This window comes from Zalophus californianus, chromosome 2 (genome assembly GCF_009762305.2).
Source record: "Zalophus californianus isolate mZalCal1 chromosome 2, mZalCal1.pri.v2, whole genome shotgun sequence".
Taxonomy (NCBI): Eukaryota; Metazoa; Chordata; class Mammalia; order Carnivora; family Otariidae; genus Zalophus; species Zalophus californianus.
Genome location: NC_045596.1, coordinates 188,465,917 through 188,537,761, shown reverse-complemented (window position 1 = coordinate 188,537,761; position 71,845 = coordinate 188,465,917). Strand labels below are relative to the sequence as shown.

At 40.6% G+C, this 71,845-nt stretch overlaps 2 protein-coding genes, 1 long non-coding RNA gene and 1 pseudogene across 8 annotated transcripts; 3 read left to right on the top strand and 1 right to left on the bottom strand.

Moving 5' to 3' along the window:
- The first annotated feature begins 207 nt into the window (after positions 1–207).
- On the top strand, positions 208–3,987 carry LOC113925722 (CDKN2A interacting protein). 2 transcript variants are annotated; one of them, XM_027600315.2, is made up of 3 exons: positions 208–851; positions 1,303–1,402; positions 1,863–1,999. In XM_027600315.2, exons 1-3 carry the CDS (start codon positions 580–582, stop codon positions 1,869–1,871), a joined length of 381 nt encoding a protein of 126 aa, XP_027456116.1. In that variant the 5' UTR covers positions 208–579; the 3' UTR covers positions 1,872–1,999. The 2 variants fall into 2 exon arrangements, with proteins under 2 accessions (XP_027456116.1, XP_027456115.2); XM_027600314.2 differs by having other exon boundaries at positions 223–851; positions 1,303–1,433; positions 1,863–3,987.
- A 10,274-nt stretch (positions 3,988–14,261) lies between these two features.
- On the top strand, positions 14,262–15,508 carry LOC113925371 (annotated as a pseudogene).
- Positions 15,509–32,294: 16,786 nt separating this feature from the next.
- On the bottom strand, positions 32,295–49,687 carry LOC113925942. 5 transcript variants are annotated; one of them, XR_003521093.2, is made up of 6 exons: positions 49,330–49,687; positions 48,690–48,886; positions 48,010–48,173; positions 42,612–42,686; positions 37,924–41,284; positions 32,295–33,099 (listed from the first exon to the last, which is right to left on the bottom strand). It is a non-coding gene; the product is annotated as an uncharacterized LOC113925942 (long non-coding RNA). The 5 variants fall into 5 exon arrangements; XR_003521092.2 differs by lacking the exon at positions 49,330–49,687 and having other exon boundaries at positions 48,690–49,321; XR_003521094.2 differs by lacking the exon at positions 49,330–49,687 and having other exon boundaries at positions 42,612–42,671; positions 48,690–49,321.
- A 253-nt stretch (positions 49,688–49,940) lies between these two features.
- Positions 49,941–56,287, top strand: ING2 (inhibitor of growth family member 2). The gene is made up of 2 exons (XM_027600323.2): positions 49,941–50,584; positions 55,466–56,287. Exons 1-2 carry the CDS (start codon positions 50,413–50,415, stop codon positions 56,134–56,136), a joined length of 843 nt encoding a protein of 280 aa, XP_027456124.1. The 5' UTR covers positions 49,941–50,412; the 3' UTR covers positions 56,137–56,287.
- Positions 56,288–71,845: the final 15,558 nt, after the last annotated feature.

The window sequence follows — 71,845 nt, the reverse complement described above, 5'->3', positions numbered from 1 at the left end:
CGCGGGCACTTGGCCCGCCCCGGCCCGGCTGCCCTCCGCCGGCCCGGCCTTCCGGGCCTCCACGCCCCGCGCCGCGGCGGGCCCGCGGAGGGAGGGAGGGAGGCGGCGGGAGCGCGCGCGGCGTCACAAAGCCGAGCCGGAACGTCGAGGTGGGCGCCGGAGACCGGGGCGCCCCGGGCGAACCCACTTGCAGCCCGCCCTCGCGGGCGGGGAGGCGCGAGCGCTCGCCGCCCCCCCCCCCCCGCTCCGCCCCCGCGGGCGCCCCCCCCGTCGCCGGGCCCGGCCGCGGCGTCGCGGCCGCCCGGGCGCCGCAAAGCGTCTTGGGAGAGCCGGCTCGCGCCGGAAGGACGCGCGGGCGCTCGGCGGCGGCGAGGTTATAAAAGGGAAGGAGCCGGCGGCGGGCGGAAGTGGGCGGTTCAGCTGCTCCGGGCGCTGTTGTTTGGCGTTTGGGCCTCCCGAGGGGCGTTCTGTGGAGGGCCGCCGGTGCAGGCCGCAGTGACAGGGCCGCTCGCACCCGCGCACCCCGCCTCTTTCCCGGTGCAGCGTCTGCTCGCGGCCTCCGCGACCTGCAGGCCCAACATGGCGCAGGAGGTGTCGGAGTACCTGAGCCAGAACCCGCGGGTGGCCGCCTGGGTGGAGGCGCTGCGCTGCGACGGCGAGACTGACAAACACTGGCGCCACCGCCGAGAGTTTCTGCTCCGCAACGCCGGGGACCTGGCCCCGGCTGGCGGCGATGCCGCCGCTAACGCGGAGGACGCTGCCGACGCCGAGAGCGGGACCCGCAGTCGGCAGCTGCAGCAGCTCGTCTCCTTCTCCATGGCTTGGGCGAACCACGTCTTCCTCGGGTGCCGGTGAGTGAGGAAGCGTCCCTGACCAGCTCTCCGCGTTTTGTCTTCCGCCCCCGGACTGGGGCCCGGAGCCTCCGCGGGGAGGGGGAAGTTGTGAAGCGCGGGAATCTGCGGGACTGGCTGCCCTCTAAGGGTGAGAAGGGCGTCTCTGCCAAAAGCCGACATGATTAACAGCCTACTCCGGTTGGGCGGGGGGGAGGGGGGGGCGGCTGGTGGGGTTGTTGGTTGACAACGCGCTCGTGGTGGACGCCGAATCTAAGGATTGGTGAGGAAGGACCCCGCCTCCCAGGCCCTGGAGCATTTGTTTCTGGGGTTCCAGGAAACAGAAAGTTCCTGGCGGTTGGTAGACTTTCTTGATTACAACCAGGAAATGCAGTTCCTGTGGCCTGTTTTTGCACACCCGAAATAGGAGCTTAGAAAAAACACTTTTTAAAAGTGTCTTTTTCTTTTTCAGGTACCCACAAAAAGTTATGGATAAAATACTTAGTATGGCTGAAGGCATCAAAGTGACAGATGCTCCAATCCATACAACAAGAGACGAACTGGTTGCCAAGGTGAAGAAAAGAGGGATATCGAGTAGCAATGGTTAGCAGATCATAGATGTGAACATACATAGGAGTTTAGAACATAAGTTTGATATCATTAGGAATTGCTGTTACTAATTTTTTAACAAGCCAGAATTTTTACAATGTTATTAATCAAGTTGGAATGTTAAATCTAAATTATGTGTCTGTGTGTTTTAGGCCCTGATTTTGATAGTTTCCTTTGACTGCTTTAGATTTTCAAGTGTCAAATGTTGTCTATGCTGTTGATCTTTTTAATATTAGAAATTAAATGATGTCATTCAACACTGTTTTAAGAAATTAATGAAGTTATTCCACACTTTTTAAAGAAATTACTAGCCCTGAAATATTTTTGCCTTGTGTCTTTATTTTAACAAGTATCTGTCTTGTAAATTTTCAGCTGATATGTATGAGCTAGACTTAGTCACATGTCTGTTTTCCTTCTTTTTAGAAGGGGTAGAAGAGCCAGCGAAGAAACGAATCATCGAAGGAAAAAACAATTCTGCCATTGAGCAAGATCATGCAAAAATTTCTGCCAAAACAGAACGTGCGTCAGCTCAGCAGGAAAACAGCTCAGCATGTACAGGGCCAGCTACGAAATCAGAGAGTAGTGGGAACTCCACTCGAAGCTCTGGCACCTCAAGTCAGAATAGCTCTACAGGTGATGGAGATCGGTCTCTCTCCAGCCAAAGCAGCGGCATTTCCTCTCAGGTAACAGCGGCAGGGTCTGGAAAAGCTTCTGAATCAGAAGCTCCAGAGAAACATGGTTCAGCATCGATTGTTTCTTCGTTGTTGAAATCCAGTGTGAATAGTCATGTGACCCAATCTACTGATTCCAGACAGCAAAGTGGATCACCGAAAAAGAGTGCTTTGGAAGGCTCGTCAGTCTCAGCTTCTCAAAGCATCTCAGAGATTGAGGTGCCTTTGTTGGGCTCCTCCGGAAGCTCAGAAGGAGAGTTGCCACTGTTGTCTTCTAAACTTGGTTCAGAGACAGCGTCAGGTGGGTTAACTTCCAAAACTAGTTCAGAGGCAAGTGTTTCACCATCTCTTTCTAAAAATAGTTCCTCATCAGGCACATCCTTACTAACTCCCAAGAGCAGCACATCGACAGGTACATCGATGCTGACTTCCAAAAGCACTTCGCAGGTAGCTGCGTCACTGTTAGCGTCCAAGAGCAGCTCCCAAACCAGTGGATCTCTAGTTTCCAAAAGCACTTCCTTAGCCAGTGTGTCCCAGCTGGCTTCTAAGAGTAGTTCTCAGACTAGCACCTCACAGTTGCCTTCTAAAAGTACTTCACAGTCAAGTGAGAGTTCTGTCAGATTTTCTTGTTGCAAGTTAACCAATGAAGACGTGAAACAGAAACAACCTTTTTTCAACAGACTGTATAAGACGGTGGCATGGAAGTTGGTAGCTGTTGGTGGCTTTAGTCCCAGTGTGAATCATGGCGAGCTCCTAAATGCAGCTATTGAAGCTCTGAAGGCAACACTGGATGTGTTTTTTGTTCCGCTAAAAGAACTGGCAGATCTGCCTCAAAATAAAAGCTCTCAAGAAAGTATTGTTTGTGAATTGAGATGCAAGTCTGTGTATTTGGGCACTGGCTGTGGAAAAAGCAAAGAAAATGCAAAAGCTGTTGCATCAAGAGAAGCACTGAAGTTATTTCTCAAGAAGAAGGTAGTGGTAAAGATATGTAAAAGGAAATACAGAGGCAGTGAAATAGAAGATCTGGTACTCCTTGATGAAGAGTCAAGGCCTGTAAACTTACCGCCAGCATTAAAACATCCTCAAGAGTTACTATAATATGTCCAAAATACCACTGCATATCATGTCTGTATTTGAAGAGAAAAACTGGCATACTTTTGTATAATATAAAACACAGGCTTTCACAAATTTTGTATTGCTTTTTTCCAGTTTTGCAGAAAATTTACATTCTAGTTCTCTTCACACAGTAGAAGTTGTAAATAATTTATGAATGACAGTACATATTAAAAAGTATGCATTAACAGCATACCAGTATGCTGTTTTATTTGCTGAAGAAAATACTGTCTTCTATTTTTAATGATCCATTAGGTACGATGTGTAGTTCTGTAGAATCTTAAAACTTTTGTACTACTTTCAATTTGGTGAAAATGTATTAAATTGTCTACCATGCCTTTTTTTTTTTTTCCTAGCTGAATAAACCACATCAAAGAAAAGGGGACCATAGTATTTGAATGTCTGAAAGTCTGTGAAGCTTAAGGTTTTAAGAATGTTGCCCATAATGTTGAACATGTCTGTTAAGGAATAAAAGAAAAAATAGTTGCCTCAGACTATTTTTATGAGAAGTTGTAAGCATTTTTTAGATATAAAGCAGTATAAAGTACTTAAGGTTATTTTATTCTGAAGTTGTTTAAAATTCACCATGATTTTGACCGCTGCAGATTCTTTAAGTGGGTTAATTTATGTTTGAGGTAAAATAAAATTTACACTTTTTCTTAAAGACATAAATGTGGGTTTCTATATTAAGCATATTTTGTGACTACTATTAATAGATGGATTTGTTTAGATATTAAATGCTTTAAGCTATTTTACCTTTTCAAGAAGTCGTGTTTTTTTTCCCCCACCTCTAAGTCAGAACCAATTCCTGCAAATGGGCTTCCCACTACTGGTCATTATAAATTACAATCAGGTAATTTTTTCATAGCTGATAGACAACTTTTTATGGATAGAGAAGTTACAGTTTGCAAATCTAGAACTAGTTGAACTGGATGGTTTTTTAAATTTACAAATCTAGACGAATACTGGGAACAATGGAGAACCACGTGCAGCTCGAATGAGCTTGTTCAGTTGAATTACATTTGTTAGTAATGAAATGGAATCCTGTGTCTGTTAGGTGATTCCGACTATTACTCTTATTGTATGTTCTGTTTCGTTTTTCTCCAAACTCTGGCCCAAAATGTTATCTTGATGGCCTTTCTTCTGTCTAGCTGCTGCACATGGAGCAGTGGTGGCAATGATGTATAAAGAAAGAAGAAATGACCTTTTTATATGCTAGTTGTATTGGAATAGGAAAATTGAACATAAGTAGCACAATTTTAAGTATGCAGAGGATACTTCTATTTTACATTCTAGAACTAGACAAGGATACGTACTTGAAAGGGTCAGCTTTCGTTTTTACCAGATATTAATGATTCAGTTTTGAGGATGTTTCAGTTAGATACCAAAGTCCATATTTTCTAAATGGGTTGACTATATGTTGTGAGAAGCGATAACATGAATGTTATGAAAGCACTTCTGATTACTTTCCTAAGTCTTGGAATGTGTTATTTTGTGGGACAATGATTCCCAGGAAAGTGAGCCAAATACTACAAAGGATAAATTTCTGTAACGTTTCTAATTTAGGTGGTTTGCTAATTTCCTAAATTGGCTTGTTTCAAGTTAGTATAGTTTGAATTATAGTAACCTTTTGATATGGTAGAATTGGAAGTTGCTTAGTGTAAAAACACCGTTTAATTTATAAACATTTATTTGCTATGGCCTTATTAAAAGCTTATAAAATAATAAAAATGTAAAGAATCCCTGATATGAGAGAAATGCATATTTTACAATCGTTCAGGATAGTATAGTGCAGAAGAAAACAAGCTTTGGGTAGGAATCTGTTATTCTTGAGATAGAATCTTGGCTCCCTTTGGGAATTTAACCTTCATCTGTAATACAGAATATTGACTTCCACCTGTAATGTAGGACTAATGGCTGTCTCAAAGAGCAATGAGGATTAGAGGAGATAATACATTTAAACTGTCCAGTACAGTGCAATATACTGTAGTTCATTAATTGCCTATGTATGTATGCTCATTTCCTCACAACTTTGAGTAACTATTCTCATTTGGCCATTTCTTCAGTTGAAACAAAGTAATTTGGTCAAAGAATGCATTCCCACCCATAACTGATTGCACAGCACAAGCTCTTACTGTGTTACCTTTCTCATTTCTCTAAATGCTAACATTTCCAAAAGTCCCCGAGACTCTAGTTTTCTACCAGTTGTATCAAGTGACAGAACATCTTTCCAAAGCCTCATTTCCTTGGAATGAGTCACATCAGGAACTCTATGTTTCTTTTTTTTTTTAAAGATTTTATTTATTTGACAGACACGGCGAGAGAGGGAACACAAGCAGGGGGAGTGGGAGAGGGAGAAGCAGGCTTCCCCTCGGAGCAGGGAGCCCGATGCGGGGCTCGATCCCAGGACCCTGGGATCATGACCGGAGCCGAAGGCAGACGCTTAACAATTGAGCCACCCAGGTGCACCAGGAACTCTTCGGTTTCTTAAACCTTCTCCTTTTACTTGCATGTCTTGAATATCCTCAACTGGGGAATTAGCCCTTCTGGGTACAACTGAATTTTTTTTTTTATTATTTTTTAAGATTTTATTAGAGCGCAAGCAGGGGCAGAGGTGAGGGGAGTAGTAGGCTCTTGGAGGAGTAGGGAGCCCAATGTGGGGCTGGATCCCAGAACCCCAGGATCATGACCTGAGCTGAAGGCAGACGCTTAACCAACTGAGCCACCCAGGCGGCCCCTGCAATTTGTTTTTAAAGAAAGCCCTAAAGGGGTGCCTTGGATGGCTCGGTTGGTTAAGTGTCTGCATTTGGCTCAGGTCATAATCCCAAGGCCCTAGGATTGAGCCCTGCATTGGGCTTCCTGAGCAAGGAGCCTGCTTCTGGAGTCTGCTTCTACCTCTCCCTCTGACCCTACCCCCTGCTCATGCTCTTGCTCACTTGCACTGAGTGAATAAATTATCAAGATGGGAAATACTGAATTTCATCCTTAAATTGAGGTGAGATGATGTTCTAAAACTGATTTTTCTTGATGGTGCTAAAGTCAGGATTTTTTAATGGTAAAGTTAGTTGACTTTGAAGAATGGTGTCATGAATTTTTAACCCAAATTTTGGGGGCCTGCCACTGCTTCCATCGGCTAGGGTTATCGTCATAAGGATAAGTGTAATTTGCCACCCAGGCACCCCCCCAAGGCTTTTTATATGTACTATATACATATACACATGTATATACATGTCTATATATACATGTCTATATAAAATAAAATACATATAAAAAGCCTGCTCCAATTTATGTATGAAAGGACCATCGTTTTTCCTACCAAGTGCAGCTTTTTTTGGTACACATTTCTCCTTGCTGTTTAGATCCCCGAGTAATGGCAGTGAGAAGGTAACCAAAGCCAGCATCAACTGGGAACCAGGTCAGTCCTACAATTGTATTGTAGCTTAAGGGGAATTTGTAGACTTTTTCCTCAAAAATTGTGCTAAAGTCCTACGTTGACTCACTTCACCGGCACATCTCTGGGTATCCCATTTCAGCCATGACTTTAAAAAATATATATTTAATGTAGTTAGTGAATAGAAATGCTCTTTGTAGCTTTTTACCATTTAAACAAAAATAGAGAAGTGCAGGGGTTGTCAAGCCCATTAATTTCCCCCCTACTCCACAAGAAAGATATTGGTAGAAATTTCACATTTCCCTGGCTTTCTTGAATGCACCTTGGTTGTAATCCAGATAGAACCATTCATTTTTATTTTGCTTTCTGTATTCCCAGCTTTAACCTCTCTCTACTTTTCTGTTTCTCAAAAAAAAAAAAAAAAGACTGAAGGAGGATTATTACCTGCAAATGAACATTCATTTGTCGATTTCTTTATCTATTCCTTTGCTGTTTATAGAGCAAAAAAATGAGAAGTTGGTAGAAAAAGTCCCAAACTAAATGGATTAACTTGGAAAGGGGAAAAAATGTAATATCAAAGAGGAATGGGTACATACAGGACATTCATTTGAAAACTAGAGATTTCATATGCCTGTACTTTAACAGGAAGCAATCAAATACCTTTTGTGATTTTGGAATTTTCATGAGTAGAATCCGAATCCAGCTTCGCAGTCATTAGGAAGCAACCAAACTATCGCAACATAAACAGTAAATACACTGAACTATAAAACTATTCTATAGAAGCAGAATGTGTATCACTTGAAAAGGAATTTAAAGACATGCCAAAAGGATAAGAATTGCCTAGTGTTTCCCTTATGACAGTTGTCATGTAAATCAGTTTACCAGGGCTTGGGCACTGAAATGATAAAACCCTAGTTCTGAATATGTAATCTGTGGTTTTCAAACTTTCCTTTCACCATATATCCTCAGAAAAATGGGAGCCCTGTGTGTATAAAACAGATAGGAGAAGAACTACTTTAGTTCAAGGAGGGTGGCCACCAATGAATTTTTTCTACCTTCCTCAATTCTTGCAGCATCTCTACGGACCATGAGCAGAAGGGAGTTTAACCACCATGAGGCCCAGTGTAGTTCACTTCCTCCTGCAACAGGTATTGGAAAAGTCACCAGTTTACTACAAAATGGAACTACTCTGCTTTTACGCAATCTACCAAGTAGACTTTGTAATTAGGGACTCTGGTAAAGCGTAAGGGACCATCACATAAATTAACATTTAAATAACACTAAAATAGCTACCCTTTCTTTTTTATTGTGAAGTATAATTGTGGAGATCCATAAAGTCCAATAATGATTAATTGAATGTCCATATAACATTACCTAGTTCACAAAATAAAACTGTATCAGCACTGCAAGTGCTCTCATGTGAGTAGCTACCATTTATTTGGTGCCTACAATATGTTGTTGGTTAGCCAAGGTTTTTTGTTTGTTTGTTTGTTTGTTTTTAAAATAAGCTCTATGCCCAACGTGGGGCTTGAACTCACAACCCCAAGATCAAGAGTCACATGCTGTACTGACTAAGCCAGCCAGGTGCCCCTACCTTGGTCTTATTTAAGCCTCCCTGAACCCCATGAGGTGGGTTGGTATTGTTGATCCTGTGTTACAAACGACAACCTGATGATCATTTCGAATTATTTCCCTCAAATCACAGCACTAGTGTATGTTGAAGCAGGGACTCAAGCCAGTTTCTCACAGAAGACTAAGCAATGACTTGGTTCTAATTTGGGGCAGTGAATGTGAAAAACCAGTGAGACAAGCTGTCCCATGATCTTTGTTTCCTATGTTCCAGAAAATAAGTGTAATCAGACTTTGAGGAAAATTTGAGAAATTTTATTTGACTATTTAAATTAGGAAGCTTCTAAAGAAGTAAACTTTAAAGGAAACTGCTCACGTATGTATCTGAAATAGTCATTAGAAAATATTTTCTAGACATTCTATTCGTAGAACTCAAAGGGACAATTCCCAGAGGCGATGGTATAATCAATAATGCAATCAGTGGTTGAAACAAATAACCTTATGAATCCTGTCTCATTACTCTTCACCATTTGTATATAATTAAGGTTTTTTTTGTACACTAAAAAAAATGGTTCTCATGAAATAAAAATTGATAGATGTCCAGGGAAGCATTTCTAGGTGATCTTACCTGTGTGCACTGATAGTGGACCATACTTAATGAGGGAGTTCTCAGATACTCTCAGTAATCTGCAGTTGGGAAACCAATGGGGTAAAGTATGTGCACCTTCGGTCCTTGTTTTTCATTTCAAAATACTCAATGCAATCAAGATAACTAGGATATAGGCAAGATAAAGATCCTATTTTGAAAACATTTGTTCCTTTCCCGCCGTAATTCACATTCCCTAGCAGTCATTCTGGATAATATGACTTTAGGGCAGTCCATACCAGGGATAGCAAGGAAGTAAAAAGCCACTCATTCCAGCCTTGGTAGATTTTGAGGAGGAGAAGGGTAAAGAGGGGAAGCAGGCTTCTGAGACCTGTGGGTCCTGATCTCTAGCCTATAGCATGAACTTCGACTGGCAGTAATGTGGAGGTGGGAGTAAGAGTTTTCATTTAGTGAGCCTGCCTTGTTTATCCTGTCTGTAATCAAAGAATGCACCACTACTTGGAAGGGTCCAGGAGATCCGGAGAGGGCTTGATTAAGAAATACGGAAGGCATCAGGACCTTAAATCCAGAGCCACTTAGTTTTACCACACCAGGGGCATCATTCACATGGAATACAATGGGTGTCATTTGATACAGTGAATGATATCGCTTGGAGTTGTGGGACAAGGTGACCCTTTTTGGAATCCGTGAAATTGCTATATGAATAAACTTATTTTTAAAATCTTACTTTAAGGGGCGCTTGGGTGGCTCAGTTGGTTAAGTTTCTGCCTTTGGCTCACGTCATGATCTGGGGGTCCTGGGATGGAGCCCTGCCTCAGGAGTCCCTGCTCAGCGGGGAGTCTGCTTCTCCCTCTGCCTCTGCTCCCCCCACCTGCTCCTGCTCTCTTTCTCTTTCAAATAAAAAAAAAAAAAAATCTTTCATAAAAAAAATCTTACTTTAAAAAATAATTGGAAATGCTAGTGGTTCTATGAAGCATGGGTAACATATAAATTCTAACAAACTGTTCTTGGGAGTAGCATATGTTAAAAGTATTGACCACGCTGCGGGCACTATTTATACATACTTGGTCATGAGTTACTTTGCCCGACACATTCTTCTCTAGGAAGAATTATTTTAAGACAATAGCCTAAAATCAAATCGTATCAGGTGAAGCAAGGCTACTTGGGTTATGTTAAGGATTTTTTTCCCCCTCTATTCAAAAAGCTTGGGGGCAATTCAGGAATTAGGCAGATGAAGAATTATGTCAGCTCAGGTATGGAATAACACTGAGAGTCTGCTCTCTGTTCTCTCCTACAGACAGGTAATGTGCCTTAATTATCAGGTTTCCTTCTGCACGTTCGATGTAACCCCCCATCCCTCTCAGTTTTCCTTTGATCTGTTTCTTTGCTCCATTAATTCTCTCTTGGTCATTAGCTTTGCTGAGGTGAGCTAACATAAATGGAAGGTTTTAAGAATTTTACTTTCTAAAACCACGGAAGATAGTATGTACTTCAGAAGTTGGACATCCCATAAATTTCAGTGTGATGTTGGTTCTGGGAGAATAGTGAAAGAGAAAATTGCTGACCCCCCTTTTTTTTGAAGATTTTATTTATTTATTTGACAGAGAGAAACACAGCGAGAGAGGGAACACAAGCAAGGGGAGTGGGAGAGGGAGAAGCAGGCTTCCCGTGGAGCAGGGAGCCCGATGGGGGGCTCGATCCCAGGACCCTGGGATCATGACTTGAGCCGAAGGCAGACGCTTAACAACTGAGCCACCCAGGAACCCCGCTGACCCCTTTTGATCTCTGTCAGTTTAAAGCAGGAGGGGAAAGGCTGGTATATAGAAAATAATATAAGATCAGCTCAACCAACTCTGTTCCCATCCAATGGACCTATGAATTTTGTGTAAACTTCGGTGGCTTTTTAGAATTTAAAATTCTATCCCTTATTGTAAGGGAATCCATGCCATCATATATCAAAGCAAAGTTTCCCACTGAATCTTGACCTACCACTGACAAACCAAAATAACATAAACAACATATTGATTTTCTACTGCTGCTATAAAAAGTTACCACAATTATGATGGCTTAAACAATACAAATCTGTAGGTTAGAAGTCTAATGCAGTTCTCCAGGGGCTCAAATCAAGTTGTTGGCAGTTCTGTGTTCCCTTCTGGGGACTTTGAGGAAGAATCTGTTTGCTTGCTTTTTTTTTTTTTTTTTTAAAGATTTTATTTATTTATTTGAGAGAGAGAGAATGAGAGAGAGAGCATGAGAGGGGGGAGGGTCAGAGGGAGAAGCAGACTCCCTGCCGAGCAGGGAGCCCAATGCGGGACTCGATCCCGGGACTCCAGGATCATGACCTGAGCTGAAGGCAGTCGCTTAACCAACTGAGCCACCCAGGCGCCCCTGTTTGCTTGCTTTTTCCAGCTTCCATGGGCTGCTTATATTCCTTGCTCCTTACCCTCTTTCTCCATCTACAAAGCTAGAAATGATGGGTTGAGTCCTCAAATGGCATCACCTTGACCCTGCTTCTGCTGTCACATCTTTTTTGCTGCCCCTGACATCTCCACCTACTCTTCCACTCTTTCTGCCTCCCTTTCCCACTTAGAGGGACCCCTGTGATTACATTAGGTTCACATAGATAATCTCCCTATTTTAAGATCATCTGATGAGTTGATCATCTGTTCAACTTTATTAATTCCATTTGCAACCTTCATTCTCCTTGGCCATGTAATGTAACATATTCACAGGTTCCAAGGATTAGGACATGGTACCTGGGGGTCCATTATTCTGCCTACCTTATAGAGATTCGAATTCACCACCACCACCACTTATTTTAAGAATGTTGGCCTTCTAACTTCATAAATGACAAGTGTTGACGGCCTTTCTGCTGAGCAAGATGCAGAATGGAAAGTGGTATAGCTTAAAAATGAGCCCTGCAGTGCAGCTCAATAAATTGATGTAATTAAGATGGATATACCCATTTTAAATGATGTCTGATCACAAGTAGTTTCTCCGCCATTTAATCCTTACAGTCTGATAAGGGAGCCTCTCTCTCCTCCAAGTATCCTTAAATAAGAAGAACTTTCTCTTAAGGGTCAAATAACAGAAGTACAGTAATAGCTACAGTGGCAAACAAATTGTTGAGTTTTTCAAGACTTCTTTGGGGGCTAGTAGAATTGCATCTTTGTCATAATGAGGCTGGTGGGTGTGGTAAGAGCTACAAAATAAGTGCTCCGTGCCTTAACTTCCTTTACTTATTGCCTGACTGATCTCACTAATGTCAAATGTCAACTTCTCATTGTTGAGCAAGATACATCTTATTTTTTAAAAAGATTTACTTATTTATTTTAGAGAGAGAGGGAGTGAGAGAGAGAGAGAGAGAGCAGGGGGAGGGGCAGGGGGAGAAGGAGACAAGTGGATTCCCTGCTGAGTGGGGAGCCCAACGTGGAGCTCGATCCCAGGATCCTGGGATCATGAATCCTGGGATCATAACCTGAATGGAAATCAAAAGTCAGATGCTTAACCAACTGAGCTACCAGGTGCCCCCCATCTTAATTTTTTTTTAAAGATTTTATTTATTTATTTGAGAGAGAGAGAGAGTGAGAGAGAGAGAGCCCAAGAAGGGGTAGGGTCAGAGGGAGAAGCAGACTCCCTGCTAAGCAGGGAGCCCGATGCCGGACTCGATCCCGGGACTCGATTCCGGGACTCCGGGATCATGACCTGAGCCAAAGGCAGTCTCTTAACCAACTGAGCCACCCAGGTGCCCCCTTAATTTTTTTTTAATATTTTATTTTCAAGTAATCTCTACACCCAACGTGAGCCTCGAACTCACAACTCTGAGGTCAAGCGTCGCAAACTTCACTGATTCCAGCCAAATGCCCCAGATACATCGTAACATTTATATCTGAACAACTAGCCAAAGGGCATATATAATTATTAAAATACATGATTGGACATTCTTTATAGCCATAATGGTTAAATACATCCTAGGCATTTGAAAAATCACATTGGCTGACTTTAAATATCTAATAGTTCATTGCAAGTATCCTAAAGAGGTGAAAGGAAGTGTTCATGAGGAACATGGTAGCACAGGTTTTGCTCCAGATAATATGTATACTTCTAAAATCAGAGTTATGTTTTTTTTTTAACAGCAAATTTACAAAACACAAATTCTGTGTGCTTCAAAGAAAAAGTATCTTTATTTGGAAAGAATATCTGTATTTCATTAGTCTACCGCCTTCAAAGCATTTTTAGGCCGCCTCTTTTGGAATTGCCTTTTGTTCCAGAAGCATATTCTTTGGAATTGCCTCAGTGATTCAGTGGTAGAAAATATTTGTATTTTGTGGATTGATTTGATTTTTACTTTTCCTTGAGTTTAGGGTACAAAATGCACTTATCAGATGGGGCCTCAAACTAACTCATCATTTTGATGACTCACAAGTCCCCACTTAAGGGCTCTTGTTGTCATTTGTCAACTGGCTTAACACCAAAGTTGTCCCATCTTACCATTTCTTGAGTGCCTCTATCGGTTAGAGTTCTTTTGTTTCAAGCTACAGAAGTTAACTCTAAAATGGCAAAACAAAAATTACTGAAAGGTCACTCACTGAAACAAAGGACAAGTTAAATCACCAAGAATGTAGGCAGCAGATACCTACAAGAGACTCATTTTAGACCTAAAGATAACTGTTGATTGAAAGTGAGGGGATGGAGGGGCGCCTGGGTGGCTCAGTCAGTTAAGCATCTGCCCTTGGCTTAGGTCATGATCCCAGAGATCGAGTCCTACATTGGGCTCCTTGCTCAGCAGGGAGCCTGCTTCTCCTTCTGTCTGCTGCTCCCCCTGCTTGTGCTTGCTCTCTGACAAATAAGTAAATAAAATCTAAAAAAAAGGGGGGGGATGGAGAAACATCTATCATGCAATGGATGTCAAAAGAAAGCCGGAGTAGTAATACTTATTTCAGACAAAATAGACTTTAAAACAAAAACTAACAAAAGACAGAGAAGGACACTATATAATAATAAAGGGGATAATGCAACAAGAAGATATAACAATTGTAAATACTTATGCACCCAATATGGGAGCACCCAAATACATAAAACAATAACAAACATAAAGGAACTAATCGATAGGGGACTTTATTTTTTTTCCCCACTTACATCAGTGGACAGATCATCTTAATAGAACATCAGCCAGGAAACAATGACGTTGAGTGACACACTGGAACAGATGATTTAACGTATATTCAGAACATTGCATCGTAAAACATCAAAATACACATTCTTTTGAAGTACACATGGAACATTCTCCAGAATAGATCACATATTAGGCCACAAAACAAGTCTCAACAAATTCAGAAACATCAAAGTCATACCATGCATCTTTTCAGACCACGAGGCTATGAAACTAGTAGTCAGCCACCAGAAAAAATCTGGAAAAACCACAAATACATGAAGGTTAATAACATGCTTCTACACAGTGAATGGGTCAACCAGGAAATAAAAGGAAAAATAAATAGTCCCAGGACCTGCGAGCATGCCCCGCCAGGCCATGCTCTCCCTCTGCCTTCTGCTGGCCACCATCCTGGACCCCCAGCTGCAGCAGCAGCTCCAGTTCTCGCTCCTTAAGGGTCTCAGCCTGGAGGACAAGGAGAACACGCCCCACCCCCCTGCCCTCAGTGGACCGGTGTGCTGGCCAGCAAGACCACCAGGACGATCTTCCAGGAGCCCCCAGAGCCAAAAACTAAGGTACTTGCCCCCAGCGTGGAGGATGAGCCCCTACTGACAGAAAACCCTCTTCGCTTTCTCATCTTTCCTACGGAGTATCATGATCTTTGGCAGATGTGTAAGAAAGCTGAGGCTTCTTTTTGGACAGCTAAAGAGGTGAATCTTTCCAAGGACATTCAGCACTGGGAATCCCTGAAGCCTGAGGAGAGAGATTTTATACCCCACGTTCATGTTCTGGCTTTCTTTGTGGCAAGTGTTGGCATAGTAGATGAAAACTTGGTGGAGTGGTGTGGCCAAGAAGTTCAGATGACAGAAGCCTGCTGTTTCTATGGCTTCCAAATTGCCATGGAAAACATCCATTCTGAGATATGTAGTCTCCTCACTGACACTTATATAAGATTCCAAAGAGAGGGAATTTCTCTTCAACACCATCGAGACAATGCCTTGTGAAAGGAAGAAGGCAGATTGGGCCTTGCGTTGGGTTGGGGACAAAGAGGCTACCTACAGGGAATGGGTTGTGGACTTTGCTGCCACGGAAGGACTTTCCTTTTTTGGTTCTTCTGCGTCGATATACTGGCTCAAGAAATGCAGCCTGATGCCTGGCCTCATTGTTTTCCAATGAGCTTATTAGCAGACATGAGGGTTTACACCGTGACTTTGCCTGCCTGACGTTCAAACACCTGGTCCATAAACCTTCAGAGCAGAGAGTGAAGGAAATAATTATCAAAGCCGTTAGGATAGACCAGGAGTTCCTCCCAGGTGCCTTCCCCTGAAGCTCATTGGGATGAATTGCATGTTAATAAGGCAGTATATTGAATTCATGGCAGACTGACTTAGGCAGGAACTAGGTTTTAGCAAGGTTTCCAGAGTAGAAAATCCATTTGACCTTATGAAGAATATTTCACTGGAAGGGAAGACTAACTTCTTTGAGAACAGAGGAGGCAAGTATCAGAGGATAGGAGTGATGTCAAGTCCAACAAAGAATTCTTTTACCTTGGATACTCACTTATAAGTGAATGAAGATGTGCTCTTATTTTGCTGATTTTTTCCCCTCTTTCTCATAAAAAAATAAATCAGCTACTTGAAGTGTATCAAACCAGATACACCATGAAATATCCATAATGTTCATTAATAATATTGTTAAAACTGTGTAGCACCTCATAAGCAAGCCCGTTGATTAGTGATGCTAGTTGTCTCACCCAGAAAGAAGCAGAGACAAAAGCTACTCAGATTCTTAGGAAAGATCTTGGCCGTGTTTGGCTTTCACAGGCAGGATGGCTGTCCATGAGTTCACCGTGGCTCTTAGTGGCAGTCAAGGCTCAAAGTGTGGGGATTCTAGGGTGAGTCTGATCCAGCAGGATTAATCAGTCAGTTACTCCAAGGCTTTTGGAAGGTGTCCCCGTTGGTGCTTCAAAGCAGATTTTAAAGTTTACTTACTGATTTGTATATAAAACTGGCACTTTACCCACAAATAAACATAGTTCAAATAAACAAACGTACTATCGCAACAAAGGCCTGATTTAACCTAATTTGGTTTCTAGCCCAAATGCAAAGCCTTCTACTGACCACTAATGGGAGCAAGTCTGGAATTTACTAGGTGACCAAAGTCCATCAAACCTGTGCAGATGAAACACATTATCTCTATTCTTTATTTTCTAGAATGAATGGATGTGCTCTTTAATCAACTTTAGAGTCAGTCCTGCACATCTCGAGGTATTAGCCAGTTGGTGCCACAAACAGGACAGGTTGTGGTTTGTATTTTGGAGGCCATGCCATCAAGTGTTGTGGAATGAAAGCGAGGGGAAAGGAGCTTCTAACTTAAATCACTGGAGCTTGAAGTGTGATGCAGGCTGACTGCTGGTCACCTGGGGGTGTGCAGGGGGCAGCATCCTCTTATTTCCCAAATCGGTATTTCCCCCAATTTCAAGCTCTTACTGAAGATCCTTAGACCCTTAGTTATAGGATCTGAGATGATATTGTAAATTGATTTTCCAATCATCCTTGCATGAAATGCCCCACTGAGGATCTTGCTCCAGGTAAGTGGCACCACCAGGACTGAAGTAGGCTCCCCGAAAATTTGAGCATTTATTCCAGTTTGGTTGAATTTGTAAGTCAATACTGTTGACCGAATCCATTTATATTTACTACATGTTTTTTAAATTAGAAAAAATAATTTTTCTGTGTAGGTCCTTTTATATCTGTGGTTCATATTTTGAAATAATTGCCCAGTTTAGTGTGGTTCATGATTGAAGCAGATAGAGTTCAGTGCAGTTACTGCCAGCATCTGCCCCAATCTGAGCATCACCTTGTTGGATTCTTGACCTTCAGGAGAAAACTCTAGTTGCATGAGCTGTATAAATACATGCTCTATTCACATCATAATTTTAGAATGAGGTATAAAATAATATACTTAATAGGGGTGGTTTGAATCGACCTGCCTTTGTGTTCCCCCGCCTTCTCCCTGCCTACCCTCCAACAAAAACTCAGCCAAGATGTTACATGGAAGGTGGTAGATGATACGCACTGACCCTTTGGCTGTATTTGTTAACCTGCTGTATTGTGTTGGCTGATCACTGGCCTGTTCTATCATCAGTTTTCTTCATTTATTGTATAAGTTGTCAAATAGTCGATTTAAAAATTTCTGTAATGGGGCTTTCTATCTTTTAAATGATTGTTACCTAAAGTCAGTCCAGATTATGTGGTTCTTACACTTGCACATCACAAAAGTTAATAAATGTTTTTGCCTCATGAAAGAAAAGAAATAAGAAATAAGTACATGGAAACAAATGAAAATGAAAACACAAGGGTCCTAAACCTCTGAGATGTAGCAAAGTCGGTCCTGAGAGAGAAGTATATAGCAATATAGGCCTTCCTCAAGAAGCAAGAAATACCTTAAACAACCTAAACTTACACCTAAAGGAGTTAGAAAAAGAACAACAAACAAAATCTAAAACCAGCAAAAGGAAGGAAATAATAAAGATTAGAGCAGATATAAATGATATACAAACTAAAAAAAACCAAAACAAAACACACAATAGAACAGACCAATGAAACCAGGACCTGGTTCTCTGAAAAAAAAAATCACTAAAGTTGATAAAGCTCTAGCCAGATTTATCAAGAAAAAAAGAGGACTCAAATAAAATTTCAAATGAGAGAGGAGAAATAACAACCAACACCACAGAAATACAATCATAAGAGAATATTACAGGGTTGCCTGGCTAGCTCAGTCAGTGGAGTGTGCAACTCTCGACCTTGGGGTTGTGCATTCGAGCCCCATGTTGGGTGTAGAGATTACTTAAAAGTAAAATATATATATATTTTAAAGATTTTATTTATTCATTTGACAGAGACACAGCGAGAGAGGGAACACAAGCAGGGGGAGTGGGAGAGGGAGAAGCAGGCTTCCCGCTGAGCAGGGAGCCTGATGCAAGGCCCAATCCCAGGACCCTGGAATCATGACCCGAGCCGAAGGCAGACGCCTAAAGACTGAGCCACCCAGGCGCCCCTAAAAGTAAAATATTTAAAAAATGAATATTATGAAAAACTATATGCCAACAAATGGGACAACCTAGAAGAAATGGACAAATTCCTAGAAACATATAAACTACCAAAACTGAAACAGGAAGAAATAGAAAATCTGAACAGACTGATAACCAGCAAAGAAATTGAGTCAGTAACCAAAAAACTCCCAACAAACAAAAGTCCAGGACCAGATGGCTTTATAGGCAAATTCAACCAAACACTTAAAGAATTAATACCTATTCTTCCTAAACTATTCCAAAATACAGAAAAGGAAGGAAAACTTCCAAATTCATTCTATGAAGCCAACATTACCCTGCTACCAAAACCAGATAAAGACATCACTAAGAGAACTACAGGCTAATATTCCTGATGAACATAGATACAAAAATTCTCAACAAAATACTAGCAAGCCAAATTCAATGATACATTACAAAAATCATTCACTATGGGCAACCCTTTTGGGTCCCCTCCCTCTTTGGGAGCTTTGTACTATAGCTCAACAACTTTACTATTGTTCAAAAAACTTTGCTTTGCTGCCCACCAAAAAAATAAAAACAAAAGCAAAAAAACCCCAAGAATCATTCACCACAATTAAGTGGAATTTATTCCTGGGATGCAAGTGTGGTTCAATATTCACAAATCAATGTGATATATTGCTTCAATAAGACAAAGGATAAGAACCATACAATCATTTCAAGAGATGCAGAAAAAGTGCAACATCCATTCATGATAAAAACCCTCAACAAAGTAGGTTTAGTGGGAACATACCTCAACATAATAAAGGCCATATTGAAAAACCCACCGCTATCATCATTCTTAATGGGGGAATACTGAGAACTTTCCCCCTAAGATCGGGAACAAGACAAGGATGCCCACTCTTACCACATTTATTCAACATAGTACTGGAAGCCCCAGCCACAGCAGTCACAACAAAAAGAAATAAAAGACATCCAAATAGGTAAGGAAGAAGTAAAACTTTCACTGTTTGCAGATGACACGATACTATATATAGAAAATCCAAAACTCCACCAAAAAACTGCTAGAACGGATAAACAAATTCAGTAAAGTCACAGGATACAAAATCAATGTACAGAAATCTGCATTTCTATACAGCAATAATGAAGCAGCAGAAAGAAATATTAACAATCCCATTTACAATTGTACCCAAAATAATAAGATACTTAGGAATAAACCTAACCAAAGAGGTCAAAGACCTCTACTCTGAAAACTATAAAACACTGATGAAAAAAATTGAAGATGACACAAAGTAATGGAAAGACATTCCATGCTCATGGATTGGAAGAACAAATATTGTTAAAAGTCTATACTAACCAAAGCAATCCCTACACATTAATTCAATCCCTATCAAAATATCAACAGCATTTTTTACAGAACTAAAACAAACAATCCTAAGATTTGTATGGAACCACAAAATACCTCAAATAGCCAAGGCAAACTTGAAAAGGAAAAGCAAACCTGGAGGCATCACAATTCTGGACTTTAAGTTGTATTACAAAGCTGTAGTCATCAAAACAGTATGGTGCTGGCACAAAAATAGACACATAGATCAATAGAACAGAACAGAAAATCCAGAAATAAACACACAATTATGTGGCCAATTAATCTTTGATAAAGCAGGAAAGAATATGCAATGGGAAAAGGACGGTGTCTTCAACAAATGGTGTAGGGAAAATTGGAGAGCTATAGCAAATGAATGAAACTGGACCACTTTCTTACACCAGACACAAAGATAAACTCAAAATGGATTAAAGATCTAAATGTGAGACCTGAAATCATAAAAATCCTAGAAGAGAACACAGGCAGTAACTTCTTTGACATTGGCCATAACAACTTCTTTCTAGATATGCCTCCTGAGGCAAGGGAAATGAAAGCAAAAATAAACTACTGGGTCTTTGTCAAGATAAAAAGCTTCTGCACAGCAAAGGAAACAATCAACAAAACTAAAAGGCAACCTATGGAATGAGAGAAGATATTTGCAAATGACATATCTGATAAAGGGTTAGAATCAAAAATATATAAAGAAGTTATAAAACTTAATACCCCAAACCCAAAACATCCAATTAAAAAATGGGCAGAAGACATGAACAGGCATTTCTCCAAAGAAGACATACCGACGGCCAACAGACATATGAAAAGATGCTCATCATCACTTATCGTCAGGGAAGTGCAAATCAAAACTACAATGAAATAGCACCTCCCACATGTCAGAATGGCCCAAATCAAAATAGCACCAGAAACAACAAGTGTTGGTGAGGATGTGGAGAAAAAGGAACCCTTGCGCACCGCACTGTTGGTGGGAGTGCAAACTGGTGCAGCCACTGTGGAAAACAGTATGGCGCTTCATCAAGAAGTTAAAAATAGAGTGGCGCCAGGGTGGCTCAGTTGGTTGAGGGTCCAACTCTTGGTTTTGGCTCAGGTGATGATCTCGGGGTTGTGGGATCAGCCCTGAATCAGCGGGGAGTCTGCTTGGGGATTATCTCCTTCTGCCCCTCCCCTCACTCATGTGCTCTTGCACATGCATCCTCTCTCTAGGATAAATAAATATATTTTTTAAAAAGTTAAAAATAGAACTACCTTATGATTGCACTGCTGGGTTTACCCAAAGAATACATGGACACTAATTCAAAGGATACATGCACCCCTATGTTTATAGCAGGATCATTTACCATAGCCAAGATACAGAAGCAGCCCAAGTGTCCATCAGTAGTAGATGAATGGATAAAGAAAATGTGGTATAAATGTATGTGTGTGTGTGTGTGTGTGTGTGTGTATATAATAATATATATAATAATATTCCACACAATGGAATATTATTCAGTCATAAAGAGAATGAAATCTCCCCATTTGCAATGACATGGATGGAGCTAGAGGGTATTATGCCATGTGAAATAAGTCCATCAGAGAAAGACAAAATACCATATGATTTCACTCATATGTGGAATTTAAGAAACAAAACAAACAAGCAAAGGGAAAAAAAGAAAGAGAGAGAGACAAATCAAGAAACAGTCTTTTGGGTTCCTTGCTGGCTCAATTGGTAGAGTATGGGACTCTTGATCTCAGGGTCATGAGTTCGAGCTCCCACATTGGGTGTGGATCCTACTTACAAAAAGAAAAGAAAAGAAACAGTCTCTTAATTACAGAGAACAAACTGCTGGTTACCAGAGAGAAGGTGGGTGGGGGATGGGTGAAATAGGTGATGGGAATTAAGGAGCGCACTTGTCATAATGAGCACAGGGTGATACATGGAAGTGTTAAATCACTATATTGTACACCTGAAACTGATATAACACTGTATGTTAACTAACTGGAATTAAAATAAAAACTTAAAAAAAACCCCACTATGCTGGGGAAAAAAAAGAATCTAAGCAGGGGAGACAATTTCTCTTTTTTTTTTTTTTTTTAAAGTAAACTCTACCCCTGGGCAGGGGGCAGGGGAGGAGGGGGTGTGGGGGGGTCTTGAACTCACAACCACGATATCAAGAGTCACATGTTCCACCAGCTGAGTCAGCCAGATGCCCCAGAGACAGATAATTTCATCAAGGTACTGTCATCAAAACAATTCAGTTCCAACCATTCTATGTTCTGTAATTTAACTTAAGCTTCAGGTTCTCAAGAAAGAGAATCTAAGTTGCTAAGCTTAAGTTACATGTCTGTCTCATGGGGTGGGGGTGGGGGTTCAGGAATAATTTATTGACCAATGTTAATAGTAAACTTGGCTCCATGAAGGCCCAGACACAGATACCACCGGGATAAATTACTTTTTTAAAGGATATAGAATGAAGTTAGCACAGTCAGGATACTCTGCAGAAAGATCAACAATATTCTCCAAAGACAAAGAGAAGTCGAAACTTCTGGATCCAGATCCTCAAAAGATAATGTTTTGAGTTGGCAAGGGTCACATCAGACCTTCTGAAAACTCAACTTCATCCCTCGGGCCCATATTTATGTGGCAGAAGCTAGACGTCTGAGAGAGAGCCTGTCTAATATGTTGAAGGCTGTCATATCCAAACCAAACACACCCCATGGTAGGGTTATGTTCTGCATACTGTGATTTCTAGAGCTCAATATATAGTACTTTAGGCCTGGAAAACTTCATCTATTGCTCTTAACTTTCCCAAGATAACATGCGTTAAGCCAAGAACATACTTGAATTCAATGCTGTAGGACTAGAACAAAGTCAATTACTTATGCATCCCCAGGGCTATAGCTCATGGACCAGCTGGAGAGGCTATCCTGGGCCAGGCCCCTTGACTGACATCCCCTTGAGACCATATGGCTGGGTGTGGGAGCACAGAGGGGTGGGGCAGTGGTGGTGGCAGGGGAGGACAGTTCCCCCAAGCTCTCTTTGCCTCAGGCATCATTCTCCAGAGGGATTTTTTTAATTTAATTTTATTATTGTTATGTTAGTCACCATACATTACATCATTAGTTTTTGATGTAGTGTTCCATGATTCATTGTTTGTGTATAACACCCAGTGTTCCATGCAATACACGCCCTCCTTAATACCCATCACCAGGCTAACCCATCCCCATCCTTCTCCCCTCTAAAACCCTCAGTTTGTTTCTTGGAGTCCATAGTCTCTCATGGTTTGTCTCCCCCTCCAATTCCCACCCCCCTTCATTTTTCCTTTCCTTCTCCTAATGTCCTCCATGCTATTCCTTATGTTCCACAAATAAGTGAAACCATACGATAAACAAGCAAGACTTTCTCTGCTTGACTTATTTCACTTAGCATAATCTCCTCCAGTCCCATCCATGTTGATGCAAAAGTTGGGTATTCATCCTTTCTGATGGCTGAGTAATACTCCACTGTATATATGGACACATCTTCTTTATCCATTTGTCTGTTGAAGGGCATCTCAGCTCTTTCCACAGTTTGGCTATTGTGGACATTGCTGCTATGAACATTGGGGTGCATATGGCCTTTCTTTTCCAGAGGGATGTTTTAACTACAAAAAGGGAAAGATGTGTAGGCCAAAATAGAGGTCCTGTAGAGTGACTTATGTGAATAATTAGTTGTTGGGACCTCCAACAAGTTCTTCCCATGCTCCACTCTACAAGAAGCTAGTCATTAACCCAGCTACCCAGGTCCTGGAGCACACTCTCTCCTCATTCTGAGTCTTTTTTCTCTGAAAGTACCCCAAGCAATCATGCCCTAGAAGGAAAAATAGGCAAGGGATTCACCTCAGAAACTCCCCCCTAAAACTGATCAGAATCGGGTGGTGCAAGAGCTTTCCCACAGTGGATTTCCCTCACTCTGGTTACTGTGGTTTCCTTTCTCCTGGATTTCAAGCTACTATTGCAGTCAACTGAAGCAGCTCTTTGTTGCTACCCTCATTTTTTGGACATCATTGTCTTCCCAAAGAAGCTGTTCTCCCTAAAATAATCTCCAATGTTTCATTCCATTCCAACAGTTAAGAGGTGGCAACCACAGACACAGTACCTGCTCTTAAATCTGATATCATCTGTAAAAAGAACAAATTATTCAATCTTCTCTGTTTTATCAGTAAAAAGTACTTGTGATGGAACTTACAACCAAAGGATAACCCACTAATGAAAAGTGCTGCTTCCTCAGGAGAGAAGAGCACCAGCCCCCCATAGGATTACACTGTTTCAGGTAAAGTCCACCTCAAGAGAGTCTGATAGCAGCCTAGCTCTCTAGTGTTTTCTACCTTCCATGAGAAAGTCTTTGTATTGGACACAACACCCTGTCTTCAGGAGCTGGTGAGAATACTTAGCAGGCAACTCTTGAATGTTAATGAGGCACATGACCTGTAGCACATCTAAGCACAACTAAGCACAGGGTTACTCATTTCTTTAGCACTCATCCTAACATCAGGCATACTCACCCATGGCATCCAAAATACTTAATCTTCCTCAGAGGTGATTTTTGTACCTAAAACCTAGCAGCCTGAGGAACCCTGAGGTATACAGCAGGTGTATTAGACCCTATGGGTCACATTATGAGCCAACAAAGGTCAATCTAAGACACTTCTACAAATAAGTTAAGAAATCCAGCACCATAAATAATAATGTTTTGTATTTAAAAATGAAAATACTGTAAAGCAATGAAAAAGGAAAGCCCACAATTGTAAATTTGTTAATTGGGAAAGAATTCACAAAGAAGAGCTATAGAGCAGTATGGCCCAAGAGTAGGACAGATGGAATAAGAATAAAGTCTTCCAAGGTAAAAATTTAAATGAAATTGGCACTTAAATTAATGTGTATAATTTGGGAACAAATATGAGTTATACATCATGTGTTTATAAGATTTTGTTATAATACGGACCAATTTCCAGAGTTTGAAGTTGGTGGTATAGAGTTGGCATGTTGCTCTTATTTTCCAGGAAATAATCCAAAAGCATAAGAGAAAATGAGCAAAAAATAAAAATGTGTGTGTCTGAGAGAGAGGGAGAGAGAAATTAAGAGACAGCAGGAATGCCAGATCACAAAATAGTAGAGGGACTGTGAAAAGCAGTGGGGATCAATCAGCTATGAGCATGGAAGGATATAGAGAGAAAATGCAACTGCAGGGTCGTAAAGCCAGCAAACTATACTTATCAAAGTGAGGGAGGCACCATGAAGCACAAAACTTAAATCCTTTGTTTGCAATAGTGGGAACAGGGGTACGTGCACTGATGATATAAGTTCTCATGGAGGAAGCGGTCTATCTCTGTAGAAACAGGAGAAAAGAGATTTGGCATTATGAAAAAAAACCCACCCAAACCTACAAACAAAACTGTAGGTCACAAGAAAAATCCCAGCCGGGCAGGAACATGGTTTGGGTTCCTCCCCCCAACATAATGTCCTACGAATAGCTGGTCCAGGAGTAATTTGCCTGTTTCAGAGATGAGTAAGTAAAAAAAAAAAAAAGAAAGAAAGAAAGAAAGAAACCATACAGGATCTATAAAGCATATGTCAAGAAAAAAAATTAAAAAGGTGAAGAGGATAAACATTAAAAAAAAAAGTGGTAGTCATCAACCACAAAAGAAAAATGTTTCCATAGAATGGCTGAATTGCATTACTTCATGAATTAAAAGCAACAACTTTAAAAAGCAATCAGTCCTTTGAAGCAAGAGCTCAAAGCAGAGATGCAATAACTCAGGGAAGAAAGAATGAGGAACAGGAATACATAAGACATAAGCTGGCAGAACTCAGGGAACAAGTAGAAGAAAAAAGTATAGCCATCATATCAGAATGAAAGCAATATACCAACATATATATTCCTATTGGTTCTCTCCCTCTATATCCTATTTGTTCTGCTTCTCTGGAGAACCTTGACTAATACAAGTGTATATATAATAGTAGGGAACTAATAAATACTGTCTAAAGAAGTGAGAGATTAAGAGCATACTATAAAGTTATAAGGGTAAACTCTGGGGTAAAAAGCCCCAAATCTTGCTACCTATTAAAAGAAACACATTCAGGGCACCTGAGTGGCTCAGCTGGTTAAGCGTCTGCTTTTGGCTCAGGTCATGATCCCAGGGTCCTGGGATCGAGTCCCGCATCGGGCTCCCTGCTGCTCCCCCTGCCTGTGCTCTCTGTCAAATAAATAAAATCTTAAAACACACACACACACACACACACACAAAACATAGAAAATAGATCATACACATCATCTTGAAAGAGACAGAAAAATAGAAAGCACAAAATAAATAGAACAGAACCAACACCAAATATATCTTATCAAAAAATGTAAATGAATAAATTTACCCTTTTCAAGCAAAACTGAGAGAAGCACAGGGAGAACAAACACAGCTGCTGGTCCAGGAGCACAGAGATTAGAGAGCATAAAAGTGGGTGGAAGGAAATGAAAACAAAGTGTTAGAAAAGGCTAGAGAGAGAATGATAGATGGGAAGAACAGAGAAAGGAGATTCACCGTAAGCGTAACTGCAGTGCCCAAAAATGAAAGTTCAAATAGTTGAACAGGATAAATAACAATTCAAGAGAATATTTTTTTTAAGATTTTATTTATTTATTCATGAAAGACAGAGAGAGAGAGAGAGAGAGGCAGAGGGAGAAGCAGGCTCCCAAGAAGCAGGGAGCCTGATGCGGGACTCGATCCCAGGACCCTGGGATCATGACCTGAGCCGAAGGCAGATGCTTAACCATCTGAGCCACCCAGGTGCCCCAATTCAAGAGAATATTTTTGAGATAAAGAAAGCTGGAATCGACAAGTCAAAAGAGTACACTGCATTCCAGGAAAAACTGATCCCTAATACTAAATATTTAGATATATCCTAGTAAACTTACTGGACTTGAAAGGTTTAAAAAAGAATCCTCTGGCTGTCCAACCAAAAAGATTAAGTCATTTATAAGAAAAAACTCAGAGGGACCTCAGACTTCTTCACAGCAGCAGTCGGCACTAGAAGACATTAAGAAGGAAAGGTGACCTTGGGGGACCAGGGTGGCCAAAGTTGGTTAAGCCTCTGACCCTTGATTTTGGCTCAGGTCATTATCTCAGGGTTGTGAGATCAGGCCCTGCATTGGACTCTGCTCTGGACATGGTGCCTGTTTAAGATTCTCTCTCTTCCTCTCCTTCTGCCCCTCCATCCCCTCTCTCACCCCCCTCCCTCTCTAAAAATAAATTAAAATAAAATAAGAAGGAAACAGATTCTGACATAAAAGAAAAAGACAATCTTTAACATTCAAGAACTCAAGGAATATTGTCCCTAGGAGCCCTTCATAAGTAACATACTAGGGGAAAATTTAACCAGGAAGAGATAATCCGGAAAACTAGGGCATAGGGTTGGCAGTGATCATTGACTCTATTTAACAGTATAATAAAGATTAAAGCAAACTTGAAGATTAAAGTGATAGAAAAGAAAGTAAATATTGTATTGTTTGATAACACAGAAATGATACAATTAATAAAAGTTGGGGCAGAAGCTGAGTAAGAAGGTAGGTGGTAATAAGTATACAAATTTCCTCATCTTTAATAGGTGGGATCAAAGGTCGCCAAAGTTGGCAAATCAAATAATGTTTTTCCCCCCCAAGTGTTCAAGGGTAAACAGTGAGAAAGATACTCAGTGAAATTTGAGAATGGTATACATACTCAACAATCAACTAAATTTGGGAATAGGACATAAAGTAGTGTGATGGTTAATTTTATGTGTTAACTTTCCTGGGCCATGGGGTGGCCAGATACTTGGTTAAACATTGTTCTGGATGGGGTGTTAGGGTGGCTCAATCAACTGAGCATCTAACTCTTGATTTCGGCTCAGGTCATGATCTCAGGGTTGTGAGATGGAGCCCTGAGTTGGGCCCTGCGCTGGGCGTGGAGCCTGCTGAAGATTCTCTCCCTCTCCCTCTGCCCCTCCCTAGGCCCCCCCCCCCCAAAAAAAACAAAAAACACTGTCTTGGTCATCTCTGTGAGGGTGTTTCTGGATGAGAATAATATCTGAATTGGTAGACTGAGAAAACAGATGGTTCTCCCCACTGTGGGTGGGCTTCATCCAATCTACTGAAAACCTGAATAGAACAAAAAGTTAGAGGAAGAGAGAATTTGCTGTTTTTGCCTGACTGTCTTGGAGCTAGGACATCAGTCTTTTGCCTTTAGAATCAGACTTGGATTGGGGCATATACCACTGACTCTCCTGTTTCTCAGATCTTCAGACTAAGGATTAGAACCGTACCAGGAGCTCTCCTGGCTTTTTGGTTTGCTGACTGCAGATCTGGGGCTTCTCAGCCTCCAAAAACATGTGAGCCAATTCCTTACAATAAATTTCTTTATTATATATATGTGTGTGTGTGTGTGTGTATATATATATATATATTCCTATTGGTTCTCTCCCTCTATATCCTATTTGTTCTGCTTCTCTGGAGAACCTTGACTACTACAAATGTATATATAATAGTAAGGAACTAATAAATACTGTCTAAAGAAGTAATAGATTAAGAGCATTCTGTAAAGTTATAAGGGTTAACTCTGGGAAAAAAACCCAAATCTTGCTACCTATTAGAAGAAACACATACATACAAAACATAGAAAACAGATCATATGCATCATCTTGAAAGAGATAGAAAAAGAGAAAGCACAAAATAAATAGAACAGAACCAACACCAAATATATCTTATAAAAGAATGTAAATGAATAAATTTACCCTTTTAAAGAAAACAGTTTTCATACTGAATCACAAAGCAAAATATAACTCTGCGCAGCATTTAGGAGACATGACTAAAACAAAATTATGCAGAAAGTTTGAAAATAAAGGGATAAGCAAAAATATATCAATAAAAGCAAAAAATAGTCAATGGGGTACTGTGTAGAGTGCTTACATTGCTTTGTACATAGCAAGTGCTATTAAAATGATGACAAAAAATAAACTACCCAAGAAAGCAGGAGTTGAGATATTAGCAGACAAGAATGCAGGTGAGACCAGGAATGGCCCTGCTCAAAAGGGAAGACATTTATTAAATCTTGTCTGGTGACCTTCTCCCAAACTAAAAGATAGGAAAATGAATAATCTTTTTCTAAGACAGGAATATCCCCCATGCATTAATTAACTTGGAATGGTGTTAGCCATTGCTTGCCTTGACTAGAAACAACGTGGTTAATGTCACCCATCCATCTATCCATGCATATACACTAATTATGCTGGTATAGAGCTACGGATATGGCTACACTTAGGATTTTCTTTTTTTATCCTAAAACTAACTCTTTCATCAGTAACTCTTGGATGTTTTTTGCCAGAGGCAACAAAATACGAACTCTGTCCTAATTTTTTTCTTCTACTGCATACATGAAGAATTTCCGGTCTATTAGCAATTCTGGAGCATTCTCACATCCCTATCCAGGCTGATCACAGCCTCTGGCTTCCCTGCTAGGTTGCCGTACTCCAATACAATTCTGTGATGCAGCGCCAACATCCCCCCCACCCCAAACATAAGAAAGCATCTGCAAAAACAACAACAACAACAACAAAAAACAAGTACAATAACATCCTCTGTCTTTCCCAAACGCTAGAGATTTTCTATGTCTTCGGATAGAAGGTCAACAATATACAAAGAGGAACACAGTCTTGTATATATCCAAAACGGTTTTGAATTCATTTCAGCCCACACTTAAATGTCTTCTAGTATCACCAAACAACAAAGGGAATGAATAAAATCAAACTTGGAAAGAAACTGGAGTCTCTAGGATTGACTGGTATTGGGGTATGTGGATTGATGCAAAGCCTGCTAGCTCATATTCTGCAGGTCCCAATTCCTAAGGCACCTCCCCAGAGAGCCCTTCCTTGGCCCCCATCAATAAAGTAGTTCCCACCCAACTGCACTGTCTTTGAGTGATTTCTCAACTAGAATGCCAGGGAGCCCTGTGTTCTATAAGATGTCACTAGGGGGTTCTACAAGAGCCTGTGACTGAAACACATTTGTTTGAACTTTGCAGACTGTGCAATGTTAGCACTTATCATGATCGATTGTCCTATTAATTTCGCTAGAGGTCTTTCAGCCCCGTATGGCAGGGCCCAGGAGGACGGTTCTCATTTCGTTGAACCCATTCTCTGTTTCTGACACCAGATAAGGGAGCCCATTGATAATTCGATAATCAGTAGGCACTACTGCAGCAGAGCAGGGAGGTGAGGGGAAGATGGTAGGCGCTGACATCAATCAGCTCCCCAGTCTCCCCAGTACGCCACCAACTGACGGCAGTCAATAAGCCTACCAGTTAGAATACTGCCATGGAATGTCCTTCTAAACAAGGAATTTTTTGATGCACTGCAACTCAGCCACCCACCCCTGCTGCTTTGCTGATACAAATGGCAAAACGTACATTGTGCAGGGTAGAAGTGAATTATTAATTTTTTTTGCTTGTGATTTTCTTGTTTAGTTTTTATTTATTTTATTCTTTTTATTATGCCCTTCTGTTTTGTATTTGTTTGCTTTTTGTGTGATGGCCCAATGTAGCAATTTTGGGGGGAAGATATATGGCACTGAAGAAGAACATTCTAGGTTTACCCCAAAGGACAATTCTAAATAAGGCTTATTACAGCTTTCTGAGTCATTTCACCACACAAGTAAAATGGAGAACACAAAAAAAGTAACAGTGCTTTCACTGTTACTTACCAATGGGTTTTGGCAATCCCAGTTGGCCTCTTTGTGCGTTGTCCCTCGACTCAAAAACGCAGCCGTGGCTCCAAAAAAAATGGAATAGAACTTAGCTACAAATCACAGCTGTTTGAAAGGTACCGCTTTCTTCACAGAGAGATGCTGAAATAAACACACGGAGATGAAATGCCCCAGGCTCTGAGTGATTTTGCAAAAACAGTAAACTGCCTTTAAACAAAGCCCAGTTCACTTGAGTATGTTCTCAAAACTGACAACCCAGACAATGTATGTACGGATTTCTCTCCATACATAAATCTGGTACGGAGAGAAATCCAGGGGCTTAGCAGGAGAGTGCTCAACCTGGTTGAGCTCAAAGGTCACTTGCAGGAGTACTTCTGAGAAAACAGTAAGGCAGCTTTTCTGAGTGCTTTGAAGATAAAGAATGTCAGCAAACACTTCATCACACGAACTAGTTGGACAAGTATCCACCAGGCCCTGGAGAGAATGTGTTGACCTCAAGTAGCAAGATTCTTGGGTTTAAAAAGAAACTGAATTTTTGGAAAAATCACATTGATAAGGAAAACCTTGACATGTTTCCACTGCTGTTTGGCCTTAAGAGTGAGGAAAGATATCAGTAAGTCTCCAGTTTGATTGAAAGCCACGTGGAAGAACCCACTGCAGGACAAATGGAACAGTGTTTTCCCTTCCTTTCAATGCCACTGAGCACCCACCTGGGTGAGGGATCCTTTCTCTCAATCTTCTGCTCAGCTTGAGGACTTCACTTTGAGAGACAAGGAAGAACTTCTTTGTAAACTGTCACCTGAGGAGGACCCTCTGGATGAGATTCTTGACCATTCCCTGGAGTTCTGGATTTTTGCGAAAGAAAAGTATACTGCCTCTTATAGGCAAGCAATGTTCAATTTCTTTCTTATAAGAGCAAGCTTTTTGTAGCTTAACAAGCATCAAGGACAAGGACAGAAATGGTCTCATTCCAACTGAAAATGAAATCTGTGGGTACCTATTTCAAATTCACTCCGGGATCAAGTATTTGTACAAACAAACATAAGCACAGGATTTTCTAAAGAAGCAATTTTAGTCGAAAAAATATTTTTTAATGCACAAATAGGCCTATATAAGAGATTAAGAAACCAACACGTGTCCACAATCATTTTGTAACTACTGGGCTTATATGATCATTTCACTCAATAAGGGAATGATTTTACAAAGTCTTACATAAAATTGTGTTCTGGAATCTATTTTTATTAATATTGCTTTGAGTTCTGGTTTTAATAGCTTTACTACTCAACATTGTCAATACATTTTCATGCTAAGTAACATCAATTAAAATCGATTTATAACCTTAAGTTAAAGTCAATCTACTGAGATTACCTTTAAAAAATTAAATCCCTATTTTGACTTAGCCAGTTATTTATTTTATTGTGTTTGCCTTGTAACTTTTAAACATTTATGAAAAAGAATGATTTATCTTAAGAAAGGAAAGCTAGGGGCACCTGGGTGGCTCAGTCATTAAGTGTCTGCCTTCAGCTCAGGTCATGATCTCAGGGTCCTGAGATCGAGCCCCACATCGGGCTCCCTGCTCAGCGGGAAGCCTGCTTCTCCCTCTCCCACTTCCCCTGCTTGTGTTCCCTCTCTCGCTGTGTCTCTCTCTGTCAAATAAATAAATAAAATCTTTAAAAAAAAAAAAAAAAGAAAGGAAAGCTAAACTGAACTATATTTTAAAAGAATGTTTGGCTAAAAAGTAATTTTTAGTTTTAAAATGGGGGAACGACTCTTGTATGTAGCCATATTATATAACACACACCATACTTTATTACCCTCTCGCAGAGATTTTTTTTAAATATATTTTTTTAAGATTTTATTTATTTATTCATGAGAGACAGGGGGGAAAGAGAGAGAGAGAGAGAGAGAGAGAAGCAGAGGGAGAAGCAGGCTCCCAAGGAGCAGGGAGCCCGATGCGGAACTCGATCCCAGGACCCCGGGATCATGACCCGAGCCGAAGGCAGACGCTTAACCATTTGAGCCACCCAGGCGCCTTTTTTTTTTTTTAAGTTTTTTTTTTTTTAAAGATTTTATTTATTTATTTGACAAAGAGAGACATAGCGAGAGTGGGAACACAAGCAGGGGGAGTGGGAGAGGGAGAAGCAAGCTCCCCTCGGAGCAGGAAGCCCAATGCGGGGCTCGATCCCAGGACCCCGGGATCACGACCTGAGCCAAAGACAGATGCCTAACAGCTGAGCCACCCAGGCGCCCCAGTAGAGATTTTTAATAAAGAGTCGTAGGCCAACTTGGATGAGGTTAAAAAAATTTGAGTATGAAATTTAAGGAAGAAAAATGTGCTTATTCTACCTATACTAATGTTATCCTGTAACATCCTTAGCATCTCCTGTGATGGAGGAAAACCACAAGTCAAACGTAGAGGCCGGCTTCCAGCCAGTAGCATTGCCCAGGAAGGTTTAGGTTTAGGTGAAATGTCCAATGACAAGATGCTTGAGCCACGAGGGGGCAGCATTAGGGCACTGATTTCTTAGGGAATAAAAAGGAAAATGCAGATAAACATCTTACTCAATAAATATGTATTTAGCAGTCTATGTGCCAAACACCTAGGGGTTTACATTTAGTGAAGAATGGAACGGTGCTAATAGGTATCAAAAGCAAAGTTGCCTACTTCCAATTTTGCCTATAGGTTAGGTCAATAACATTCTTTCTCAAATACCCAGGTTGGCCTTTTTAAAATAAACATTGTGTTTTTCTCTTCTCACTTTAGGCCTATCTTTCTGTTATTAGTCCCACTTTTGAATGGATGATAGTTCAGGTAAGGCTATGATCATTTCTTTTTTTTATTTTCTTGTTAAAGATTTCATTGATTTATTTCTCAGAGAGAGAGCACAAGCAGGATGAGCGGCAGGCAGAGGGAGAAGCAGGCTCCGATACAGGACTCGATCCCAGGACCCGAGGATCATGATCTCCAGGCGTCGCAGCTATGATCATTTCTAAGTGGAACAAAAGGATGTCACTTTGGCCACTCCTTTCTTTTTTTTTTTTTTTTTAAGGGAGAGAGAGTACCTGACAAGGGTGGGGAGGGGGGAGGGGAGAAAAGGGGAGGGGAGGAGAGGGAGAGAGAGAATCCCAAGCAGGTTCCACACCCAGTGTGAGCCTTGACGCGGGGCTCCATCTCACAACCCTGAGATCATGACCTGAGCTGAAATCAGGAGTCGGAGCCCAAAGGCCTGATCCACCCAGGCACCACTTGACCACTCCTTTCTTCAAATTATAGGCATCATTACAGACTTTTCTCCTACTAATGCCACTGTAGGAATGTAGGAATGTATTTATATATTTTTTCCCTCTAGGCCTGCAAAGCCTGCATTATTTATCATCTGGTCCTTGACAGAAAAGTTCGCCAACCCTCGATCTAACCCATCATTATCTCTTCCTTTCACAAACTCAAGAGATTCCAGACCATGCACGATCTGGCTTCTTTCTACTTCTTCAATTACCATGGCCTCTTCTCTCTTCCTCAAACACGTCAAATCCTTCCCCTCTTCAGGACCTTCATACTTGCTGCATCTTTTTCCTAAAATGCCTTTAAAGGTTCATTCTCATCCTTTAGGTCTTATCCCAAATACCACTACCTAGAGTGAGTATTCCTTACCCCCAGTTGTTCTCTATCACAAAATCACCCTCTTCATTTCCTTCATAATTACCTCAATTATTCGTCTTTTGCTTAGTCATTGTGTCTTTCCTTCACCAGAATGGAAGCTTTATGAGACCAGTCACCTTACTGCCTTGTTTATCAGTGACTGGCACAGAGTAGGCACTCAATATTTTTTATTGTGGTAAATAAAATACGCATAACATAAAATTTACCATTTTGAAGCATTCAATTCAGTGGCATTAAGTATAGTCACATTGTTGGGCAACTATCACTACCATTTATCTGCAGAATTTTGTTCTCCTCATCCCTTCTACCACCAGTCCCCAGCATGCTATTTTTTGTCTCTATGAATTTGACTATTCTAGGCAGCCCATATAAGTGGAATTATACAATATGTGTCCTTTTATAACTGGCTTATTTCACTTCACCCAATGTCTTCAAGGTTTACCCATATTGTAGCATGTGTCAGACTTTCCTTCCTTTTTAAGACCAAATAATATTCCTTCATATGTACATACCACCTTTTCTTTATCCATTCATCCATTAATGAACACTGTGGAAATTGTAATTTTTAATTAAAAAAAAATCTTAACAATAGGAAACATTCCCTGGGTCTCTTAAATTAAGTTTAACTGAACTTTACAATTATAATTAATGTACAGTCGGTATATGCTTATCTAAAATTCCCACTAGCAAAACCAAGAGAAAAATTAGCAACAAACCCTGGAGATTTTATAATAAGACAGCCATTTGAAAGCATTAGGGCAAGCAGCTTTTTTTTCCCTCTCAATTTTTTATTATGGAATATATCACACATATGTAGAAGTAAACAAAATAATACAGTGAACTCTCATATAATCATATGAGATTATATGATTATATATCATATCATTCAGCTTAACAACTACCAGCTCATTGCCAATCATATTTTGTCTATAACTTCATCTAGTACCCTACTTTCTATATTATTGTGAGGTAAATCATTTTGTCTACAAATATTTCAAATGTTTCCCTAAGAGATAAGTAAAGGGCTTTGGTTTCTTATCATTTTATTAGGAAGATATATTTTTTTAAGATTTGATGTATTCATTTGACAGAGAGAGAGAGAGAGAGCAAGCACAAGAAGGGGGCGAGCAGCAGAGGGAGAGGGAGAAGCAGGCTCCCCACTGAGCACAGAGCCTGATGTGGGGCTCGATCCTAGGACCCTGGGATCATGACCTGAGCGGAAGGCAGACGCCCAACCGACTGAGCCACCAGGCGCCCCAAGAAGATATTTTTTGCTGAATTTGTTTATGGTGGTATCAGATACATGTCTGTAACTGTCATATAATTTGATGGAAAGCATTCCTTAATAAAACATATTTTAAATTGTATCTTTTAGAAGGATTTATAAATGTCTGATCATTTCAAGAATGCAAACCCTGAAGGAAAATATTTGCCAATATTTAGCTACAAACAAAAATAAAAAATGTTGGGGTACAAGATGACTATACTTCTTCAAGTGACTGGCACCTGGGCAGGGAATCAGACACTAAGTCTATGGTTCTCTACTTTAGTGAGTAAAAGAATCATGAGGAACTTGTTTAAAAAGCAGATTCCAGGGCCCCACTTCTGTAGATTTCTGATTTAGTAGGACTGGGCTGAGATCTGGAGGCACGCATTTCTAATAATTGCTGGAGATAATTCTAATGGAGGGCATCCAAGACGGCCTCAAAACCCTCTTTCTAACTTTAGGACTCATTTGCTCTACGGCTTTGTCATTTAACATTTGTGCCTTTTAGTATTCTGTTCAGTGAAAATTTTCAGGTCCTGACCAAATAAATGTACCATAATCCAGTATCGCTCCCCCTTTTGATTTTCCACTTGAATGATAAACATTTTCTCCACAAGCTTATACATGATCATATATGATTCTATTGTCTCACTTGTGAGCATGATTAGTTTTCATGGGCTTTGGAAATTTGATTACTCTCTTGCTTTCCTGAACAATGATCTTGGTGACTCAGGATGACATTCGCCTGAGCAATTTATTACACGAATAAGAACATATTATGTGTTTTGGTAATATTCAAAAGTTCTTTTGTAGCAGACTATGCTTATTGTTATGGCAGAAAGGAATGCAATTTGGCTCAATTTTCTCAATTTAAAAACTGTACCTAAATCAGCACTTTTTATTAAATAACAGCAATCTTCTTAGAAAATCATTTCATGCTACCTAATTAAAATTTCAATTTCACAGGGATGGAGCCAAGGCTAAAGGAAAAACTGAAAGAATAAGTGGCTTAAACATGAGAAAAAATGTAATAGAGGAAAATAAAGAATAAAGGGAGGCTGGATTCAGTTATTTATATAATCATGTTAAATGGCAGTGGTAAATTGAAGAGGATCAGAGTATGCCACCCCAAAATATGCCACTTTGGCATAAGGATTATTTTGAACTGATGGCAATGGAGAAACAGCAGACACAAGAAAAACCCTTTACTCTCCCCCGTTCTGCTTAAAAGCAAGGCATACATTTTCCTTTGTGAAAGTGTCTCCTTCTCTTTTACCAGAAAGGGAAAAACCTTTATCACAGGAGAGGGAGATAGCACTGAGATGAGTCTGCATAAACAAAACCATACTAAATAATCCTATCTTCCAGTAGTTTCCCCTATATATTTACTTTCCCACAATTCACCAAACCCCTTTTACTTTGTTCTGTCACTTCTCCACAATTCATTACCTTGATTAAGGTGGTATATAAGCCCCCTGAGTTTAACTATTTCTTTGGATCTTCACTTTATATGAAGGCCACCATGCACATAAAAAAAATTGAAATATTAACATCAAATAAAATTTGTATGCCTTTTCTCCTGTGAATCTTTTTAAGTCTAATTCTCAGGCTCCAGACATGAACCTAAGAGTGTAGAGGAAAGTTTTTCCTCCCCTATAAAATTATTTAAGAACTTAATCCACTAGGCATTTGCTCACAGTTTTCCTTTAAATAGGAAGGACTAGTGAATAGTATAGTAGAAAGAACTCTGAAGTTAGACTAAGCTTGGATTGAAATCTTGGGTCTACTATTTGATGTATGAACTTGGGCAAGTTATTTAAATGCTGTACCTCAGGCATCTGGGTGGCTCAGTCATTTGAGCATCTGCCTTAGACTCAGGTCATGATCCCTGGGGTCCTGGGATCCATCCCTGCATTGGGCTCCCTGCTTTCAGGCTCCCTGCTTGGCGGAGAGCGTGCTTCTCCCTCTCCCTCTGCTGCTCCCCCTGCTTGTACTCTCTCTCTGTCAAATGAAAAAAAAAAAATCTTTAAATGTTGTACCTCAATTTCTACATCTATAAAACAAAGATGATAAGGCCAACTTAATGTAATTGCTGTAAGGGTTAAATAAGATGAAATATGCAAAATAATTTGCACAAAGTAGAGCCTTGGTAACATTTAGTTCCTCTAAATTTTGATGCGTATCTCTGCTGTTAAAGTAAAGATCCTTGGGAAGAGATAAGAGTTTAGGAAGCCGGAATGGATAGAATGTGAATCTTGAGCTTCTCTCTCTTTCTCTAGGTGGGGCTGCCATTAAAATACCTAGATGTCCCAGTGTGTTAGCTGGCAGCCTTGTGCAAAGGACTTTGTAGCTCAAAGAGGGATTTGAGAAAAATCCAAGATTCCAAAGCACAGAAGGAAAGCACCTACCACTGTGGATATTGCTGAATGATTCAGAAAAAGGAAGGAAGAAAGGAAGGGAAAGACAGTATCTGCCTGATTAGCAATATGCAGCAAGAGCTTTTACGCACTAATTCTGCTGAAAGGGGCCTCTATTAAGAAATTAATTCAAAATACATAAAAATAATTAAGCATATAGATGATCAATCATCTCAATCTTAAGAGAGAGAAAAACTAAAAACAACCTGAATGAACAAAAATAATAAAGGAATTATAGTATTTTTATATGATGAAATATTACTTAGCCATTATAAACAATGCAAGGGAGTATATACATTATCAACTCAATTATGTAAAAATAAAAAAGTACACGGATGAAAGAAATTGGAAGGATAAACAAAACAATTTTAAAAGTATTTAACTTAGAGTTAGATTATAAATACTATGATCTTAAGGTTAATTGAGTGAAAATTTTATTTCAGATACACTTTTTCAGTTATAGAATTACCTTTTGGTTCTTCTTGAATTTCTTTCCTCTTCTGAGATTTCCTATATTTTCATTCATTTTGAGTATATTTTCTCTTAAGTCCTTGAAGCATAGTCCTCTAACAGCTACTTTAAAATATCTCCAATTCTTCTGGTTCATCTTGGGGCTGATATCCATGGGCTGACTTTTGGATCACATTTTCTTATTTCTCCACATGTCTAGTAATCTTAGATACTATCCTGTGTCTAAGTGAATGATGACATAGTGAATGATGTACTTTAGAGATGTTTGGTTCTGTTATGTTTCTCTAAATTGTTGTTTCAGCAGGCAGTTACCTTGGCTAAATTCACTCTAACTCAGTGCAGTTCTTTTAGCCTCATCTGGGCTGCTTAGAGTCTACCCTGCACATGTGTAGTCTAAGAGTTAGCTAGAGATTTGGGGAGTTTCTGTAGACTTTAAGCCTCCCTCTCTCTTGTTCTCTCCTTTCTGGGATCTCTCACCCCCACTTTCCAATATTGTTTAATCGCCTCTTCATCTCATTGGTAAGGGAAAGGAAGAATTCCCACCCTATGTGTATGGGAATGACCTAGCACATGGCACCCAGCACTGGACAGATAAGATCAACAGCAGTTTACTAGTCACATATACTCACAGTCTGAGTGGAGGATACCAAACCCCATGTAGGGCCACGTGGAAGTTAAGCTTAGGAGTAAATAACCAGGCACTATGGGAGGCAGGTTTTATAATATCAAGGGGATGAGGTAGCCCCTGGTTCCCATGGGAGGATGTGATTGGTTTGTTTGAATAATTCCATAGGTTTGCAGGGATAAGGAGGAAATATATGTGGTCCCCAAGACAAGGAGGGCTATTTGGCTAGGGACCCTATCCACAGGAGCAGGGTGGGGAAGGGAACTTGGACTCAGGTTAGTCAAGACACTCCTAATTTTACCAGATGTCAAGGCAGTATATGATGTTAATTTTAGGCCTTATACCACACTGTGGCTGCCCTGGACTCCATTCTCTGGTTCATCAAGCCAATATGCCTGCAAGTTTCTAAGTGTAGGACATCCTCCATGACTGGATGCTGCAGGCTAAAAGCCATAAAAATAGGAAACTCCTGAAGTGCCACCTCATTCTTCCAAATGTTGACTTCCCTCAAGAATTTGCCTTCTTTTGCTTGTTCCCCAGTGCCTTTTTTTTTTTTTTTAAATATATGTGATCTGATAAGAGCTATTGGCCATTACCAGAAGCAGAACTCTCAAAGTTCATTCTTAATTTTTGGATGTAAGCACTTTAAATAGCTGAAGAAACTACCAGATATTGCTTATTGATTAAAACGCGAATTGGTGTGGAGTCTTTGGAATGATACTACATAAGAATATTAACTCATCGCTGAAATAACTGCAGAACTCAATCACTACATAAAATACCTACATTGTAATTCACTACAAATTTTGATTCCACACAAATAATTCAGTCAAACTTGAGTTGGACTCAGTCCTTAAGAGATAAAACCCAGAAAAAAAAGTTTTTTCTTTTACAGGCAAAAAGACAAAAGCTATTTGACAAGCCAGTTGTATATTTCTTCTGAAATATGCACCATATTTAAATTTTGACTGACTCTAACCAATTTTAATCTTTTAATTTGCCTTGCTTCTATTTATTTCTAATTTGCTTTTATTTATACGTATGCCTGTAAGCATTTTCCCAACACTCTATCTGTCCTATATCCCTATAGAGACTATAAATGTCTCCTGGGCATGAGCCAAAGACTTGATCTAGTTTAAATCTACACACGCAGATACATACTTACATCTGTTAATTTTTTTTTTCAGTAAATCCTACCAAGACTTGGACGGACAAATTGGGTTTTAAATTTCTTCAGCATTTTGTATATTTGGTGCTCCCAGGACTCACAAGACTCAAGAGCATGTTATACACATGACTAAAATTTATTACAGCAAATGGTAGGGAGCAAAAGCAGTGGGAAAGAGGTCCATTGGTGAAGTCCAGAAAGGCAGACTTCTTTCTCTCTCTAGCAGCAAACTATAGGCATCTGTGGAATGCCTCTGCTCATGGAAACCCATCTGAGTTTCAGGGTCCAAGGCTTTTATGGAGGTCTGTTTTATGGAGGTCTGATGATTCTGCTATGCAATCATCCATGGCAACTGAAACTCAGGACCCCAACAATGAAACCAGGTGCACATGTTTGTGCAAAGCAATTGCTTCAGGTGTATGTAACAAAGTCACCATCATTAATATAAAAACACTCCAAGGGCCAAATTCCCAGGGTTGGCCAAGGGTCAATCGTAGTTCCCTTGGAGACATGCGAGGAATAAGCAAATACGTGCCGCATTAACTTTTTCCTCACAAGGGTCTGTATATGTCCTTGCTATCATCTATTTCAATTCCTGGCTTACTAGTAGAAATAATACAAAGCTAAGTCCTGGCATGTGGGAAGATATTTTTAAGACCACTGTATCTCTAATTCATTTCCTCTAGTTTTTCTACTCTTCCCAACACAGTCCCAGCCTCCAATTTCTATAGCTGGCTGTTCTTTACAAACAAGCAAGCTACTTACAGGAAGCAATAGTTTATGTGATTTGACAGAGGAGGCCTAGGATCAATAGAGCCCAAAGATGTAAAAACTACAGTTATATCCTTGTGTGATTTGAATCTTTCCCCCACACACCTGGTTTGCCTCCTGGAGTTTCTATTTCATAGAGTATTGCCATGGCCCAAGCCAACATTCTAGAGGACTTCTCTTCTCTCCCATCCCCTAAATACAGTCACTAAAATCAGGTGATACTACCTCCTAGAAGTTTCCTGAATCGATCTCATTCTTTCCATATGACCACATTTCCCTGTTAATTGCTCCTTTCTTGCTTCCCTTTCCCTCTCCCCATAGGCCATTACTCATCACAGCAGTGCTATCACTCCAATTCATTTCTAGAAAGCAACATGCCATACACTGAAGAATACCTTTCTGAAGAAGATCTCTTATATAAGGTATTTTAACCACTCAGGTCACTACGCTCAATTGTTTTCCTGTGTGTTATTTATCTACTAATATCTATTTTATTAGAAAAAAATTAATTTCTATCCCAAATTGAAAGATATGTCCAGTGGGATGGAATCAATTTCTTGGAGTTCTTTGAGTCACGCAACAGAGCAAATAATAGCTGCTTCCTACACATCATCCTCCCTTTGCTCTATGACATCTGGACTCTTCTCCCAATCCTTTCCTTTCTCATCTGCTATGTTCAGATTCCTCTTCGTTAGATACTTCTGTTAAATTTCAATCCTGCAGAGAAGACCATAGCTAAATAAAAGTCTTCAGGGAAGAACTCCTTCTTGGGTAGATATATTTCATAGGTCCCATCTGAGATTGTAGGCAGAAGTTATAGATGGCATTAATATATAACATTGATCTGAATATGAATTTTCAAACATTCAATTCATAAAAATGATAAAAAATTTATTCCGTCTTAACAAAGTACTCAAATGAGATCGCACACAAGTTTAAAAAGCTCTTTTAACAAGTTGAGGGCTATACTGAATGAAAAAAAGGTTACATGGAACTTCTCTTAAACTGCTAAAAAACCTTCACAAAAAATGTGTTTCCGATGCAAAACTGCCCAGATTAGTTCCTCCAGTGGGAAGTCTTCAAAAGCTTCAAATTTACCAATTGCATTTTTGGTTTTAATTTATATAATAATATATATGCAATTACAAGGCTGGTATGCCAAACACAGACAGTATTAACAGCAGTAGTAGAAACATTCTCATAAAAGTGAACTAAATCTTGGGGCTACCTGGGTGGCTCAATCGGTTAAGCATCCAACTCTTGATTTTGGCTCAGGTCATGATCATGATCATGAGTTGTGAGATTGAGTCCCAGTGTGGAGCCTGCTTAAGATTCTCTCTCTCCCTCTCCCTCTGCCCCTTCCCCCCCAAAAGTGAACTAAATCTAAATAGTTACATTATATGCTCCTTTCCTAGTAGGTAGTGTACATATGCATTTTGTTATTCCAGAATGTACAGAAGTTTTTTCTTTTATATTTAAAGTTTAGATTTTATTAAAGTAATACATGTATCAAAAAATGAAATGCACAGCATAAGGCATAAACTTGTCTGAATCACTATGTTGTACACCTAAAACTAATGTAACGTTGTGTCAATTATACTCAAAAAAATGTCAATTAAATGTACAAAATGGTATTTGTGAAAACTAAGTGTCCTCCCAACTCTAGATCCCTAGGCCCTAAATTAGAGGTAACTACTATCAGTAAATATTGCTGGACTATTCTTCCAGAGATATTTTACCTGAATACAAAAAGTTAGGGATATTCTAAGATAATACCATATAAGGAAGTCACTAGGCTCTTTTGAAATTATTTTTGAATCAACATGCCAATTTTCAAAGATTAAGTTAGAGATACTATTAGCCCAACCCTCTATTACAACTGTCTTTCTGTTATGCATAAAAGTATCACAACTAGTTTCCATAGATATAACTTATATATCATGGTCCCTAAATTTTAATTCTAATGTTGTACAACTACCATTAATGGCTTAAATAATCATTCCTTTCTCTGATTCTTCTACTTTCCTGTAATAAAAAGCTATTCAGCCTCTAATATTTTCCATACAAATGTTTCCCCCTTTTATATCTTTCGTTTTTTTAGCCCTCTAATTCTAGTACTTACTTTTGCCAGATGCCAGAAGAGAAGAACATTTCTACTATCACTTTCTTCAAAGTCTTCTCCCTGAAGATGACATTTCTGTGACCAAAGGATATCATGCTAAGGTATCTGGAATATACACCACAGTTAAAACAAGCAAAAGAAACTACACTTAGGCTGCAATTAGATAATGAAGAACACAACCAGTGTTTTCTCAAGGAGAACAAAACACTTGAGGGCATTCTAGTAAATGCAAGAAAATCAGATGAATTATTGATCTTAAATATTTTCAAAACTTGGATCTCTTATTTTATAGAATGGCATGCTTAAAATTACAGCAAAGTAAGGGTTAAGCACAATTTTTCAGAAACATGTAAATTGTATAAGGCAAGATACACTGGTTTATGTACTCTTTTATATGTAAAAGAGTCAGAGAGTGGGGGGATCAGGAAACTAAATAAAGGGGACTAGGAGGTACAAACTGCCAGTTATAAAATAAATAACTCATAGAAGTGAAAAGTATAGCATACCGAATATAGTAAAAAGTATTGTAATAACATTGTTGGGTGACAGATCCTGACTATTTATTGTGGTGAGCACTGAGTAACATATAGGATTGTTGAATCAATGTTGTACATCTGAAACTAATATAATATTGTATATTAATTATACTTCACTAAAAAATAAAACAAAATGCCTACCCCCAAAAAACACTAAAAAAAAAAAAAGAGTCAGAGGACCTCAATTTATGGAAATAAAACTGGCTAAGCAATTTTTAAAAATTTGTCACCCTCAGAAGAGAAATCAGTATTTACCAAAATGGTGGATTAAATTAACCATGACAAGAGTGATTAGTGTAATAATAGCTCCAATAAAGCCTCATTAAATAATCAATTAGAAATAAGTCACAGGGATGAAAAGTACAACATAGGGAATATAGTCAATAATAATGTAATCACTTTGCATGGTGACAGATGGGGACTACACCTATGGTAAGGTTTGCCCATTGTGCCTAATACTACTGTGGAAATACTACTATGTTGCACACCTGAAACTAATATACCATTGTATGCATACTTCAATTAAGAGACACACAGAAATAGCAATGAAAAAAATATTTAAATTAATAAAGCTCAAAACCTGTTAAGTAAAATATATCCCATCCTCCTAAAAAAAGAGTTAGAATAATTTAAAAGGAACAAAAGATTTAGCAAAAGGCTCCTGGCCAGTAGTATCAGTATTATTTATAAAAGATCATACTTCAGCCAGAACTAAAGGCATAAGTCATTTGCATTGACAATAACAGTCTAAAGAAAACAGGGTTTCTAGCACTTTTGATTTTATGATTATTTTGAATATTATTGTTCAGGAAATTCTAATTTTCTTTTAGGGATAATTTTGTTCAATTTGCTGCAAGACTTCTCGGAAAAAGTAATTTTATAATATCCCAAGTTCTTCACTTTTCTCCCTATGTCCTTTCTAATGATTATCAGCTAGATAATAAAACTAACAAATAATTGTTTTACTCTTAAGTTTCTAGGTGTACACTTATTTCGTAAGTTACTATGTGACCCTGAGCAAATTAATTAACTTCTCTGGGTCTCCAAATCATCATCTGTAAAAACATGTTGGCCTAGGGGTGGTCTATTAATAGGGACCCCCCCAACCCCTTCCCCATCCCTACAGTTATGATAAATTACTATCAGTGGCAGAGGCTTACCCAGCTTCTCCTTCCCGTGAGGCTGCCTGTTGCCTATTCTCTCTTCCTTTGGGGAAATCATTGATCTGTGATTACTTTTAGCTAAAAAGGTCTGTGAGTCTAGACTGATGATCATGAGATTAAAAATAACCACCTGCAATTCCTGCAAACTTAAAATGCAATTTTTAATTTTCTTTTCCTGCATCCAACTTTTACTTATTGACCATTCTGCAGGGCTCTGATACAACAGACATGGTTCCTGAATAAAATCATCATTTTGTGAGGTTCTTAGTTTAAAACAAAACAAAAAAATATATATATGTGTGTAAAATGTATGTGTGTGTGTATATATATACATATTCACATATATATATAGGATGTATATACGTCCATATATGTAAACACATATTTATATACATACACATATACAGGATTAATCTAGGCTACCACAGCTTTCAAGTTTTTTCTTTCTTTTTTTTTTTTTAAAGTAGGCTCCAAGCCCAACGTGGAGCTTGAGATCAGGAGTTGCTTGCTCTTCCGACTGAGGCAGCCAGGTGCTCCCCTAACAACTTTCAAAACATTACCTCCCGACCACTTTTCTCTATCCATTTGATGAAATTAATAGGAAAATTATGACAAATTGGGTGAAGAGTAGCATCTGACAGGCATTGCACCAAGCTTTATTCTCAAGATTTCAAAGGTAAGAAGTCAAACCTTCAGTTTACACATGATTTGGCTACTCTGAGATTCTAGGCTACTGTTGGGTTTACTGATTACCTGCAAAAACATTTGAAGATAAGATAGCTCACTAAGATAAATAAGTATCTTCAAGGAATACATTGGCATCTCTTATCACACTTACGGATTACAGCATACACAATTACAGCATTTGTATAGAGTGAACAATTTATACCTACAGTATCAACTATTTAATTTTGGACAAAATTTTAAGTTTCACTGGCAAAATTAGACCAGAATTTCAATTTTGAACATAAAATATAAATCTCTCTTCCCTAAAATTTAAACCCCTTCCTGTTTTTAGGAAACATAATTGCATAATTCAAACTCCTTCAATACTGTGACCTAGTTCCTCCTCTTGATGCTATAAACAGCTCATGTAACTATGGTAACCACCTAGGGAAAACTGAATGTTTTTCTGGTCAGCAATATGCAAAGTATACCATATGTGTTATTTTTTCTAAGATAACCAAAGTAGATAACATGTTTGCTTTTTCTTCTTGGCTATGGGAATGATAGTTCATGATACTGAATTTTCTCTTTACTACAGTCCCAGTCATTCATAATCCCTTCATTTTTTGCCGTGATCATCTCGCTGACAGTAGTCATTCTCAATGCTGAACAATACTATAACCCATAGTGGGACTGACTGTATACAACCAATTTTAAATCTGTGCTACCTCATGAACTAAATGTACAGACCAACACTGCTCATATTTCTAATGTTGCACCTCAAGAATCTGGTATTTTCTTAACTTTATCCTTTAGTCCTAGCCAAAGTATTTCCTCAAAGCAAAAAAGTAAATTGGAATTGTATCTTGAGGGTATACTTAGATACCGAGAAGAGCTATCTCGTTTGTAGTGATTTTTATGTATCCTCTTTTTAGCTCTATTTTGTTTTTTGAATACAATTAGTGTATACTACCTATGCAATAAAGCAATTAAAAATACTTGAAAACTGACCTCAGTGGAGACAGACTGCTTGCTTTAGTTGCCTATCGTACTAATGACCTGACTTAAAGTTTTAAGTTTTTTTCACTACAATGTAAAATGCTTCACTGGGGGGTGCCTGGATGGCTCAGTCATTAAGCTTCTGCCTTCAGCTCAGGTCATGATCCCAGGGTCCTGGAATCGAGCCCCGCATCGGGCTCCCTGCTCAGCGGGAAGCCTGCTTCTCCCTCTCCCTCTGTCAAATAAATAAATAAAGATTTATTTATTTATTTGACAGAGACACAGCGAGAGCGGGAACACTCCCCCTGCTTGTGTTCCCGCTCTCGCTGTGTCTCTGTCAAATAAATAAATAAATCTTTAAAAAAAAAAAAAAAAGAATAAAATAAAATGCTTCACTGGATCTTCCAGAACAAATTATACTCTAAACTAATATGAACTCTTAGATTTGTAATGATTTACTTATTTGCATTAGGTACAATTACATTTCTACTGTGGGCTAACAATTGGTGACCTTTTAAATATGAGGATTTTTGTTTAAAGTGCTTTCCTAGAATTTCCTTATACTTTTAACAATGCTTTTTAACTATCCAAATATCCTCCTTAGAAAAACATTGCTATTTGCTTCACTGAATTGAATAGGGAATTAACTGCCTCTTACTGGTTTAGAAAAGATCTAACTAACTAAATGCAAGGTGTGGAACTTGTTTGGATTCTGTTAAACCAAGTGTAAAATGATATTAATGAGATAATAGGGAAATTTTGGAAATTTTAATTGTCTGAATATTAAATGATAATCTTTTTGATGGGATAATGGAATTGTGGGTATGATTTTTTTTAAATTATCTCTTATCCCTCCATATTTAAAGTATTTACAGATAAAATATAACAATCCAGCAAGGGAAGGTAAGTGTGGAAGGCCACAGATGAAATAATGTTGGACATATACTGATGTATGTTCAAGCTGGGTGAATAGGGCATTAGGATTATTGTATTATTACCTCTACTCTTTTTTTTTTTTTTAAGATTTTATTTATTTGCTAGAGAGAGAGAGCACACAAGCAGGGGGAGAAGCAGGTAGAGGGAGAAGCAGGCTCCCCACTTAGCAGGGAGCGGGATGCGGGACTCAATCCCAGGACTCTGGGGTCATGACCTGAGCAGAAGGCAGACACTTAACTGACTGAGCCACCCAGGCATCCCTATTAGCTCTACTCCTATGCATGTTTGAAATTTTCTGTAATTAAGAAGTTTTACAAAACATTAAGAAGAAAAAAAGCATTTCAAATTTAATTGGCCTGACTTAAGCAATAGCTGAATTTTCTCAGGAGTATCTTTAGGAATCCTTCAGAACTATCTGTTAGTTTGTTTTCAATGAGAGTTTGAAGCTTTGCCCTCCCCTCTCACAATATAAATAAGGGCTACAAGACATAGGTTTAGAGGCATAAACACTTCCCACCAGGGACCTCTTAAAAGAAACGGATTTTGAAATTACAGGTAATCCCAGACACTCCTACTAATTTTGGGGTTACCTATCTTTTTTAGGGTTACTTTATGGTAGAAAATATTTTAAAAAGTAAATAAGATGCCTTTTTGCTTTATCAGAGTAAATCACTAATTAATTTCTACATTGCCGAGAATTGGGGGCTTTAAAATTTCACATTTGGCTCAGCAAGGCAAAAAAGCCTTGAAAAGCCCCCAAATGTCCAGTTAAGTGGTTACTGAGAAGAAAAGAACATGATAAATAACCAACGGTCGAGCTGAGTTTAGGGAATATGGTGATTTTTTTTTTCCATGTAAGTACTCTTCTCCCCCCCCACAGTGTGCTTTCATAAATATGGCAGGAATAAGCCTTTTTTATAAATATAGCAAAAAAAGCACATCTGAAATATTCATACACACACACCCATATTACACTGTTCTTATAGGCGTAGTCCAACACAAGCTGAAAAATCACTGTTTGGATTTTTTGCTTCCTTTCAGCCTGTTCAACAGTTATGAAAGGTGAAAATAATGTATAAAAGATCTCCATTATCATACTCAGCCTCCTTTCCTCGCTTCTTGCTCTAGGTTCCTTGAGGCAGTAGTCTTAAGTATTCTGCATCTCTCTGCCTTCTTACTGCTAGGTTCAGACCACGTGTCCTATGTGACTGCAGGTTACTTCTCAGGCTGAATAAAATCCATAGGTACATTCAGTGCCTAACCTAAATCAGTAAAAAAGGCATCTTACATTATTTTGGGCCTCCAATAAATACTACCTGAATCAAACCCATTAGTAAACAAGAACAGTAGGGTTCAGGTAAAAAGCAATAAAATTGCATTTTCAACAGTGACTGGTTTTTGACAAAACCTGGCTGTTTAATCTGAAGGATTTAAAGAATGACAGTGAAATCCCTAGACGGTTCTCTGAAACAAACCACACCGTACTGCCTTGGTTGATTTAATATTCAAGGAGTCAAAACCCCAAAAGTGTCACAGGATAACACCACCAGACAATCTCCGAGTCCCATGCAATATTTTTGTTGTTACCAAGATGCCGAATTTTCTGGAGGGCTTTGTTTTGGCTTACAATTTAAAATTTCCTGTAGATCAAAGTCTAGACTTCTCGCTGCACATCAATGGTTACTTCTACTACTGTTTTCAAAAGTGCTCTAAATAGGTCACCACACAGGTGCACCACCCCTGCGAACCAACTGGATAGAAGGGAGAAATCCACTTACGTTTCCTTTTTAACTCAAAGGTACTACTCGGAAGAGGACTTGTTTTCATAGGCATTCCACTAAAATTCTCCGCGTATTCGTTCTATTTACAGCCATTTTTTTCAAAAACAAATGTTATTACATCCGGAGAGTCAGGCTGGCATTAAAATTAGCACCTCTGCTGAGCGTTTCATTTAACACGACACAAAAATTAAGCCCTGAAAGTCGATCACATAGATAAGGACGTGGGCCCGATTACTGATTAGGCTTTTATCCTCATTTCCCTTCTTCCCGCCCCCCCGGCCCCCAGCCGTTTTCAGTCTTAGGGTAAAAAGAGATGAAAAGTGGGTGGTGCGCTCCTCCTGCCTCTAAGCCCGCGCAGACGTCTAATGCTTAAACGTTCTTACACCGGAGGGGGTAAAATTCTTTTTAAAGGTTGTGTGTTGGACAAACACGTTTCTGGGGCCGAGGCAGACTAAACTAAACGGAGGATTCCTTAAGAGCCGGTAGGTGGACAAAACCTGCAAGGTACTTCGGCGGCGGGAGACCCCCCCGCATATGAGGAAGGGCGGAAACATGCTAAGGGCCAGGAGGGAGATTTAAAAGGCGAGCCGACTAAAAGAGAAAGAAAATGCAGGGGGCCCGCGGGAGCACCGCCTACCTCGGCGACCAGCACCCCCACCCCCACCCCTCCCGGCGCTCCGTGAGCCCGAAAGCCGCCGCAGGAGGGCCGGGGCCCGCGGACAGGGCTGAAGCGGCGGCCGGGCGAACCGCGGCGGATCGGCGGGAACAGAGCCGCCGAGCATGCCGGGAGCCGCGCCCGCTGCACGCTGGGTCGCGTAGTTCCCGCCGGCCTTACTCCAGGTTGTAGCGAAAAGCGGCCGGCCGCCTGCTGCTCTTTTAAAGCCCCGCGAGTTGCCACGCCAGAGCCACCTGATGGGGAAAATGTCGGTAACACCGGGCCGAGGGAGTTGGACCGAGATTCCCCCTCCCTGTGGGAAAGGCGGAAGGAAGGAGCCAGCCACCTTCCCTCCCAAGTCCCATTCAGACATTGAGCAAAGAGGTGGGCTTGACAGTCTTTCCCCTTTAAGAGGGGGCGGGGCGCAGCCTGCCGTTTGGCCGTCCTCCGCACCCTCCCCCCGGGCCGAGAGTTGACAGACCAATCGCCCGAGTGGCGGTGGGAAGGCGGGAGAATGCGAACCCTTCGGTAGGGCGGTAGGGGCGGGCCCCCGTCCTTATTAGGAGTAAGTCCTGCGCAGGCGCAGAGGCGGCCGCAGGCGGAGGGGCGGGGGCAGTCCAGTGAGAGACTCTCCGACAGGCACGGAGGGTGATTGGGAGGAAAGGGGGCAGCGAGGGGCTTGTCATGGGGATCCGTGCTACGAGACGGCATTGGTAGCATCGGGGGACTCCGAGGGGGACGGGAAGTGTCAACGCCCGGGACCCCGGCGCCAGATCCGCCGGGGGATCCCCGCTGCTCTAGTCCTGGGGAGGGAGGGGAAAAAGGAGGGAGCCCTGATCTCGCCCCGCCCCTGGGCTTGTTACCGCGGGGGCGGGGAGTGAGGGCTTCTTTTGGGGGGAGTGGAGATCGGGGGACTCGGCTGTGCCCTCTTGAGCGGCTGCCGGTGTCCCCGCGGCGCCGGGCTGCCCAGCAGAGGAGCCGCGGCCGCTGTGGCTGTTGCATGTGTGGCTGCTGGATGCGGAGGCGGCGGCGGCGGCGGCGGCGAGGAGCAGCAGCGGCGGCAGGATGTTAGGGCAGCAGCAGCAGCAACTATACTCGTCGGCCGCGCTCCTGACCGGGGAGCGGAGCCGGCTCCTCACCTGCTACGTGCAGGACTACCTCGAGTGTGTGGAGTCGCTGCCCCACGACATGCAGAGGAACGTGTCTGTGCTTCGAGAGCTGGACAACAAATATCAAGGTAGGGGGCCGCGGGGCCGCCTGTGCGGGTCCTCCCCTCAGTCGGATTCGCTGGCCTCCGGGCACTGTCGCTCGGAGCCTGCCCGGGGAAGTGCCACTTTCCATTTCTCCTGTGACAGTCTCCCCGAGTGCACAGACGGGGTCTGGTGTGTGGGACGGAAGAGAGGGACTGGAGACCGGGCTCGCGGCCCTCCCTGACCCCCGCTGCGGTCGGCGAGGATTTCTGTGGGGTATCACGGGTGGGGGTGGGGGCCGCTCGTCAGCCCCCGCTGCAGACCCAGCGGCTGCAGCTGGTGTGAAGAGGAATCAGCCATTTTAGGCAGCATTTGTTCCGGCGCTTGTCTGCCCCGTGCCGCAGACCCTTCTGCCCCGGCCAGGGAGCGTGCAGCGGGCGGGGGGCTGTAGGGAGTGAGCGGCCGGCCGCAGCCGGGCTCCCGCTGGTCTCCGGGGCCTGGCTTTCCCCAACCCCCCCTCCGGCCCCCACCCCGAGAGCAGATGCATTGGAACGTGCGGGGGGGAGGGGGCAGGAGAGGGCCGCGAAGGCGGACTGGGGAGGTCCCTCCCTCGGCTCTCCGGCTCCCGGCTCGGGAACGGAGTGCGTTCCCTTCTCCCGCCCCAGGGAAAGTTCCGGGCCGCAGCCTTTCCCGAGCGCCATCAGCCAAATGGTTAAAAGGGGAGGGGTCCCCGCGGGGAAAGGAAGAGGGGCGTGTGTGTGGCGGGGAGGGCCTGCTGTCCCTGGGGGCGGGGCCTGAGGGAGTGACGTAGAACATGGGAGGGGCGTGGACGGGCGCGCTCCCGCCCGCCTCGAAAATGGCTGGTCCCCGGAAGGTTTGGGCGGAGCTGGCTGGTGGGAAGGTGTCGGAAGCCTGCGGAACGTTAGTTCTTTCCTAGTAGAGTCAGTGTTGAGGTTTGGAACATGTTTGTCGTGGTTTTTCGACCCTTTCTCCACCACTCAATCAGGACGAAGAAACGCTCAGCTACTAGGACCGTCGCTGACCCTAGCACCGCGTAGGTTCCGGGCCTGCGTCATTTCCGGGCCCCGGGTGGAAGTGGGTGGTTGACTGGGCAACCGCCTGGCGTCCCTTAACCCATGGGTCCCTCCTTCGCCAAGTTTGAGTGATGAGGCAAAAACCACCCTTTGTGGTCAGACCCAAGAAAACTAAGACAGGGAATCAAGTCTTTTCCTACAGAGGGTATCATTTATCATCCACTATTGGTGGACCTTTCGTGTACTACTAGGAGGGGAGAAATTTAAATGGGGAACCGTTTTGCGTTTAATAAGCCTGATCAAGGACTAGACCTTGGACATAATGTGGAAACAGCCGTACGGACTTTAAAAAGATAACTTTTTGGGCCCCGTTCTCTTTTTCTAGACCCATCACTACTCTTATGGTTTAGTCTCAAAGGAACCCACTTCTGGGGTGACATTGTCTGGCCTGTAGCATGTTAAGAATATTTAATTGTTTCTGTGTTTTCGAATCTGTAATTTATTTCTAACTTCCGAACCCATATGATAGGGTTGTTGATAAGACTAATCTCTTTTGGGGGAAAGAGAATTAAATAGTGTTTACTTACTGTGTGTCATCACTGTGCCAGGTCCAGAACATTATCTCACAATAATCCTATGAAGTAAAAATATATTTTACAGACAAGTTAAAGTTTACAAGGAGTTTAAGTGACTGGTTCAAATAACTAGGTGGGGAAGTAGGCTGGCTACTTCATGTGCACATCCTTTTTTTGTTTTTCTTAACTATTAACTTTTTATAAAAACTTACTTAGTAAAAACTCTCCAAAGGTATTTCCACAGACATGGAGCACATACTTGAATTGTAGGCTAAAAATGATACATATATGCTGTATATTTGAGCACTTTTAGTTTTTCAAATGGTAACTCTGACGTTTGTAAAACCTGCATGGTTTTACATTTCCTTAAAGACACATACTTGCCTTTAAAAGAATTAAGCTATTTTCATTTGAATTTGGGAGGGAAAACGGTTACAGGGAAATCTGCCATCTTGACCATCTAGAATTGTCCTAAGCAGCTCTACTAACATGAGAAACAGTATTAGGCTTTAAAAGATTGAGAGATTATGAACATTTTCAGCTCCATTAAGATTGGTTATTTCAAGATTAATATAGAAGAAGGATCTAGTTTTCAGTCTGTGCCCATGCTTACTAAGCTCCACTTCCATAATTTAGCTTTATATACTTGTGTGTTCTTGGTTCAGATTTCGTATGCTTTTTATTTCTTTGCTAGTTCTTAAGTATTTTCTGTTTTGGATTTAATACTTCCTGCAGTATTTAGTGATATAAATTATACAGGAAATCAAAAAAGTTTCTCTCCTACCTATTTGAGACACTTTGAGAAATTACTGAAGAATCAGAAACTTAAAAATAGAGAAACGGCTTTGGGGCGCCTGGGTGGCTCAGTCGTTAAGCGTCTGTCTGCCTTCGGCTCAGGTCATGATCCCAGGGTTCTGGGATCAAGCCCCGCATTGGGCTCCCTGCTCCGTGGGAAGCCTGCTTCTCCCTCTCCCACTCCCCCTGCTTGTGTTCCCTCTCTCGCTGTGTCTCTCTCTGTCAAATAAAGAAATAAAATCTTTAAAAAAATAAAAATAGAGAAATGAAGACAACAGTTTCACATTTGAAAGAAGTATTTATTATGGGATATGGTTATTAGAGAGCCTCAGTTTTTGTTCCTATATTCTTGTTCATAATTGCTTGGGTAAATAACCATTGAACTAAAAATTAATAATTTCAAGTGGCTTCCATGCAGCTAGTAGAAAGTGCTTAAACGGCGGAGCCAGACATACCTGTCTGGCAGAGTTCAAAGTCAGGGGTTGTTACCTCTTGAACTTCATTTTCTTCATGTATAGAAGTGATAGCTTCCTCATGGGGTTGCCTTGGAGATTAAATGAGAAAATCTTTATCGCATAAAAGGGGCTTAGTAAGTGTTAGTTTCTCTTCTTCTTTCATTATGTAATTAAGGAGTCTTAGAAATAAGAGTTCTTCTCATACACAGTATCAGTGTGCCTGGACGATAGACTATAATTAGCATCTAACTCCTGATAGTTAGGTACAGAATATTTAAAATAAGATTTACCTTTATTTTTTAATCCTCAAGTTTTGTGTCTGAGGGGAAAATATGTAATTATTTTTCCTGGAGAAAAATTATGTTCTTAAGAAAACCACTTACATACCTAGCTGGGCAAATGGGCTAGATATGAACTTTGTCTTAAAATATACTGTGCAGGTATGAGTACCCTCAAATGTGTGGTGGCACTTTGTCATGTATCCCAGGTTAAGCCATTGTCCATCAAGTGTGAGTACGTTTAATTTCTAGGGAGGAGTTAATGCCTAAGAGTCGTGTTGAAGACCTGCTTTGTGTTAACCTTTCTTGCAGACAGCCGTAGTGTACACATTTTACTCCTCTAACATTTCTGTTGTTATCATTAGAGTAATAATATTAGAAGGTAAAACAATGGTATGCCACGTGCTGGTAGTACTATTAGAATATAATGATACGCCATGTGGTGTGGTAAATTAGAGTTAATTTTTGTTTCTCCACCTTAAGTAAGACAGAACTCTCTTTTAGATAGCTTTATCTCATAAGGACAAGAAATAGAACAGATTTGAATAAAAAACTAATCTTACGTAAATTTTTTGTGACATCTGGAACTATATTTTCAGATTTTTGTATACCATCTAGTGACTCAGACATTTTTAATTGATTTAAATGTGTCCCACATGCTATACAATACCGAAATCAGCAGTTTAAAAAGCTTAAAACCAACTGCTGAGTTATCTACAAAAGCAGAGTGCCCCACTGCTGACTTTACTGTAATTTTATTAGTAGCTTAGTCAGTTGATGCCAGAATCTGAACCTAAACCTACCCTGGAAATAGTTTGGTTTTCAGAATCTCCCATATGATAAAAATAAATGAGCTATTGAAACTAATATGGTGGGAAGAGTTACTTGTGTCTGCTTTGTTTAAGAGTGCCCAGGGATATGATATGAACATCAAGGTGAATGTCTCTCTGGAGTCATGTAGCAAGTCACTGATTGAACTGTAAATCCTGTAAACACAGATGGATAGTCATCTGTAGCTTAGTTTTAGAACCTCTCTAAGTTTTACAGTTGAAGTCTGCCATGTAAATTTTATTACAGGTTGTTTTGAGGTTCAGATGACGTATAAGTGACTTCACTAGGTAGACCATAAAGTGGCATACAGTGTTCTTGCCCATGTAAAATACTTTGAGTATTAATTAATACATACATCTCTTATCCTTTAAAAAAAATTTTTTTTAAAGATTTTATTTATTTACTTGACAGAGAGAGAGAGCACAAGCAGGGGGAACTGCAGGCAGAGAGAGATGGAGAAGCAGGCTCCCCCACCACCACCCCTGGGAAGGAGCCCGATGGGATCATGACCCAAGCCGAAGGCAGATGCTCAACCGACTGAGCCACCCAGATGCCCCAGTTTTTTGTTTTTGTTTTTTTTAAGTAAGCTCAACACCCACTGTGGGCTTGAATTCATGACCCCGAGATCAAGAGTCATACGCTCTACCAACTGAGCCAGCCACGCACTCCTCTTATCCTTTTTAATATAGACTGAGTATTAGAAAGCTTTGTAAAAAAAATAAGTAATTTTAAAAAAGAAAACTTTGTATTCTTATTAGTTTATTTCTAAATATACTTTCATATTGGATAACATACGGTCTTTCTGTGGGAAATAATGTTTTTCAATGTATACATACCAAGAGGAGTGTGATTTATGATTTGAGTTCATTCAACTTTACCAGTTCTGTGAAAGATAACTAACTTAAAAAATATTATATGTGCTAATGCACAAATGTTCTGATTTTTCTCTTACGTTTTTAGAAACATTAAAGGAAATTGATGATGTCTATGAAAAATATAAGAAAGAAGATGATTCAAACCAGAAAAAACGCCTACAGCAACATCTCCAGAGAGCATTAATCAACAGTCAAGAGTTGGGAGATGAAAAAATTCAGATTGTCACACAGATGCTCGAATTGGTGGAAAATCGGGCAAGGCAAATGGAGTTGCATTCACAGTGTTTTCAAGATCCTGCTGAAGGTGAACGGGCCTCGGATAAGGCAAAGATGGATTCCAGCCAACCGGAAAGATCTTCAAGAAGACCCCGCAGACAGCGAACCAGTGAAAGCCGTGATTTATGTCACATGACGAATGGGATTGAAGACTGTGATGATCAGCCACCTAAAGAAAAGAAATCCAAGTCAGCCAAGAAAAAGAAACGCTCCAAGGCCAAGCAGGAAAGGGAAGCATCGCCTGTTGAGTTTGCAATCGATCCCAATGAACCTACATACTGTTTATGTAACCAAGTGTCTTATGGGGAAATGATCGGATGTGACAATGAACAGTGTCCAATTGAATGGTTTCACTTTTCATGTGTTTCGCTTACCTATAAACCAAAGGGGAAGTGGTATTGCCCAAAGTGCAGGGGAGATAATGAGAAAACAATGGACAAAAGTACTGACAAGGCAAAAAAGGATAGAAGATCGAGGTAGTAAATGCCATCCACGTTTTAGAAGGTTATTTGTCTTTTATATAATTCTTTCAGAATTTACTTTCGGAAAATGTTTTAGGGTAAATGCATAAGACTATGCAATAATTTTTAATCATTAGTATTAATGGTGTATTAAAAGTTGTTGTACTTTGTCTGTGACCTTAATTTTCTGCACTGAATTACCAAATATTTTAAACCAGGTAGTCTTTAGATCACCTGATGAAAGGAGCAGGGAATAGGGAGAGGGTGGTGTGAACATTATAAAAACTTCACAAACCATGCTTATTTCATTTTCATTTAAAACTACAATGCTGTTTTTTGGGTAAACACCAAAGTTTTGCTAGCATTATTAGTTCTCTGGGCTTTAACAAATTAAGGTGTAGTTGGAGTTCTCTGTAAGCATTCAGATTATCTTGGGTAATTTACAATATGAACACTACATTTAGAGCTTCTTTCTCCCTAGCCCCATTTATACATACACTTGTTCATCTCTAGTCTTCCAAGAATTTAAGGAGCTAGAGATAAGAATAATTTGGGATTCCATGTGGAATAATGTGCTCTTACTAGAGTATTTGCTGCTGTATTTTCCTTAGTAGCATTTTGATACACTGTCAGTAGCCCATTTGTAAATGTCTTGCGGCTGCATCATAGATACATTTAATCTAGTGCTTAATAAGGGAGTTGTGTTTTGTTTTAATTGGGACAGGTAAGCGTAGTTAGGATACCAAAAATGGTGCCATTGGCTTATATTGGAAAATATGGGGTTATGTAGTATCATGGTTCAAGGTTGAGCAATTTAAAAAACGCATCTTATTTAATAACATTTTCCACGTAACCCGCTGCTACGATGCCTAGCCACAGGCCTGTCAGTGGGAAAAAGGGCATACATTAGTCTTTAAATACTGCCTTTATGTCAAACAGGAGTTTAAATAGTTTTCTAGTGGCTATAGTTGATTTCTGTCCCAATCAGTGATTATATATTATTTTAAGTAATAGTGTATTCACTTTAACTTTCTGGTATTGGTGCTGTTTGATGTTTTCACGTTTAATGAACTAATTTCGTTATAACAATGCAATTAATAATGTATTTGTAAATTGAATTTTCCAAGATTCTGATATTTTAAGGATAAGCATATTGATGGATATATGAACATCTATTCGGAGAATTTTTTGGTTTGGGGGAGGGGGCATCAGATTAACTAGTCCTTTAAATCTATGTGTAACATAGATTTTATTCCTCATTTCTCCCTAATCTGATGATCTTGATTCTTTTTTGATTAACATGTGAAAAATTCTGTCTGCTTGTTTGGAAAAAGAGAAAAAAATTTTTTTTTTCCTCTTCTAGCTCTCCTGTGTGACTTTTAGGCATGTTACTTCACCTCCTCTGGGTGTCAGGTTATTCATCTGTAATATGAGGTTGGCTTAAATATCTCCAGGGTTCTTTTGAGATCCGTAGTATTTGCACTATAGTGAGGATTTTAATAATCAAATGACTTGTTTTTCTCTTTTTTAAATTTTGTCCTTCATTCTGAGTTGTGAAGACAGTTTAAAGGTGATCTTTGAGACAGGTAAATGCACAATACTTGATTAACTTCTGTCCTAAGGATGTTTTGCTTGATGACTGGAAGCAGTTGGTTATGTTGCTTCTTGAGCGAGAAATATCAGACAGCATGATGAAGAATTTATTTTATTGTAACATAGTTGGGTTGTAAAAAAATTTTTTTCTCTCTTGAGAATACAGCATTTTGTCTTAGTGATTACATCCTCATTACCACGATAGAGTTATTTACCTGACACCATTAAAAATATCCATATGTGCACAGTCTCCAAAAGCTTTCAGCTGTGACGATGTAGAAGTCAACACTTTTTCATACATTAAATTTCCCTCAGCATATGAGGAAAAAAAACAACTTCATAATAGAAGTACCCAAATTTATATTAGGCTTGATAGGAAAACAGATACGGAAAATCCTGGAAGATGTGCTCTCTTTAAGACCTAATGTTTGAGACAGTTTTATTTTTATGAATTTTTTTGTTTTTTTTCTATACCACACAGGAAATAGAAGTCTTAAGTTTGCATAACATTTTGACTAGGATTTCTTTTTTAAGATTCTAGATTTCATATACTGTCTCATACCATGGTTATCAACTCATGCTATAAACCAGTGGTTCCTAAACTTGTTTCCTATTTGAATTACCTCAAAAGCTTCAAGAAATGTAGATACCTGTGTCCCACACCCAACAATCATGATCTCATTCATTTGGAATGTGGCTGATATTTTAAGGATAAGCATATTGATGGATATATGAACATCTATTCGGAGAATTTTTTTTAAATCTCCAGGTGATCCTAATCTACAGAAAAGTTTTTTAGAACTGCCGTATTATGAAAATTTGAGCCTATTGTAAACTGTGGGTGACTTCTCTACATCCAGATTTATACGACTCTCTAGCACATAGAAGTTCTGATACATGCACAAGAGGTTGTCCCTTGCCCCCAATGGTCTGCCAACACTTGAAGACTCAACACTTGAGTGCTTCTTGTGTACTGGGCACTGTTCTAAGCAGTGGCGGTTTCAAAAGAAAAAGTCCTTGCTCATGCACCAGACGTTTTGATGGGGAGTCAAATGTGTGTAATGCTACGTAACTGTTAGAGGGGAGGAAAGCAGAGTAACAAAATGGATGGGAAGGGAGGTGAGTCTTAATTATGGTGATTAAAGAAAGTCTTAAAGGAAGTGATCTTTGAGCTGAGACCAGAGGGAAAAGAAGTAAGTGAGCAAGGCAAAGATTTAAAGGAAGGGAGGAGTCAAACAAGCTTGCCGGCTTGATGAGAGCCCTTGACACGGTGTGGGAGGGACTAGAAAACGGCTCTCGAAAGCCACGGTAGAAAATTTGGGGAAGGGTTTATATTGAAGAGTTCTTTGAAGATCGCTCTGATCATGCTGCATGCAAAATGTGTCATAGGGAGGCTTGGTGAAAATAGGGAGTATCAGGAGACTCTTAGAAGTCTTCGCACCAGAAATATTGGTAGCTTAGACCAGGGCGGTAGCTGTGGAAGTGGTGGCTAGTGGTAGGACTCTTCTTATGTCTTCAAGATCCTGCCAGCGGAAGGATTTTGGCCCAGCAATCGGAAAGCAAAGAGATGACCAGGGTGACTCTTAGGTTTTTTGGCTTGAGGGGACAAATCAAGATTTCTGTTTGCATTTGGGTTTGAGATACCTGATTTCTCAGGGGATCCAGCATGGACTTGAGGGAGGGGCCAGGAGCTAAACATTTGGGATCCAGCATGGAATCGAGGGAGGGGCCAGGAGCTAAACATTTGGGATCCAGCATGGAATCGAGGGAGGGGCCAGGAGCTAAACATTTGGGATCCAGCATGGAATCGAGGGAGGGGCCAGGAGCTAAACATTTGGGATCCAGCATGGAATTGAGGGAGGGGCCAGGAGCTAAACATTTGGGATCCAGCATGGAATTGAGGGAGGGACAGGAGTTAAACATTTGGGAATTAGCCGATAAGAGTTTAAAGGCATGTGACAAATCACTTGTAAACAGATAAGTGCCTCTCAAATTTTAATGTGCCTAAGAGTCACCTGCTTGTTAAAATGCAGATTCGGATTCAGTAGGTCTGGTGTGGGGCCTGAGGTGCTACATGTCTAACAAGCTCTTCAGCGAGGCTGATGCTGCTGGCTCTGGGACCCATGGTTTGAGGTGCAACCGCGGGGACCCAGAAGAGGGTGGGGTGGGTCCTGGGGCACACCCAGCATTTGGAAGGGGGAGCCAGCAAAGGAGACTTCCAAATCTCTCAGATAAAGCAGAAAAATGTGGCACACTAGAACAAAAGTGACGTGTTTCAAGAAGGGAATGGTCATTCAAGTGCCTCTCAAGATGACCGAATTAGCCACTATGTTCGGGGTTTTTCCAAGTTACCAGGCTCTGAGTTTGGGGATGAAGAACTGCTTGGAGTGAGTTGTGAGCAGAAGGGGACAGAAGTAGAACCAGCAGTTGCGGACAACTCAAGTTTTGATGTAAAGTGGAGCATGGATGGAGCTGAGGTGTGGCTGAGCTAAGGGAGGATTTTAACTCAAGGAGACAATATAGCATGATCATATGCAGACTGGAAAATTCCATTAGAAGGGGACAGATACATGCTGTCAGGAGAAGTGGCTTATTGCAGGACTGAAATCTGAATAGGCAGGCAAGTGGGAATGAGTGAGAACTCACATTCAAGAGGGGTTCATCTCAAATGGGCACAGGGACAGTTCCAGTTCACGTGTCAAGAAGGAAGATGGTATTTTAACTCATTTATTAAAATATTTATTGTACACCTATTACAAGGCACTGTTTTAGGTCCTCGGGAATAAAACAGGGATCAAGACAAGATACAGATCTTTGTAACTGGATGGTGCTTAGGTTCTGGAAATGACCAGGTGTGAATGCAGATAGCTCGCTAGATTTGGTATTGGGGAAAATGAGAGCATTCTCTCTCAACAGCTTCCACTTTCCCCATTGAAGGCCTGAGATGGGGAAGGGGGAGGGATGTTCGAAATAGCCCTGAGGACAGTGGGAGAGTGGACCAGGAAGGCCAGTCAGAACTGTGGGTCAGCTGGAGCCTTTGGTCCTAACTTTAAATGAACTGATATCTCATTCTGTTGCTTGGATGCAAACAAAAAAGAGAACGGATAAAATAGCAGAATTTCAAAATATCCCTGCAGGGAGCTAGAAAAAACAGCTCTCCTGTCCTTTTTATATGCCCAGTAGGTGGCTTCCTTGGAAGGATCTATCCTCATCGCCACCCCCCCCCCACACCCGAGATGGAGAGGAGCCCGTCTTCAAGGAGCAGTGGGGGGAGAAATAAGTCAGACTGCTCTTCAGCCCTTCCTGAATCAAGTGCTTAGGGTTTGATGTCATTGAAAATCTATTTTAAGTAAAGTGTGAGTTATCTTGGAATTACCCTTATTATGTTACCTAAACTCTATACATCAATTAGAGAGACCAAAGCTCCTTTATCATATCCTATATGTGAGGGCAGGACGGTACCCTGTCTGAGGATTCCAGAGATGCGGATTTCCCTGGGGTCTCAGCTGGCTGACTGGTCTTCCTCCTTGGCCTGGAGTTTGTTCAACTGTAAAACGAGTGATTTAAGATACGGTTATGCCAAAAACATGGTTATTATTATTCACATCGCTTGACATTGTTAGGAAAGAGTTCTCCAGGTCACAAGCTTACTAACTGTTGAGTTTATGAAAGAACGGTGTTTAGTTCACGTAACTAGTAACTGGACTTCCAAACAGGGTTTTCTTAAACTTCAGACACTAGAATGATCTTGGTTGATTTTCGCCATGTCCACATCCCATTCTAATTTTATATTTGAAAGTATTACTTAAAACTTTTCTTTAAAACAACTCTTTGATGCCAATTTATTTTTAAAAGAAGGCATATCACTTTGGGGAGTGGAAAATTAGTATCACTTTGACTGGATTACCTTAAAATACAATGAAAACAAAGCAACGTTACTGAATTCTAGCTATGTAGGATTGCTGTGGAAACAGCCTCCAGTCTGTTCTCCCTTTTTAAGGAGTGTGATTAATAAATACTATTAGGTAAGGGTAAAAAGACATGTAAGCACCAAATCAAGTCTTTCTGCATGATGTAACCAAAAAGATTTAAAGAGAATTTTGAGCACTCCCTTAACCATCCTTCTCTGGGAAACACTTTAAGCAACGGAAGGTTAGCTACTGCAGTTTCTCGGCTATCAGTATAAAAGAGAAATACTAACATGTCTTAAAGGCATCTATCTACCTACATGCATGCGGATGGACTCTGCCTCGTAATAAAGGTTTCTGTAACCGCCCCCGCCCCTTCCCAATGTATGGACCGGCATTACCCGCATCAGTATTAAAGTAACTGACGTTACCCTGACTCAGTTTCTGGTCTTGTCAGTTTTTTAATCTCAGGATAAAAATAATGCAGCTCTTTCAATGCCACTCAGTGAGCAGAGGGAGATGTCCCAGGTGGCCTTGTCTGTGGTGCTTTTGGGCCTGGCATTCCAGCCTTGGAAAAAAAAAAAAATCCTTAAAATTTTCCAGATAACTTCCTCAGTTGCCCACTGGCTAGTGAGTGGATTCTTGATTTGGCGATCTTCATTGTAAAAAAAAAAAAAAATTCCAATTTCCTTATGAATTAGATAACACCAACATGTCCTAACACTGAAGGCCTGAGATTTAGGGTGTCGCAGTGTGTTTTGGTATGGTGAGTAGTTGTGCGCCCACATGCACTAAAGTAGTCTTTCATGTTTTAATTGTATTAGATAAAAATTGTCCTGCCTTCTTAGATATGTATTTCAATCCTTTTTGACATATGGTATGACGTAAACGAAGATTTGATGTCTTCATCCTTTGACTGGGCACCATGTTTATGTACGGGGATATCCTTCGATCTTGCCCCAGTGTGGAAGGCTGTTACCTCTCTACTTGCCTCAGACTAGTTTTTAAAATAAATGTGGCTGCTTTTAATGAGTTTCGTTCTTCGTTGCTTCTAAAACTGCCTGCCTAGGACTGGAAAAGCATTTGGTCAAATTTGTGTCTAGCTTAAAAATAAATACATTCTAAGAGAGGAGCTAGTGCTTGAGCTTTAATGTATGGTTTTGGTTTTTTAACTATGTGGATTCTCCCCCCGCCCCGCCCCGCCCCTGTTTTTGACTGATGGCAGGTTTGCTATATCCTTGCTTTGAACAGCAAAACTGAATTACTTTGACCAGAGTCCTTAATTTATTTACATAGTACATTAATCTTAGAAACTTCCCACATAGAAGCAAACGTGTTAGGCCAACCAGCTTGTTTGCTCTCCAAAGATTCAGGGTTTAGAGTAATGATACGGGATCATGCCCTCAGTGGGAAGTAAGGGTTTGGGTTCGGACATGGACAGAAGAACTGCTATTAGGCTTATCAGGAATGTAGAATTAGGTAGCATGTAGCACTGCCAAGCCTTTAAGACAGACTTTTATTGTACTTTTGGCCCATCCTGAGACATGGTAAATCCCTCAACTGTTGGAAATCTCCCCCTCTGATCTTTAGAGTGTGTTTTGCTTTTTGGTTATAAATTTGCATTTCTCACCAACTTGAAAAAATATCAATTCTCACGGATTAAGGAAAGAGATTATATAAACTGTAGCAAAATAGCGACTGAAAAGTTACTCAGTTTTGACTACAAAACGTTGATAGTAGCTTTGGCTTTGAATTTATGAATTTATGATGCTTGAATATTACATTGAAAAAAATTTTTAAAGATTTTTATTTATTTATTTGACAGAGAGACAGCAAGAGCGGGAACACAAGCAGGGGGAGTGGGAGAGGGAGAAGCAGGCTTCCCGCTGAGCAGGGAGCCCGATGCGGGGCTCGATCCCCGGACCCTGGGATCATGACCTGAGCCGAAGGCAGTCGCTTAACGACTGAGCCACCCAGGCGCCCCTACATTGAAAATTTTCTACATCTAAATCAGTTTAGTGTTCTTTTGGAATAATTCTGGCTGAATTTAAGGTATAATTTAGTAAAACAGACAATCTAGAACTTTTCTGATTACACAGTGGGAAAGAAACTTTCCATGGCTAGTTAAGAGGAAAACAATAGAAGGATGTAACTTATTTTTTCTTATTTAAATCTTTGTTAAAATCCATCTGAAATTAGATCAAATGCTTAATTATCTGGGATTGAGAGATTTTAAAACCTTTATATATTACTTTCATATCATGTGAAAATCGGAAAACAAGACAGCCTTTTACGCTAACAAGAGTGAGTTTAGGATCTTGGTGAAGCATTTTTGTAAAGAAGTACTTTATGTGTCAGAGAGTTTGTAGTACCTGCTTAGATAATTAGTGGGTAACTCTGTGAGTTGCAAAATAGTAGCTAAGGGTACTATTTTATGTAAGGGTTAAGGTAGACAAATTGCTGGGGGTTTTTGCTTGTTTGTTTTTGTTTTTTTTACCAAATACCCGAATCTTTATTCTACTCATTATATCCCACTGAAGACCATCCTTCTGAGGGAGCAAAAATGCAAACATTATGCTATGAAAGAGAACGTTACTACACACAATCACTGGTAAATAATTCCCAGACATAAACTATGTGTGCTTTCTTTCCTTGCCATCTTTTTCCATTTTTCCACTGTCCTGCCTCATCCTGACCTTTGACATTAGTATGACAATTCAAGGATAATTTAGGTAGGCTGAAAGAACAATTCGCAAAAGCGTACCACCTAGAACTAGAAGAGCCTGCCTGTGGTGACCAACCAACATCTCTGCCTTGCAGTGACATTATATTCCAGACCAGAGTTTTCCTAAAGTGTTCCATGGATCCTGGAATGCTCTTCTACCCAAAAGAAGCTGGGGTATTTGGCATGTGATACCCCTACTCTTAGAGATTCAAAAGGTACATGATAGACTTTTGAGAAATCTTGCCACATTTGCCCTGTAATGCCTCTTCGTACCCTGAGGAAGTAAGAGGTCTTTCAAACTTTTTGAGACGATTGCCCCTAAACTATACCGTGAAAGGATCATATTCAGATGTTTTGGGTGATGATGCTGTATAGGGAGTTACACCCAGCCCCTCTTTCCTACAAGCCTCAATATTCTTGATACCATTTGTACCACTGTTCAAAGGCCTCAGGGACAGGGACTTGTACCTTCTTCCTGTCTGTTAGGCAGTTTTAGGAATTTAGCCTTCCTAAAGGAATCTGATACAACAAATAACTATCGTTCAAGTAAGAATTATCTGTCAAATATAACTGGGTTATGTAGCCCTATTAGCTCAACCTTGAAAGTATTGTGCTCAGTTTCTTGATTGGTAAAATTGGCCTAGATTTCTTAGGTACAAAGGAGCTATAACGTTCATATTTGATCAGAGAAATTCCAGAAGAGACCACTGTTAATAATCTTGTACCCGTTTCTGGGAAAAGCATGGACAACAAAGAGCAAGTAATAATAAAGATCTGAACCCAAGCCATATTTTATTATTACCATATGAGTCAATGATGTGAGAACTGACCTCTGGGGAAAATTTTGTGCTCCCAGTGGGCTCGACATTTATTAGGATTTAAGGTCGTGATACCCCTTTGGCTCTAGAAACTATAAAGATCGAGTAAACTGTTGTCCTTGGAGATTTTTATTGTTATTTCAAAGTAATATAATTTGTTTCTCTAAAACGCATTTGCTGAAAAGGCAGAATTTCTAACCAATGTCATGGCCAGAAATTTCTATGAAAGGGTAGGGAAATACTTTCTGTAGACAGAACTAAAATCTAAATTGTGTATGAGGCACAGGGCCTCTGGAGAAAAGGGGTAGCCAATTGCCCAAGACTTATAACTCCAGGCAGTAACTGGCAGAGTTCCAAATTTACCATTTCTGCACAGTTTAGTTGAGAGAGTAGGAAATCCTTTTATTTGTTTCACATTGTTATTAGTTGGGGTCTTCGGAGAGATCAATAGCCATGAGGAATAAGATAAGTAAATTATTCCTAGAACCAGAAGATTAAGCTAAAGCAGTAATCGATGAGAAAGAGAAAAAGAAAAAGAAAGAAAAGAAATAGGGAGGGAGGGGAGAAGGGAGGAAGGAAGGAAGGAAGGAGGGAGGGAGGGAAAGGGGGAAAGGAAAGGAAAAGAAAAAAGAAAAGAAAAAGAAAAAAGAGCAAAGTTCTCAACCTACCATCATCGTGCTCTGAAGCATCATGTCAAGTTTTTCCAAACTGTAGGGGTGCCATAAATTCTTTTAAAACAATGAAAGAGCACCAGCTTTTTACTCCCATTGCTTCATGATAGTCTTGATCACCGTGCTAGGTTAGAGAGCAATCCATTTAGTTGCCTCAAATTTTTCGTTTCTGGGGAATCTTTGGGGAACATTTGAACATGGGGAACATCTGAAATAACTGATATCGGGACATCTCCTTTCTCAAAGCACATAAAACTCACTCCCAAATCTTTGTCACGCTTCCCACAGTTTTACTTATTTTTAATAAATTATCAATTTTTCAATGTTCTAATCAATTGTGCACTAGTAATTTTAATACTAACAATTCAGAAAGTTTTTAACTTAGAAGCATATTTTTGTTGCAAAGAAGTATAAGTGGGTAGTCAAACAATTCTTAAGAATAAAGAATGCATCATTAGGATACTATTTTGTGGGTGAACTGGAATGGATATATAATTTCAGGGGAAAAAGAGTGTTAAACTCTTCTCCGTTGGTACCTTTACATGTATAGTATTTATATTCCACTGAATATATTTGAGTAATGTAATGGTTTTATTTTAAAATGCCGGTATGGGGCACCTGGCCGGCTCAGTCGGTAGGTAGAAAAGGCGACTCTTGAACTTGAGGTCCTGACTTCCAGCCCCACATTGGGCGTAGAGCTTAATAAACAAACAAACAAACAAACAAACAAACAAACAAATAAAATGCTGGTGTGGACAATATGCCAGAATTTCTATTTTTTGCACTCATGTAAGCTTATGATGAAACATTTTAGAGGTCAAATTATATGTCTGAGAGGACACACACACAGTTTTTCAAAAAAATTTAGTAGATGTGAGAGCAAAACCAGAAGTCATTGACGGATATACTCTGTTCAGTACATTGGCCTTGACCCTCTCGCCTCAAATGCTTTATCCCACCTTAGCCTTAGACTTTGTGATTACCAGACCCTTCACCTGCTACCGAAAAGCAGCTCTCGGTTTCCAGCAGCGAATCCTCTGACCACCACCTTCTATCGTTCTTGTTCACGCCCTTCTCTTCTCTGACTTGAGCCCCTTTTCAGCACCAGGACCTCCAAAATACTCCCACCGAACCTTCCCACTCATTCACCTTTTCAGGTTGGCTTTGGCCTCTTTACCCGACTCCGACTGCCGGGCCCATGGCGCTGGTTCCGTGTTCGCGCACATTCTCCCCTGCCGCACTTCTTTACCCTCACCCCTGTCTTCACCCAGCTCAGCCCACCCTGCTTCTGCAGCCCCGGGCCTGGAAGGAGGCTAGCGCTTCTCACTCTCGGAGACTCTTGTGCTGTTCTTGAAGCTCTGCAAACCTGCAGTGCCTTCCTCCATCTACACTCACAAGTGGATTAATTCACTTCTTATTTCCCTGGAAACAACAAGGTTAATCAGAGTTCTCCACCCGCGCTATTTCTACCCGAGCTCTTGGCCTGCCTGCCTTCCATCTCCTTCCAAGGGATGACTGTCTGTTCCGGAAGCTCTACCTGCGCACAGTGACTTCGCTCCCCTGGTTACTCTCACTGGTCCTAACGAACCCCTCTGCAGCGGCCCCACATCCTCTGCCAACTCATGTCCCATTTTCTTCACTCACCTTTGGGGAGAGACTCCTCAAAAGGGTTGTCTTTTCTTGTCTCTCTGGCCTTCCATTCTCTTCAGAATGGCTTTGTCTCCAGCACTCCATGGAAACTGCCTTCACATTGTCCACTTCAACTGTTCAGTCTCTGTCCTTATCTTTTCAAATGACAGCATTTGACACAAATGGTCACTCTTTCTTAAAACATTTAGTCTCTTTTCCCTTGGCCTCCCGGGTACAAAGTGCACTTGCTCTTGAATCTCCTCCAACCTCACAGATTGTTCCTGCTCATTCTGTTTTGCTGAATAGGCTCCTTCTTCCTGTCCTCAGAGGCTGGAGTGTCCCAGGCTGAGGCTTCAGAAGGACGCTCGTGTTCATTCGCAACCGAATCTCAGCCTGTCTGGTGTCTTTAAACTCCTTTTATACTCTGATGGCCCCCAAATGTGTATCGGCAACCCAACCCTCATCTCGGCTTACATAGCCCACCGCCCTCCTGCCCTTTGCCTGTCTAATGGCCGTCTCAAACCAGACACCTTAGCCCCTGATTTTTGTGCTCCCCCCACCCCCACCGCCCCAGCCACCAACCTGTTCTTTCCTTGTCTTCCTCTTTGCAGTGAAGGGCAGTTCCATCTTTCAGTTGCTCAGGCCAGAAATCTTGGAGTCATCCTTGATTCCCTTGGTTCTCCTACACTCCCAAACAAATCTGTCTGCAAATCCTGTCAGACTGACCTTCAAAGTATATTAAGTGGCTTGCTGCTCGGCTGATCTTCACCTCGTCTAGACCGTTGTCAATCACTTCTGCCAGAACTGTTATAATGACTTCCCAACCAATCTTCCCGTTGCTACATTTGTTCGTATGTGTATTCTCAACAAGGCAGCTAAAGAGATCCAGCAAATCAGTCTCTCCTCTGCTAAACGTCCTTCAGTGGATGCCCAACTTATAGTAAAATCCGAAATCTGTACAATGGCCTAAAAGCCTGCATTTAATCGGGTTCTGAGTATTGACTTCTAGCACTCTCCTTCAGTTCACTCTATTCCAGCCACATCAGATGGGCCACCTTGCTGTGCCGTGAACATAGCTATCACTTTAGCCATAGGGCCTTTGCACGTACTCTCCCCTCTGCCTGCAGTGGTCTCCTCTCAGATTTCCATTTCCTTTGCCCCCTCTATCACTCCACAAATACCTGTTTTAGACTGTGGAGTGTCCTGTGTTCCTCCACCAGAACTCTTATCCCACTCCATCTAGCTTAGAAGAAAGACCATACTCTATGGCATTCTAACTAAAGAATGATTTAGTTTTAGCGGTGCCTCCAAAAGAATAAAAATATTAGAAAAATAAAATAAAAATAAAAAAGAATGATTATCTGACCTAACCTTCTCACCAGATTTTTAATATCGTTTGTCCTGCTAATGTGATACTAATCCAAACAAATCTTGAATTTGTGGAAATTTGAGATTGCATGCAAAGACAATTCGAATCTAACAGAAAGAAGACCAATAAAAAGAGAAAATGTTCCAATGACGTGTTATCTCCCCGTTTGCCTTTAATTTTTCTTCATAGCCTGTGGTTATTTGACTGTCTCCTCCCATTAAGATGTAAGCTCCCGGAGAGCAGGAATCATGTTTTGCTCACAGCTGTATTTTCAGTGCCTAGAACAGTGCAAACACACTGTATGTCCTTCATAAATATGTTTTCGAATGAATGCCATAAAACTTTTGTTAATCTAGCCCGGTGTCTTTGGTCTTTAAACATATCATCCCTTTTCAAGAGGCCTGTTTTCTTAGAATGAAGATGATGAATGGAACCAGTACTTGTCCATATTACTGAGTAATCAATGGATCTGGCAGGGATCTACTTATCAGGGCATTAAGGGAACATTTAGCTATTGTGTCCTTTCTCTAAAATTAAAACCTGATGCATTTAGTTCATGTTTGGGGGAGAAAACATATTTGGGAGGAAAACACAAGAATGCTTTTGGTTCCATAGCAAGAATTAAATATTAGTTTGAGTAGAGGAAATGAGAAATTAATTTTAATAATGCTTAATCTTTCAAGGAATAGTGCATAGCCCAGACCAGTTATAAAGGCATTAAATGGACAGTCACCATCACAAAATGCTAATTGTTCACTGGGCAGTTGGGTCTGAATAAAGGAAGAGAGGGCTCACTGAAGTTTTACTTGAACCTACTGTGACCTCAGAAACAAGTTTGTCAGATTCTGTAACAATCAAGCCATACACATAGGGCTTGCTGCTTATCCACTGGGAAAAATGAAGGGTCACCTTATTACCCTTTCTTTCCTGTGTCAAAATGTAGAAAACCATCCTCTGCTATCCATACATCAAAACTGTATTACTTAAATCAGGGAGGACCTTTCCCAGGTGCTGTCTTTGTCAGTATACAAATGCTCTTTTTTTCAGGGTGAGGTTCTCCACCTAAACAAGCCGAACACAAAACAGCAAATGTGCAAGGTCACAGGTAGATTAGAAAAAAATGTTCAAAATGCTACATCCCAGGAAAATACTGTTTGGCCACAGTCTTGTATGATTTGGGGAAGGAGGTATAGAAACAGCAAATATGTGGCCAGAGTGCTGCAGTTAGGGACCCATGCCAGACATAGCTAATTTTTTCCGGCATTCTTTACTGCTGAGCTCCTGTGACCTCAAAAAGTCTTCTCAATACACACATTTAAGGAGCTACCATCAGTTGATTGACTTTAGCACCAAAGATCAAACCCATTTGCTCTTGCAATTCTAACGGAACTTCATACATTCTTTAGGGCAGGCATTCTGCTTTCTGATTGCAGTTCTGTGCAGATCATTTTGCAGAAGATCAAAACAAGTTATTATCGGGAACTCATCCCAGACCCATAAAGAGAATGTACCTTTCTCTTTGCTGGGTCCCCAAACTGGGTTTTTCCTCTTTCTTAGTTTTTCTTGGAATTTACAGGCTACATGGAGTTGGGAAAGCAGAGACCAGTGCTTCTAGATTAGATCCCGTGCTAAGCGTATAACACAGGCTCATCATTAACGAATTGTAAAGGGAGGGATGTGCATGGCTTCCCTGAAGTCATTATTCTGCCCTCTGAGTTGGGATTCCAAAGACTTATTGGTGGTGAGGCATTCTAAAGAAGTTGGCATCTTCCCTACTTGCTTTTCAAGTACTCCACATTCTCCTTGACTTTTGTGGTGCTTGACAGTGTGGCCATTTCTCGCCGTTGTCTGATTTTGCCTTCACTGAAACCGCACTCCATTTGCCTTTACGTCTAGGACCCTTTTCTTATCTGCATTAGTCGTTCTCTGTCTCCTTAACTGGAGATGCTCAGCCGTGGCCTTCTGTTTCCCTCCACCCTCCCTTCTGAGGTCTCAATCCATAAGGCTTCACCCATCATTTCTCCAGTCTACATCACAAGCCCTTAGCCTGATAAGCAAGGCTTCTCGGTCCCATCGCGCTAACTAGATCCTCTTGGATGGCGCAGTATCAGCTCACAGCAATGCATCTTTGCTTTGACTGGTCCAGGTCCCTCCCAATTTCCATGTCAGCTAAACTCTCCCAGTGTCATTTCCATCCACTTACCTTCCACTACAGATGCCTTGCTGCCAATGCCATGGGAGATAAAAAAGAAAAAGAAAAATCTTTTGACCTTGAAAGTCCTAGAAAGCCAATGGATTCTTTCCTCAAAGAAGGGGAGAAGCTGTGAACCATGGAGCAGGCAGCCTCTCAACAAGCTCTCAAACAGAGATGCATGTCTCTGTGCTGGTCACCCTGTCCTAAACAAATATGTATTATATTACACATTATATATTATATATTACAATTTATATGTTATATATTATTTTCCTTCTTTTTGAAGTGTTGGTCCTACTTTTCTATTTGAATATTCTTGTTACATGGTCTAATGTTTCAACAAATTTGAGATTCAGTTGAATTAATACGACATGATCGGCATGGCTTAATATTCTAACCTAGATAGATTTGGAAAGAAGGATTTTGATTGGGCCAGAGGCACTTAGGACAATCTGAGCACACTATACAGATCTTTTGGGATTGCTCTGGAATAGTGGCAAAGCCTTAGAACAGCTTGGAGGGAAAGACATTGGAAGGTGAGAAATGGTTGAAAAATAGGTGGGAATTTGCTGGATTCTCTTGTCAGTCCACCTGCCAGCAGGGAAGGCACATTCCCATGTCCCCTCTGCCACATCGGGGTCTGCCCTTGTGGGTCGGCTGGGACTGGGGAACGTAATGAGTCTAATCCACCTAGCAAGATCACTTAGCTACAGTTCTAGAGTCATGCTCTCCAACAGCATATTAATAATAAGGCTGGCATTTGGTCTGCTCCTTATCTCTCTATTAGTTCAAGCGTGCATGGGAAAACAAGGAAAGGTGTT

Bases quoted from the DNA above. Each gene is read 5' to 3' on its own strand.
- LOC113925722 (XM_027600314.2), top strand. From the start codon at position 580: ATGGCGCAGGAGGTGTCGGAGTACCTGAGCCAGAACCCGCGGGTGGCC. The intron at 852-1,302 runs GTGAGTGAGGAA...TTTCTTTTTCAG, and splicing joins CACGTCTTCCTCGGGTGCCG to GTACCCACAAAAAGTTATGG. The intron at 1,434-1,862 runs GTTAGCAGATCA...CCTTCTTTTTAG, and splicing joins AGGGATATCGAGTAGCAATG to AAGGGGTAGAAGAGCCAGCG.
- ING2 (XM_027600323.2), top strand. From the start codon at position 50,413: ATGTTAGGGCAGCAGCAGCAGCAACTATACTCGTCGGCCGCGCTCCTG. The intron at 50,585-55,465 runs GTAGGGGGCCGC...TTACGTTTTTAG, and splicing joins GCTGGACAACAAATATCAAG to AAACATTAAAGGAAATTGAT.